The sequence below is a fragment of the Garra rufa genome, chromosome 1, assembly GCF_049309525.1.
Source record: "Garra rufa chromosome 1, GarRuf1.0, whole genome shotgun sequence".
Classification (NCBI taxonomy): Eukaryota; Metazoa; Chordata; class Actinopteri; order Cypriniformes; family Cyprinidae; genus Garra; species Garra rufa.
The window spans coordinates 91,643,941-91,716,029 of NC_133361.1; the positions used below are offsets into that span (position 1 = coordinate 91,643,941).

At 40.2% G+C, this 72,089-nt stretch overlaps 1 protein-coding gene and 2 pseudogenes across 1 annotated transcript; 1 reads left to right on the forward strand and 2 right to left on the reverse strand.

The window, feature by feature from the left end:
* Positions 1 to 5,136: 5,136 nt before the first annotated feature.
* LOC141322071 (uncharacterized) lies at positions 5,137 to 8,044 on the forward strand (annotated as a pseudogene).
* Positions 8,045 to 34,898: 26,854 nt separating this feature from the next.
* LOC141322088 (P2X purinoceptor 7-like) lies at positions 34,899 to 35,863 on the reverse strand (annotated as a pseudogene).
* Positions 35,864 to 41,481: 5,618 nt separating this feature from the next.
* On the reverse strand, positions 41,482 to 43,515 carry LOC141322104 (uncharacterized). The gene has a single exon (XM_073833410.1). The coding sequence runs from the start codon at positions 43,213 to 43,215 to the stop codon at positions 41,482 to 41,484; it is 1,734 nt and encodes a 577-aa protein (XP_073689511.1). The 5' UTR covers positions 43,216 to 43,515.
* Positions 43,516 to 72,089: the final 28,574 nt, after the last annotated feature.

Genomic DNA, 72,089 nt, shown 5'->3' on the forward strand with positions numbered 1-72,089 from the left:
CAATGGGGTAAGAAAAATAATATTAATTCAAAGGTTAAATAATTATTCTTGCCCCATTGGCAGATATTTTCATTTGCTTTAAGAAAAAAAAAAATTGATAACATTTTTTAGAAAAAAAACATATTAAGTTGTTTTACTTGTAAATTCATCTTGATTCAAGAATTTGTAGATCGCAATGTATTTTTTATTAGTGTTCAGTAAAATAATTGTCTATACATCTAAATCAGTACTTTTAAACTTTTTTTGATTTAGAGCTTCATTTTACAACTCAACAAAAAGGTGGCATAAGACAGTAAGATAATTCTGCATGATATAAGATGCTTTGTAGTCACTGCTTTAAATAAAGTCATTATTTACTTGTATGATTTGTCTTATCAAGTAACAACAAAACATGCTTTTTCTGTAAAGCTGCATTGATATATGTATTGTGAAAAGCGCTATACAAATAAACAAATTGTATTTGAATTGTAGTTGTGTATACAATTTGTGTGTGTGTGTGTGTGTGTGTAGGTCTATTTGTATATAAAAAAATGAGCTGGCCCAGATCCGGCATGGTACTGGCCCATGTCTGGCATCGTACTGGCCCAGATCCGGCATGGTACTGAACCAGATCCAACATGGTATTGGCCCAGATCCGGAATGATACTGGCCCAGATCCGGCTTGGTACTGGACCAGATTCGGCCCACATTTGGGCCAAATCACCATAAAGGAATTCACATCTGGCCCGGGGCTGGCCCAGTTCTGGTCCAGATGCGGAAAAACGGATCCGTGCCGGTATTGGCCCGTTGTGCCGTACAAAACCGGCCCAAGTCCGTTGCACGGATCTGGCCCAGAACTTGCGATAGGTCTGGGCCAGATCTGGGCCAGATGATTTTTGCTATCTGGGTAAGGCACTCAAAACGACTCTTCCAAACATGCGCTCAACTAAACCCCTTGTGCGCATATGAGCCTGGTTGTAGCGCAGTTCTTCAGCTGTTGTTGGGTGCAAGTACGGCGTAAACAAGAAATACTTCTGAGCATACCCACTGTCACCAAGCAAAATTCCATTATGATCTCTTCATTCAAATTGAGTATACAGAGATGAGTTGAGGAAAATTTGGGAATCATGAGTTGCACCTTTCCACCGTGCAACAATGTTTGAAAACTCTAACTGGGGAGTGCATACACCTTGGACATTTATGGAAAACAAGTTCTTTCGTTTCCTGTATTCCTCAGCATCTGGAGTAGAGGGACGCTTAATGGGAATATGGGTTCCATCTATGCAACCTGACTCCTGGGAAATTTCCATATTCATAGAATAGTACCTTGTAGTTAGCTTTTTTTCATGTAATGTGCTTTTCATTCACAAATGTCCCTGCACACTCTGTGAATGACTTTACATACTGTTGGTTCACTAACACCACATAAATCCCCAGTTTCTCGATGAAAGGTGCCACATGCCAAGAACCTTAAAGTTATGAGCACCTGGAGACAAACTGGAATAGGCTCTCCTCTTTGGGTCACAGATGAAAGCCTGGGTTCTAAGAGTGAAATTATCTCCACTGCATACTTTATGCATGCGGAAACGATCTCGAAAACTTATTTCATCAAAACTTTGCAATGGGTCACTTTTGTCTGCAAGAACTTGCCTGGCTGGTGGAAAGCGCTGATCATCATTGACATAGTCCAAGTAAACAATGTGTCCTCCAAATGAAATTAATCTGAAGTTAAACCTGCCTCCTGGTAGGTTTAATTTAACCCACAATTTAGTCCTGAAGTTGCTCTAGTCTTCCTCCAGGAAATTAGCCTATTAAATTTTGGACTAGACTAAGTCTTAGACTTTTTAAAACCATGACAGAGAAAGCACATTTCTGTTGTTAGTCTGATTTAAATGGCCATTTTAGTCTAGGACTAGGCTTAATCTTGGTCCGGGAAACCATCCCTAAATGTTTAATTTAAGGTTTAGGTTTAAGATTAAATGAAAATGCCATCGACACGATTCTGAGGACAGTCGGTTGCCTTCAGATACATTCATATAAAGACATCCGTGCTGCATTTTGACTTTGAAACATGCAGCACGCATATATCATTGCCTTTTGAAGTTTAATCCAGCCCTTTCGCGATTCTTGTCTTTTAACTGTAAAAGACCTTAAACATTTATAATTAAGACTTTTCTTATACTGTTTAACGTATTAAAAACTTTGTATGGTCTTAAATGTGAAACAACTGAATTGAGGAGTTTTTAAGGACCTACAGGAGCCCTCTCCTTTAAGATAGCCTGAGCAGGCTGGTGAAACATTTTGCCAGCCCGACTGGAAAACACAATAGCCCCGGGACACTGGGCTAGCGATTTTGCGAGCCCTGTATTGTTATATATTATAATATCCGAAAGACAATCGAAGCATTGTGACAGCGGATATGTTAATAACGTAACCATTAAATAACAAACATTAATTATTTGATAGACGGAGGCTTACGAGATCTGATGTCTTTTAGTCTGAGGCCGTTTCGCCTTTAGTCCTGAGTGACGCAGTTTTGCTGACAATTGATAGCGTTTAGTTTGTGGCGCGAAGCCATTTTAACTGATATATGAGGACTGATGCAAAGCAGAGTAAAAAACACACAGTCCTATGAAAAATGTCTAGCAGTTTTAACGCCTTACCTGTTTCTGCATTTTCGTCCGTATTAAAGTAATATCCATCTTGCAGTATCTAGCAAGAGAAAAACACATGTGGCTTCAAACGGCTAATCCACAAACATACACAGACGCACTTCCAGATTAGATTATATTCAGCCATGTCAGTTCTTTACCGAAATAATGACTTTAGCAATAAAATGTTGCCATGCCTGAAAATATATCAAAATGTAATGCTCTTTTTGCAATAATATGCGAACACTTACCGGTTAATGTGGATGTCCGCCCGGTACCGCCGCTCCCTCGCACAGTCGACTCTCTCTCTCTCTTGCTCTCTGGAAGTTAAAGACGCATAATGTCTTGAGTGAAAACTGTAAATATAACAATAATGACAAAAAATATGGAAAAATAAAGAGCAACTTTACCTTTCTGAGGTCAAATTGGAAAAAATACGCCCATTACGTCGGTTAATCCAGACGAGAGAAAAATTCCTATCACAACTACTGTACTATGATTCACAGGAAAATATCATTTTACTGTAAAATTTCCCACGGTTGTATTTTTACCCATGATGCATTGCCGATTTACAGCAACATACTGTATACATATTCTGCAGTATGGATTTGTTCATTTTACAGTAATAATGCTGTGAAAAATACAGAAATTTGTTACATTGCAGCTTCTCAATGCAGATGGCCGGCAGGATGAGATAATAGAGAGAAATCGAGACCACATAAAAGTGATACTTGACATTGTTCTCACGTGTGCAAAACAGGAGATACCTTTACGTGGATACCGGGTGAACGACTGGAGATGTTCAAGCTCATTTGCAAGCATAATCCAGATATACAAAAACGACTGGATGATATCCCCAGCAATGCTAAAATGCTTAGCCATCACATCCAAAATGAACTATTAAATGCTGCATCCACGCTGCTGCTACAACGCATAAAAAAATAACTTCATGAATCTGAGGGAACGTTCTATGCGATTCTTGCAGATGAGTGTAAGGACACTTCAAAAAAAAGAGTTGGTGGCAGGAGCTCTATGCTCACCTCACGCCTAAACTCGCTCTGTCTGCTAACATTCGAGAGGGATCTTACATCAATTCTTGATTTCGATGAAATTATTGATGTATTTAAAAGCCGACCTCGCCGACTACTTCTGTGAAACACATAACTGTCAGAGTTCTACCACAGCAAGATCCACCAACCACGCCCCCTGAAGACACACACACACGTTCACTGTCACCTGATTACTAATTACTCACCTGGATCCAATCAGCTCCCCTATATATACCCGGACAGATTCATTCCTCGTTGTCTGATCTACCGATCACACACCTGCATGCTCTTACCGTGGACTCTATGGTTTCCTGGTTCCATAGTTGGATTTACTTACCTGAACGCTGGACATCTCAGATAAGAACTCTCACCTCAATACCTGCTTCAATATACTTACCAAACCTGTTAATAAACTTACCTTTTATCTTATACACTCACCTCCGTCTCTGCCTCCCTCTGTGCTGTGACAGAAGATCAGACCAACAACATAATGAACAACGAGGAAACACCTGCACCAGATCAACTCACCAAACTCATCAAAGCCTTCAAAGCGGCGCTAACACCATCTCCCGCGCCGCCATCTGCCTCAGGAAGTCCCATGGTCATTATGTGATTCCAATCCTCAGAGGAGAAAGAACGACTGCGGGTAAGTTGCTGCTTAAATACTATTTTAATAGGCGAACGTTACATTGAGCTGCAGTTAAAAGCACTCCTTTGAATTTATTAATTTATTCGTTTCTGTTTACATTGATCTGCTGTTAAAAGCACTCTGTCGCTGGACTCGTTCATTTATTCGTTTCTGTTTACATTGATCTGCTGTTAAAAGCACTCTGTCGTTGGACTCGTTCATTTATTCGTTTCTGTTTACATTGATCTGCTGTTAAAAGCACTCTGTCGTTGGATTCGTTCATTTATTCGTTTCGGTTTACATTGCGCTGTGGTTAAAAGCACTCTTATATTTATTTAACTAGGGTATTCGTTTATATTTACATTAAGCTGCTGTTAGTTAAGCACTTGTTGTTCTGTTATTTGCCTTGCTAGTGGTTTCTGCGTTTAATAGTAGTTTTGATTGTGCTTATTAAAATTCAAAACTGAGCGGACGGCCAAGGGAAGCTTTGGTTATTCATATCGCGCCCTTCCAGAGCAATTAGAAGTGCGAAGTTTGTTGCATTTAAGTTTCGATTAGAGCCATTTTGCGTGCGTGCAATACATTTGCGGCTGACTGAGCCCAGGAGGCGTCCCTAGCTGTTTCAGTAAAGCTTTGTTTGGTTGTGTATTTAACGGTGTCATACCAGCTGACGCTGAAGCGTCAGCGGAAGCGTTCAGCCTCCTCGCGTGAAGACCGACAAGAGTAAAGACTGCGACTTTTCCTGCGCGACTTATCCGAGCAACGACACCGACAACGCACTTAAGTAATCCTTTCCTTTTTCTCACTCTTCTTTCTGTCCTTCTCTATCATGTGTTTCCAACTCATTCCGGTGCTCTCTACACACCGCACTAACATCACACGCACACGCCGACGCAATCTCTCTAACCTGCGTCCAATACACACCTCTTCCACTGAACCTTTCTCTTTCACGGTTGGACTTTGGAACTGTCGATCAGCCGTCAACAAAGCAGACTTCATTTCGGCATTTTCCTTGCAATCTGGCCTGAGCATCCTAGGTTTGACTGAGACCTGGATACGTCCAGATGACTCTGTAACCCCAGCTGCTCTATCTAATAAATTCTCCTTCTCTCACACCCCTCGTCAGACTGGAAGGGGTGGGGGTACGGGACTTCTGATTTCCAACAACTGGAAATACTCAACCCATTCTCCTCTATGCAATTATAACTCATTTGAATCTCATACAATCACTATAACATCTCCTATCAAACTCCATGTTGTGGTCATTTACCGCCCTCCTAGTCAACTTGGCATCTTCTTAGAAGAGCTGGATGGGCTGCTATCCTCTTTTCCAGAAGATGGCAGCCCACTTCTAGTCTTTGGAGATTTTAACATGCATCTGGACAAACCCTATGCTGCAGACTTCCATTCACTTCTTGCTTCATTTGACCTAAAACGCACTACCACTGCATACACTCATAAATCCGGCAACCAACTTGATCTCATCTACACACGAAACTGTACTTCAGACGACATTGTGGTCAAACCCCTTCACATCTCTGACCATTTCTTCATTACACTAAACCTACATCTTGCTACTTGTGCACCCCCACCCCCCCTACCCGTTACTTTTAGACGAAACCTACGCTCTCTCTCACCCTCCCATCTCTCTTCATCAATATCCTCCTCTCTTCCCTCTCCTACCCACTTCACATCTCTGGATACTAATGCAGCAACCGACACGTTATGTTCCACTCTTACTTCTTGCCTAGATGAAATATGCCCTCTCTCCTCCAGGCCAGCACGGGCTGCTCCTTCCAACCCTTGGCTATCCGATGTTCTTCGTGAGCATCGGTTCAAACTTAGGGCAGCTGAGAGAAAATGGCACAAATCTAAGGATCCATCTGACTTGAGTATGTATCAGTCTCTGCTGTCATCTTTCTCTACCCATGTCCATACTGCCAAATCTTCATACTTCCACAACAAGATCAACAATGCTCCGGACACACGCAACCTTTTCAAAACTTTTAATTCACTGCTCTGTCCCCCTCCACCACCTCCCACCACTTCTATAACAGCTGATGATTTTGCCACATTTTTTACAGACAAAACTACAACTATCAGTAATAAGTTCTCAGCTCCACACATACAGGAACTAAAACTGACCACACCCACGGCTGAAACTCCCCTCTTCTCCTTCCATCCCCTTTCTGAGGCAGAAGTAACCAAACTTCTCCTCTCCAGCCATCCGACGACATGTCCTTTAGACCCCATCCCCTCACACCTTATCCAAGCAATCTCCCCTACAATCCTACCAGCGCTCACACACATCATCAACACATCTCTTCTCACAGGCACTTTCCCCACTACATTTAAGCAGGCCCGGGTAACCCCACTGCTCAAAAAACCTACACTTAACACTTCACTCATAGACAACTATAGACCTGTCTCTCTCCTTCCGTTCATAGCAAAAACATTGGAACGAGCTGTTTTCAACCAGCTATCTTTATTTCTCTCACAGAACAACCTATTGGATGCTAACCAGTCAGGGTTCAAGAGTGGCCATTCAACTGAGACGGCACTACTGTCTGTCACTGAAGCCCTGCGGATTGCAAAAGCTGATTCCAAATCATCAGTACTCATCTTACTGGACCTTTCTGCAGCATTTGACACGGTAAATCACCAGATCCTTCTGTCTACCCTCTCATCGTTGGGCATCACAGGGACTTCACTTTCGCTGGTTCGAATCCTACCTCTCTGGTAGGTCTTTCAGAGTGGCCTGGGGAAGGGAGGTTTCCAAAACTCATCAACTGGTCACTGGGGTTCCTCAGGGATCAGTTCTTGGACCCCTCCTCTTCTCCATATACACTACATCTCTGGGCCCCGTCATACAGGCACATGGCTTCTCCTACCATTGCTATGCTGATGACACACAGCTCTATCTTTCTTTCAAACCAGATGATCCATCAGTAGCTGCAAGGATCTCTGGCTGCCTGGCGGATATCTCTGCATGGATGAAGGATCACCATCTTCAGCTCAATCTAGCTAAAACTGAGCTCCTTGTCTTTCCCGCCACTCCAACTTTACAACATGACTTCTCCATCCAGTTAGGTTCATCAACAATTACCCCATCGACTTCAGCCAGAAATCTTGGTGTAATCTTTGATGACCAATTGACTTTTAAAGAACACATAGCTAAAACTGCTCGATCCTGCAGGTTTGCATTGCACAACATCAGAAAGATCAGGCCCTTCCTAACAGAGCATGCTGCACAACTCCTCGTCCAGGCCCTGGTCATTTCCAGGCTGGACTATTGCAATGCTCTTTTAGCTGGTCTTCCAGCATGTACAATCAGGCCTCTACAAATGATTCAGAATGCAGCAGCACGACTCGTCTTCAATGAGCCCAAGAAGGCCCATGTCACACCTCTCTTCATATCCCTGCACTGGCTACCGGTTACAGCACGCATCAAACTCAAGACACTGATGCTGGCCTATAGGACAGCCACCGGCTCATCACCGGCCTACCTCCATTCACTACTACGCATCTACACTCCCTCCAGAAGTCTGAGATCCTCTAGTGAAAGACGCCTTATTGTACCACCACAGAGAGGCACGAAATCACTTTCCAAAACATTCTCCTTCAATGTCCCTGCCTGGTGGAATGATCTTCCCACCCCCATCCGAAACGCTGACTCCATTACTGTCTTCAAGCGACTGCTGAAAACCCATCTTTTTCGACACTATCTGACTATCTGAAAAAAAAAAAAAAAAAAAATTCTTCTCCTCTCTTTCCTGATCTTCCCTTTCTAGCCCGTACTCATCTAACAACGCCTGACATATGGTATTTTTGAGCACTTCCTATGTCGATCTGCCTCCTTAGGATGAATCATTTGTTGTATTCCCAATTGTAAGTCGCTTTGGATAAAAGCGTCTGCTAAATGAATAAATGTAAATGTAAATGTCATCAAGATGCAACCACAGCAATTTTCTACGGATGAATCGAAGGTAGCGTTTCTCATTTCCCTACTCACCGGAAAAGCTCTACAATGGGCGAAGTCAATATGGCAAGCTAAAACTCCTATAATTCAGTCTTTTGAGCAATTCACCTGTCATTTCTCTGAGGTTTTCAGTTCAAACACAGATGTACTCACCGTTTCTGATCAGCTCTTCCGACTGCAACAAGGTTCTTCTTCCATCCACGAGTACACCCTTCATTTCCGGACGCTGGCGGCGGCTAGTGGCTGGAATGAGACATCGCTGCTGGGTGCCTATCGTCACGGTCTCCACCCGGATATTCGCGCCGCTATGGCCATCTATGACGACAACATCGGGTTGGAGACCTTTCTACAGCGAGCTACGAGGGTATCCCAGCGCCTAGCCGCCTGCCAGCCGCCTGAAACCGCTCCTCAGTCCGCTATGGTGGCAGCTTGCACTCCAGTACCATAACCCATACAAATCGATTCAACACGTCTCTCATGGTCAGAACGTCAACGCCGCATCAAGGAAAGACTCTGCTTATACTGTGGACAACCTGGTCATCTTCTACGAACCTGTCCTGTTAGACCCCCACGTCCGGTGGTGAGTACTATTCAATCAGACATTGAAACTGCTCACCTGACACTTATACCTGTGACACTGCGTACTGCTGAACAAGATCTTTGTGTTTCTGCTCTCCTTGACTCAGGCTCATCGGGAAACTTCATCTCACAAGAATGCATAGATCTCTTACGCTTGCCACGTCACCGCCATAGCCCTGCACTTTCTGTCAAGACCATCCAAGGAAAACCACTCGGACGTGGGCGGATCCGGTATTCTTCACCATACATCACTCTGCAAGTTGGTTTATTTCATTAAGAACAAATCAAGTTTCTGGTACTGGAGAACTCCACGGTTGGCATCATTCTGGGACGTCCTTGGCTCCATCGTCATCATCCAGAACTCCGCTGGGATCCATGTGATATCATCGGGTGGAGTAAACATTGCCTGAAGAACTGTTTTACCCGTTTACCCTCTCCAGCTTCTGCTCCACTGACCGTCGCATCAACCAAGATTGAAAGTCCTGAGACTGACAGTAATGTGGAGATCCCAGCGGAGTATGAGGATCTCCTCATCAGTCTCATCACTGCACCTCTGACCTCCCTCCTCCGTGGTCGACCCAAACATCTGGTCTGGACCACCTCTGCACACGAAGCATTCCAGCAACTTAAGAAGATTTTCAGCACTGCTCCTCTCCTATACCATCCTAACCCCGATCTCCCGTTCGTAGTTGAGGTAGATGCATCCACCATCAGCGTCGGAGCAGTGCTGTCGCAAGCAGCTGGTGAGTCCACTCTCCTCCATCCCTGTGCCTACTATTCCAAGAAACTGTCTCCGGCGGAGCAAAATTACGATGTAGGCAATCGTGAGTTACTTGCCATCAAACTCGCCTTGGAGGAGTGGCGTCATTGGCTGGAAGGGGCTAACCATCCGTTTACCATCATCACGGACCATAAAAACCTTCAATACCTTCAAGAAGCCAAACGACTCAACCCCCGCCAAGCCAGATGGGCATTATTCTTCACACGTTTCCAGTTCAAGATAACCTACCGTCCCGGATCCAAGAACATTCCTGCTGATGCTCTATCCAGACAATTCTCCCACGATGCCGTGGTTGAGCCTGAAAACATCATTCCCTCAGATCTCATCGTTAGCCCCATCCAGTGGGACATTGACACCTGGATCCACGAAGCCACTCTCCAAGAGCCTGCTCCGCCGGAATGTCCAGAAGGTAAAATCTACGTACCCAGCTCCCAGCGTCAACACCTTCTGGACACAGTTCACCAGTCTCCGGGCTCTGGACACCCAGGTAGCAGACGGACCCTCTCGCTCATCCAATCTCGGTACTGGTGGTCCAGTATGACCTGGGATATCATCAGGTACGTCCAAAGCTGCTCAGTCTGTGCCACCTCTAATACTCCTCGTCATCTGCCCACAGGAAAGCTGGTGCCACTACCCATCCCGCAGAGACCCTGGTCCCATCTCGGGGTTGACTTTGTGACGGACCTCCCAGAATCTGAAGGTAACACCTGCGTGCTGGTTGTAGTGGACCGTTTCTCCAAGGCCTGCAAATTTCTCCCCTTGGCAGGCCTACCTACGGCTATGAACACCGCCAAGTTACTCTTCCAGCACGTATTCCGTCACTTTGGTCTCCCCGAGGAGATTGTGTCGGACCGGGGGCCACAATTCATCTCGCATGTATGGAAATTAGGGCTGCAACTAACGATTATTTTAATAATCGATTAATCTGTCGATTATTTTTTCGATTAATCGATGAATCGGATAAAAAAAGGGATTTACAACCCTTTATTCAAAAACAGAACTAAAATCTTTAGAAAGTGCACGAACATGTTGCTCCTTGAACTGTTATAATAATAATAATAAAATAAAAATGGACTAACACAAAAAACATACACATGTATGCTTTACATCTGCCAAATATATAGACTAAATAAACTAAAATTACTATCCGTCAAGACAGCGGCTTGCTGTGGTGTACATGCTGCATTTCCCATCAAGAAGCCTCTCAAATTAAATTCCTCAGTGCGCATTAAAAAAGTCATGTGACTTTGCACGCTGGAACGGGATAACTTGACTAACTTTCTGCTACATTCATTCTGCCATGGCGGTGTTTAGTGTCCTGCCATCAGCAGCGACCAGCTGGAAGAGTTCCGCATTCAAATGCACGCAAAACTGGCCTCAAAGCCCCAGCAAAAGTAATTACCATGAATGTGTCAAGGCAAAAATTAAGAAAATATTCGAATTACTTATTAATAAACTAGTATTTTCTGATTCAGTGTTGCAAAGATGAAATTGACGATCCTGCCATCTGCTCATTAATGCCTAATGCATCTTTATGGATTAGCTAATGAAAGAGTTTTGTTTTCGATTTTAATTATTTCGTTTTATAGTAAAATAATAATTTAAAGCTTTCTATAGATATTGTGTTTGTGAGGCAATTACCTGGGTTTCGGTTAATTATTGTGAAGCGCTCCTGTTTAAACCAAAGATATCAAGCGTATTCTGTTTGTTTTCTTTAAGAGCACATTTTGTTGATACTGTTAGTACACACAAACTAAGGTAGACCCTTTACAGTTCCGGCCCGGGTGGTAAATTACTCTTACCTTTATGAGCAAAAAAGAAATTCCACATTACACTGGCGTCTCCATGTCCTGCAAAGCGCGCTTCTCTCCGCACAAACTTTGGAATTATCTTGATTGAATGATTAAACTAATATTGTGATATGTTTTAAGTTTTTTATATCAATGGATTTTAATTTAAATCGCGATGAATTAAGCAGGCTTTTGATCTGTCTGCCGCTGTTTGCTAGGTATAACTTTAAAAAACAAAAACTTGAATTTAACAAACAAAAAGTGTTCCAAATATATCTCTAAATTAACTTTATAAACTAAAGGAACGAAAATAAATGTAATCACTTTGCTATTAAAAACAGCAGCTGTGTAATGAGGAAGAGAAAGAGAAAAAAAGACAGTCGGACTGGAAATTCAGTCGGCCAAAAATTGATGAGCTGTCGGACATTTTTACAAGGAATGTTTGATTAATAGCCTATTTAATACTCTTAGGCTACTTTCTTAATTAAATATATTATTTCTTTGATTTATTTTGGCGTTTTTAGGCTGCTTGTTCGCTGACTGAAGTGTAGGCTATATATAAAAAAACAACGTGCCACCGTCACAGCCCTATTCAAAACTGAGACGATTTCACCTCAGCAGAGCTCCTCTTTCTCCTTACGGTTGTGGTATGTTTTCGACACATTATACAGACAGACAGTGTTACAAAAACTATAGAAGTAGTTTTCTCCATCTCCACTATCCAACGACCCGTACAGCAGCTGTTTTGCGATCGAGCATTGGCTGCTGTGAAAGTACGCTAGCCATAGTAGGCTTAAATATCAAACATGTTTGATATAAATCGGGGCAGCATATATATATAATGTAGAAACGGTACTTTATGCTCAAATGTTCCAGTTTTGCGCATAAGTTAAATTCGCATTTTTGGATGGAAACACAGCTTATGAGGTGCCGAACTCTGCTGGCATCAGTGCGGGAGAGAGACCGAATGTGTCCACTCCGCTCTGCGCTCAATTTTTTTTTTAAATATATATAATAACAACCAAATGTCTCTGCGTCGCGCGACACAACGAATCGATTATGAAATTCGTTGCCAACGCTTTTAGTAATCGATTTTTATCGATTTTATCGATTCGTTGTTGCAGCCCTAATGGAAATCATTCTTCAAGTCACTTGGTGTTTCTGTTAATCTCTCATCAGGATACCACCCACAGACCAACGGCCAGACTGAGAGAAAGATCCAGGAGCTTGGACGTTACCTCCGGCCATACTGTTCCGCTGACCAACACAGCTGGAGCAGGTTCCTCCCGTGGGCCGAGTATGCACAGAACTCACTACGCCAAGAGACCACCGGACTAACTCCCTTCCAGTGCATACTCGGTTTTCAGCCGCCGCTGTTTCCCTGGACAGAGGAACCCACGAATGTTCCAGCTGTAGACTACTGGTTCAGAGAGAGCGAGAGAGTGTGGGACTCAGCTCATCAACATCTACAACGAGCCATCCGACGCCACAAGGAATTCGCCGATGTTCGTAGAATACCTACCCCATTATACCAACCTGGAGACAAGGTGTGGTTGTCTACGAGAGACATCAGGCTGAGGTTACCGTGCAAAAAGCTGAGTCCCCGCTACATCGGTCCATTCGAGGTCCTGAGGCAGATCAACAAAGTGACATATCAGCTTCAGCTCCCACCCAGGTACAGAATCCATCCCACCTTTCATGTGTCACTCCTTAAACCGTACTTTCCCTCTGCCACAGATAATCCTGGAGCTGAAGCTGATACCCCTCCTCCGGAGATCCTGGATCAACCTTCCATCTACACCGTGAGTGAGATCCTGGATTCCCGACGTCGGGGCAACCGCCTGGAATATCTGATCGACTGGGAGGGGTACGGACCGGAGGAAAGATCATGGGTGGCCAGAGACGATATCCTCGATCCTCAACTTCTGACGGACTTCCACCAGAGCCACCCAGAACTGTGACAATAACAGGGATGTGTTATTGATGACAGTATGGAGAGGAGGATCATAAGTTTCTCTTCTTCCTTGGTTGCCACCTGTTGTTTTTATTTTTGATTATTTTTACCCTTTTGTTTTTGTGATTTGGGTGCATTTGTTAGGCCAAACAGTGCGAAAACTTTTCAAAAGTCAAAATGTCTCGTTAGGACACAGATGTTTAGCTACTCTGTTCGATATGCAGGTTTTGGTTATTAGCCAGTTTTTTCCTTATTCTAAATGCTTAAAGTCCGTTATATGATTTGAATATGAATGTTCACGCATGCTATTTAACTTTGAACATACATTCCATTCAAAATTGTTCATGTTAGTTTCATTCAGTGCTATACAGCGAATACATTTTTTTGCATGAGCAAAAGAAGCAGATAGACGATTAATCATAACCTGCCTCTTAACATGTTACGAGTGTTTAAAATGCAAATTCATTCACTGTCTCATCGGGTTGTTTTAATTGCATTTTGTACTGAAAGCTGAAAAAAAAAAAAAAAAAAACGTTGAGAAGTGGATCTGAAATTTTCTTCCTGTTTCATTTTATTCCGGTAAAGAATAGCGTGTTCCGAATGGAACGGTCAGGGAATTAACAGTGCGTGCGCCGCTGCTGTAAATGGAGTTTACCAAATATTCTCTATCGCTCTGCCCGCAATATTCACAATCCAAAGATAGGGAAAAGGAGTTTAACTTTGATATAGTTTGTGTATACCTGCTTGTTTTATACATTTTATATTGAAGATATTGACTTGTTAAATTAAGGACCACCCAAAATTACTACGACCCATCCAAAGATTAAATCCTGGCGCCGCGCCTGCAAAAACCTACAAATATCTTATATTTAATTTACCTAATATTTGTTAAAAAATATAATTTTACTTCTTTTTTTGCCCGGTTGACAGTTTTGACGCGATTAAGTTGACAGTGTAGTTAGGCTACGCACGTACGCAGCCGTGGATGTAATGTAAGAAAATTAAGACTGTTTTGACACTATTACCAAAACTTTGGCTGCATGATACACACTTTCAAAATAAATTTGAACTTAACAAAAACAGGACAATTGAGATTGTCCATAATTATTCATAAAAATTCCATAAAATGAGACACACATGCAGACACTCAAAACTTAATTTAGCTTTTCCCCCCTTAAGGCTATGAGCAAGAGCTCAAGAAAGGCTAGGATAAGGACACATAGTGGTCAGTTGAAAAAAAATCTGGTGAATAATAAATATTATAAATATTTACACACATAAAATTAGTTTACTTTTCATTTATTATTATTAACCCTTATGCAGTCTTTAGGGTAATTTCAGAACCCAAAATTAAGTTCCCCTCATCGAAATGCCACGAGATACAAAAAAAAAGAAGAAAAAAATCACACACAAACAATAAATGAATAATATCTGGCCTAATGTTAGTTTGTGTTAGTTTGTGTTATATATATATATATATATATATATATATATATATATATATATATACACAATGAGTTGATAAATATCTAGACCATCTAGTGGACATTACATGTCATTTTAATTTTTAGATGGCAGCAATCTTCCACTACACACATGTTTTAAGTAAACCAATTTAGATATTTTTAAACAATTTCAAGTAAACCAATGTGTAAAAATCATTACAAATATAAAGGAATACATTTATAAAAATGTAGCAGGACCTCCAAAACATTACTAAAACATAAATACAGTGATCATTTTGCATTAAAACACCATTAGCCTAATTAAACACTGGGCATATTACAACTTAAAAATTATATGAAAATAGACTTACATTTAAAGAATTGTGAACATTAAAAAGGTTATTGAAAAAATATCTTGTTTCAGTCAATCAAAACAACTTCATGATGCTTGGCTGAGCAGGTCCACCAGTTCAGTTAGGTCCCCATCAGCTCGGTCAGGTGGGATGTTCAGTTTGCAACCAGAAGTAGGCTGGAGAGGTTTCTGTCCATCTAAAAAAAAAAAAAGAAAAAGATGTTATAAAAACAGGTTGGTTGAGTTTCACATCAAAATTTGGTCTTTTTATAATTGCATCTGTTCCACAATTTAAACAATGATATTAATTAGTAATATGATATTTTGACAGAACTTACCAGCAGAGTACAGTCCTAGCATCCCGTGCAACCCAACAGACAACTCTGTGTTGCACATGGCCTGAAATTCAGCCTTGAATGTCTGGTTGATCTTGTCATTATACAGATCGATCAAAACCCTTAGAGTCTGTTTGAAGTGTGCCTCATTCATTTGGCACAATGAATACCATACAGCCGAAAGTTTACGATTGAACTGCTCTGCTACTGCCGAGTTCACTTCTGTTCTTAAGGTGGGGCAGATGTTGAGGCTTCTCAACTTCTTTTCAGGACGCTTTTGATTTTTTTGGTGGAACCTGTCATCTAACGAGTATCTTTCAGATGTCCCCGTGATCGGATGTCTTGCGGTCATTCTGTCACTACTTGGTTGTTCTTGTAGTGCTAATGGGGACCTAAGGTCCTTCACCAAGTTCGAATCAACTTGTAATTGCTTGTTGGCTGCCAGCGTTGTATTTTCTGAGGTTGGGGCACAGAGTCTTCCATCATATTTTCGGGGGGAAAAAGCTGCTTAGTGCGATTGTTGGTGTGTCGTGCAACCTGTCCCTGCTACATCAGAAATGAAACAGGTTGGAAAGTGCTTAAAACTTAGCAGCCCATCTGTATGGTCTCTTGCAAAAATCACACAAAAGTAAATGTACTTTGGATGCTTTCATTATTTGCTATGGATGGGTGAGCAAAACTGTATGAAACTGTCACTGTATATTCTGTATGTATGTATTCCTTCACACTGTAAGTTTACACAAACATATTTAAATAAACTTTTCTTCTACTGCGAAACCATGTTTATGCCTGTGTTTATTTATTGATTATTTCTTCAAAGCAGCCATTTTACAATGCACATGTGATAAATGCACAATGCACAATGTGTTCCGCCTGGTTAATTTCTAAGCAGCTCAATGGAAGAGAAGCTGATTGTCGCTGTGTCTTCTTTCGCGGTACTGTATGATACATCTCTGTATTCATATAGAGACACAACAATGAAAAACGAAGCATGGCGCAAAGTGGCAGAGGCAGTCGGTGTTCCTGGTAGGTTTAAAAGTAGTAAAAGTGACATTGTTTTTGTCATAATTCGCAAAAAGATAATACCTATAATTAAAGCCAGCTTCTCATATTTACAATGGGCTATTGATTTTAAAAATATATATATATATATAATACTGCACTGAAATCTAAACATAGTTGTATGAAAACAACAGGCAAAAGTTAAATTTTTTTGAAAATGTCTTTCAACAGTACCAGACAAAACTTTTTATTTTTCAGGTTTACAAAATTCAGTTCAATATCAATTGCTTTTAAAGGACTTTTAATAACCATTAACCCTAACTAAACAGAGCAGTTCACATATTCTGTTACAAATAAAAATAAACAATGCAAATTATGATGCAAAAGTATAGATGATTTTGATTCAGAACAAACAATAGAAAAGTATGAGCAATTTTTCAATGTACAATGACTTTTCTTCTATATTGGTAACTCGTTTGGGTAAAGAACCATTAAATAACCATCTTCTTTTAAAGGTGCCATAGAATGCATTGAGAGAATATTTTTAATTGTTCTCTGATATCTACATAGAAGGTATATGGCATAGGAAAGGGCAACAAATCTCCAGAAATGGTTTTACAGGACCATTTACAACCCTAGGATTTGTCCCTAGAATGAAATGCTCTGTTATTGCCTTATTTGGAAGCTTCATGAATATTAATGAGCTCTGCTCTGATTGGATGTTTCACAGAGCTGTTGAACTCTATAGCTCGCACATGGATAAAAATATATATTTAATTAGGAGCTCTAGCCGCTTTTAATATGCGGTTTGTTGAATCTGCCGTTTTGAATCGCTGACATTTTAGTCTCATTACTGTGATGCATGTGCTCTGTGTAAAGTTACAATGCTGAGGGAGTGCTTACCACACAAGTTCAGCTGTTTGTCAGTGATTCTCCAGATCTGTAAATCATTGGCCATCATCAGCGCAGTTATTTCTCCATCATTCACCATCATCAGTGCAGCTAACCGTGTCCCTTCAGTGACTTGCCTTCTTTTACTGATGTGCTGACGTTACCGATGATTGGGCGATGCAAATGTTGGAGGCGTAACTATTAATGATCCCGGGAAAGTTTCGTAACAGTCGGTATTATGTTGGAATTGACCTATTTTTCGTTGATCTTTTGCAAACACTAGATTTATATAAGACGGAGGAAATGGTGGTGTTTGAGACTCATGGTATGTCATGCCCATGTACTGAACTGGTATTATTTAACTATGCCTAGGTAAATTCAGTTTTACATTATTTGGCACCTTTAAAGATAGCAATACACAAAGAAAAAGGATTTTAAAAAAAAGAAAACAGTGCTTTAAAAAAATACTGAATACTTTTATGCAAGTCTAAAGTAGTCTAATAACACTACAGAAATTGAATGTAATTATTTGAATGTAAAATAAAACAGCAGAACAGCTGTATCCAGTCAATGCAAAGTACTTTCAGTGTGTCCTTGACACAGTAATTATAAGTCTTAATTTTTTGTGAGAATTTAAACAAAAATTCACATTTGTTACTTGCTTTACTTTTTCTGCTCAATTATGTATCTGTAGTTATTGTGACGGGGGGGAAGAACCACTCGACAAGGCAGGCTTAGTGAAAACAAGGCCCCGGAGGGTGGATTTATTTACAATAAATAAAAGGAGAATGAAAGTAGGTGAGCCGGTGAAAAGTGCTGGCGTGATCGGTGCTTTCTGTGCTCCAAGTGCTCAATCCGAGTGAGAAGAGGGTGTCCAACGTGCTCCAAAACGTGTGGGCTGATCGGTCACTCGCTGCTGTCTGTCGGAGAACAAGAGAGAAAGGTTAGACCACGTTGCATTCGGCTCGAGACCAAAGTCTATCTGTTTGCTTCAGCATGTGCTGCTTAAATAGGCCGTGGCTGATGAGGTGCAGCTGTGACCGATCAGCCGGTGGTGAGTGCGTGCAGGTGCACGTGGTTGGTTGCCAGGGCGACGCTGATCCCTCTGTGGAAGCTCGTCACATTATATTCAAAAGCAGCTAAGCAAGCTTTAAAAAAATCTCCATTCCAAGCACAATCAGTATTACAACACTTCTGTTCATGTGTTTATTCTTTAATATTATTGTTCTATTAACTTGGCAAGACTGCTAAATTTAAATGTCACTATTACAATTTTAGCTGTTTCCGGTTTTAGTTGTAGTTAGAGCTCTACAGCCAAATGTCCTTTGTTTTGTCAAGTTTAAAAAGTCTTTATTTTCCTAACATGACACAGCAATATTAAAATTTTAATAAAAATGTACTACTGTCACAGCACTCACTTAAGCCCACAAAAGTGAAATGTTAGCCTTCCTCTATTTCTGAAATAGTGCGAGACTGACAGTCACTGCAGTGTGCTTTGTGGCTTTCAAGAACATGTAGTGCCACTTGCTGTTGGCAGTTGACGCATGTTTGCTGCAAAGACTTTCCCTCTCTCACACTATCATCCTAAAATGCAAGTCACACAGATAATGTAAGGGACACCATAGATATAATACACACCAAGAAGCTTACCTTTTTTATTATCATCCCCATTTAGTGGGAGATCACATTGCAGTGGGACAATGTAAGCTACAGTTTTATTTAGACTGCTTCTTTCCTTTAGATAGTTTATAGAATAACCCTCTGCCGGCATAGCTATGTCTATAAGTTGTCAACTCCTGCAGCAGGGCATCAGTTTGAAACCTCCAGCATGCTTTAGTAGAGGAAAAGCCTCCTCAATTATTGTAATAAACTGTTGTGGTGTGCACTGCACATCACCAAATCTTGCTCTTTTTTTTTGCCAAGACCCTTTGCCTGGAGGCATGTAGTTTCCTCAACACTGGGAATTTGTTGTGTGTTCACTAGAGCACAGCAAAAAAATAAATAAAAGTGCTCCCATGGCTGGGTGGCATTTACTTTTTTTTTAACCTTTACTGTATGGCTGAAACAGTCTGCTCAAAGATGCCGTGACCTTGTTTGGTCGGTAAGCTGAAAACCGACAAGGGGAGAGAAATGGGAGCTGAACAGTTGGAGGCACAACTGTTGGTCCTGTGGACAAAGCAGTGACAGATCCAGCAACCGAACCCATCAGTCCAGCAGTCGGTCCAGTCAGACCATTAGTCAGTCCAGCAGTCGGTTGTGCATTCTGTAGAGCAGGTATGCTTGAGGGTGCTGTTAATGGTCCATCTTGCACTCCTGTTTGGTCCCCGAGAAGTTGACCCAGCTCCATTATAAGTGCTGATGCCCTGTGACAATGGATAAATAAAAAGGAAATACAAAAATCAAACATAGTTCAAGTTCACAGCAATGCAGTGCGAGAGGCTAGTGATGTCCAGCAGCCGCAGATGTGCTAAAGTCCTTCAAAAATAGAGATGAAATAGGGGCATGCACTTGGACACATCCATTTTCAAAATGACCCTGGTATAACTAGCCAAAAGCTTAGGTCCAACTCTTTTTTGATAATTATTTACTGACACAGTCCAGAAAAGTATACTGTCTGGCATATTGGGGTGATATTCTGCCAACCTCTCCCCAATGTGAGACTTATTACATTAAGTTTTTTGTTAAATCTGTAGATTCGCCAAAGGCTTGGCAGCTCTTCTCTGCAAAAAATGTATGGCTTTCATATTAACAGAGATAATATTAAATTCACTAGATTTTAATGATGTTATAATATATTTTGTCATGATCTGTCATTACTCAATAGTATTATCAATAGGTTTTTACACCTAAAATCATGCCGTTTTAAGTAAACATTTTTGTCAAAATTGCGTTATTTACATATTCTTATTCTTTGACCACTCATTTACATTGTGCTATTTATTTTTGTAAGCTGAGTACATTTTGGGACTTTTTTTTAAAAACAAAAATGGTTTTATCTACAGAAGTCCATGGAACGCAAAAACTTTGAAGCTCAATATCTCAAAAGTGCTCGGAAAGCAGATAAAACCTTATAATTCTAAGGTGACGAGGCAGTCGTTGAAAAACACATTCAATCTTAGTTTTTAAGAAACAGGTTCAATGGGAGAATTACAGCTTGGATGATAATTTTATCTCCCAATTCAATACTATCATGGTACTTAAAATAAAATAAAAAAATAAATAAAAAAAGAAACGAGTACACCATGGAGAACCGTTTAATCATGCACTTAGCTAGACTGTACATGATGTATAAGATGAGTCATATTTACCAAAACAATTCTTTCCTATTTTTTCCATAAGCATCATCCATAACTACTGCATTCTCTTGAAAAAAAAATCTAAATTCAATTAAAAAAACACACATTTTCATTCATTTTGCGCATACTATAAATAATATAAAATTATACAAGAAATACTACAAACAAAAGTATTAAAAATAGCAGTAGTAGTAATAATAATAAACATTAAAAAAACTTTTTTTTATCTAATGTAGAAGAATCCGACTCTTTTGCTATGTTAGTATTAGCGGCCGCAGAATAAACATGGGAAGTGTCGTGGGTTTTAAAAAACAGGAATATCTATTTTGTTTATTTAGCATATCTCTGCGAACTAAAGCAGGTACAGAAAAACAAATGTATAATTAACTACTCATTAAAATAATAAGATAGTAGATAAATAAGACTATAAAATGTGCAACCACCCCCGTCATCAAAATACCTATTGTATCACATAAATGTGGTTGAAAAGACTGTGTATGAAACAGCTTTTGCCTTCTGTTTTAAAAGCAGCAAGATATGAATATGATTTGGTCAAAGGTGAACTGTAGGGCAAACTGTAGGCCAACCCAACAGCTTTTCAATTGACTGTTGCATTTTTATTTATTATTTGATGCGCATGTAATCTTGTTTTTTGAAAGTATATTAGGTAGCATAACACTCATAGAAAACAACATATTTTGCCCTGCTTGAACAAAGTGGTTAACTTCTGTCCTGCAAGGATTAAAATAAAGCAATTTCATTTGAATTAATATCGTTTTTTCATTTATGTTCTCTGAAGGTTCCCAGAACGTTCTTCTAACCTCTTCAATCCAATACCGCTTCTGCACGTCAGTACTCCCGTGTCCCGGAGTAAGCGGCATGGAAGGCGGACAGATGTGAATCTCAATAATCAGTACTACCCCATGTCTTGTTTTAAACTATTGTTTAATCATTACAGATAATCAGAGCACATTTAACATAGGCACCTGGCCAAGTAAATGAACAAGGGCAGCTGTCTGCTCGAGGAAGAGGAGGAAGAGGAGGAAGGGTGCGTGGTGTAGGAATAGGTGGAAGAGGCCGTGGTGCACGAAGACACTGTGCTGTCCCGGATGAAATTCGGGCCACAGTTATAGACCATGTCATCAACCATGGCCTCACAATGGCGGAGGCAGGTCGCCGAGTGCAGCCTAATGTGCCTCGCTCTACAGTCTCCTCCATCATCCAAACCTTTCGCAGGGAAAACAGGTATGTTGTAAGTGAATGATGGAATTATATGTTGTATAGGACAGGACACTGCACACTGTGTGTGTGCTTGTGTGTAAAACAACAATACAATTACATAGGTAACTCATTCTATGAGGAATACATAAGGTATACAGTACGAATGAAGTGTCCATTGAATTCTATATCTAGAATTGGACGACAACCTTGCATGGGTGGCAGAGTGCAACTTCTCAATGAACAACAAGAACAAGAGATCTGTAACATGGTGTAGGATTTCAGCGCGAATCAGACAATTTAGGAGATTCGATTAGAAGTAAAAACACTTCTACTACAGCCTCAAATTCCAGCAACTCCAGCATGACCAAACCCCGGTCGTAAAATTTGTCATTTGACACCCAAGTGTCCGCCAGTTTGAAGCAACCAAGTAACTAGAAGCTTAAAAATAAGAACTTGCAACATGAAACAAAAGGACCCTTGTAGATTGTCAAAATTTGGAGCAAATAACCAAGATTAATGGTCAAAGAAATGCACATTTTGAACATCACATGAGGAAATCACTAGTAGAGACTGTGCTTGGTTTGTTCCCCCTATCCACACACTGAGATTCCTTCCCTAAACTTTTGACCTCCCAGCTTAGAGAACAGACCCTCACAGTATGGCACAAGAAACTGCCTATTGACATATATATGTATGCACCCAAAATTATGCTAAAAGAACTCATGAGCAACTCATCATTTCTATGCATAATTTCCTATTCATATATGTAACCCATACATTTGTCTATTATGTTTTAATCACTTATTGTGTATGTCCCTTTTGATAACTATTGAATAGTTTAATGGTTTATATTGGTGTTTGGTATGGTTGAACCCGAAATTGTATTCTTGAAATGTTTCTATACTTCAATTCTTGTTGAACCTAAACGTCTTCGCTGACCTCAACTTCAACAGCACGCAACTCTCATATCCAGCCAACGCCCAAGCACACAAAGGACCACAGAACCAACCAATCAGCAACCTCGGGAAAGCCCCTTTCTGAAGCGACGCAACTAAAGGAATTCCCAAAGGCAATGCGCAAGTAACCTCCAGAATCTTACTGAACTGGTGCATTTTGATATAAAGTTTAATAACCTCTTTGAGAGACTCAATACGAGGGTTAATTAAGTGATTGATGGTTGTTCAGGTCTAAGCAATTGCACATATTGCTAACTTGGGACTTCATATTTTCATTCCTTTAAACTCATTCTTTCCTCATTTTCTCTTTCTGCAACCTGTGTGAATGCGTGTGTTTATGTTAGATAAGTTTGTATGTGTTAGGTTTATCCAATAAATTCATATTTTTATTAAGTATCTTGTGTTTCGTGCTTACAAGTTATTGCCTTAAACTGCTGATTTTGCTACTGTGCTAATATATAGTGTTTTCACTATATTCTGGATAGTAATATCCATTGCAGAGTTCCTGTTAAACGGCTTGTGAAAGAATCGCGGGTCGACTCTGAAACAGCCGTAAAACAGCGATTCTGTTCAAATTCCCTATTGAATCATATTCGATTCCCTTTGAGCTAAATTATAAATTATTATGTAATTAATCCCTATTACAATCTTACAATGGTGATGGCAAATAATGTCATCACATTGAGACAGATCCGCGCTGCAATCCTACAAGATAATGCCATATTCCAAAATGTCAACTCTATAAGCATCTCCACAATTGATCAGACACTGAAGAAGCATCAGATGACATTGAAGCAAATTTACAGGGTACCATTTGAGAGGAACTCTGATAGAGTGAAAGAGCTGCGGTACCAGTATGTACAACACGGTCTCACCCCAAGTCGTCACATATTGCCGTTTGGTCAGGACCCCTTGGCGTCGCATTTTGACGCTTAAGGTACCCCTTTAGCGTAGTATTTTGACGTGAAGGGTCCTCCACTGTTTTGTCTTACTGGTTTGCATGCATTTGTAAAAATGTAAACAAATTTATATAAATTTATACTTTGACTGGAGCACCTAAACCCACCCCTACCCTAAACCTACCAACTTCTGAACAATACAAAGCACAGGCAAATATAAGTACAGTCACATGTATTTATTGCAAAAACTGACCATAAACAAGCAGTAAAAAAGCATTACAAACAAGTCGTGTTGCATTCCAAGTCTTCTGAAGCCATACGATATCTTTATTCGAAGAAGTAAGTAAAACATAAGGTTTTAATCGCTAAAATTTATCCCACTTCGTTAACGTTCTTATTCAAAAAGATACGCCCGAGCATTAGCATGACGTAATCGGTCACGAGACACACAAGAGCCAATAGAATTTCACAACCAAGGCTGACGTAATGCTTCTGCTGTCTGGCGGCATTTTTTGAATTCTTTACAGCGGACAGAGACGGCGATCGCGTCTGATCCTCTCAAAAATCAATCGTTTTGCCTCGGAAGACTTGGAATATTCATATTTTTTCAATAAATTGTGACTGTAGTTTTATCTGCCTGTTGTATCTATGTTTTATTGACAAATGGTTAGGTTTAGGGGCAGGAGTTGGGTTACGTGCTCGTAAATGTGTAAATATAGTGTAATATAAATAAAACTTGTGACTGTTTGCATTGAAAAATAACACCCCAATACATATGCAATAATGGCAATATTATTACCCAATATATCTATTAATCTAAACAATAAAATTCACAGTGCCTTTCCCGTCAGCTTATTGACGCCAAGGGTTTTTTATTTAAAGCAGTGGAGGACCCTTCACGTCCATAAATGACGCTGAAGGGGTACCCTGTGCGTCAAAATGCGACGCCAAGGGGTCCTGACCAAACGGCAATATGTGACGACTTGGGGTGAGACCGTGTTGGTATGTACATGTAAGTCAGTTACTGGTTGTCCATCATTATAACCTTTTTACAATTAAGCAGTGGTTCCCAAACTTTTTCTGGCTTCAGTACCCACTTTACCTGATTTGTGTATCCAGGTCTTCCAGGATGAAAGTATTTGATTTATCTGACTACAACATTTTGCCTAAAAACTGCAGCTTACTATATGATGCAATTATCAGTATAATCCTTATATTGAGGAATATAACATAAAACAAGAAAAAGGGTTAAAGAGCTGCAATTAGGGCCTCCCATGTAAATCTAATACTGTCGGTTTTATTGTAACTATTCAGTAAGTCTATCATTGATGATTTCCCCCCTCCCCTTTCTGTCAAATACCCCCTGTACTACCTCTGCACAGGGGTACATGTACCCCAGGTTTGGAACCACTGGAGTAGTGGCCTGTAGTACTGAACTTTTGGAGAACATAGAACATTCCTATGTAATTGTCTGTAACTGTAGTGTATGACTCTTCTGTATGACTGATTTGATGTTTTTTTCCCCCAGTATTGTAGAGAATAAATGGCATTGGAAGGAAACGAGACCCCTCACATCCTTGTGTTTGTGGATGAAGCTGGCTTCAACCTGGCCTAGGGCCGAAGACGTGGCCGTAATATTATTGGCCACCGGGCCACAGTGGATGTCCCAGGCCAGAGAGGGGGCAATATAACTATGTGTGCTGCCATATCTGAGAATGGTGTGGCCACTCACATCCCCAGTCTTGGCCCATACAACACACACAAGCTCCTCATCTTCTTGGATCGCCTTCATTTTGATTTGATCCCTGAAAATGAGAGAGGTCTCGTAGGGCCTCACCTACCACAATATGTCATTGTATGGGACAATGTGAATTTGGTCATGGTGTTCCTACCACCTTACTCTCCTTTCCTCAATCCTATTGAGGAGTTTTTCTCCGCTTGGAGGTGGAGAGTGTATGAGCATCGGGCTCAAGATCAGAGGTCCCTGCTCCATGCAATGGACGCTGCATGTGAAGATATTACAGGAGATAATTGTAGGGGACTTGCAGTGCTTGCACAATGCCAGGGACGAAGCATTTTGGGGGCACTGACTGTTTAAATGAGAAGGAAATTTAGTTTTGATACATGAGTGAACTGTTTTGGTAAAGGTATGAGCTGTTGCAGGTGAACCATGGTGTTGAGCAGAATCATCCACATTATTTTGGCAAAAGCACCAAGAGTGTTGAGAATGTCCGGTCTGTTTCAAGAAATGAGCCAAAGCAATTGAGAAGGATATTTGCCATTTTTGTGGCACTGACTTTTTATATGGGAAAGGAATTTAGTTTTGATGCATGAGTGAACTGTTTTTGGAGAGATATGAGCTTTTGCAAGTGAGCTATAGTGTTGCTGAACTGTAACACTGTTTTGCCAAATGATCTTAGAATTTTGAGAATGTAATTTCTGTTTCAACCAATGGAGAAAAACTGTAATTACAGTCATGCATGTTCTCTGATGGAAAAAAGTAAAAAGCATGATTGATTTGATACTGTTTCTATGTTAAATCAATGTTAAATCAGTGATTTAAGTTAAAGAAATGTTGATTTAATGACCATCTTGATCGATTTTTCACCATTGAAATAACATTATTTCAGGGTGCAAAACTGACAAAAAAAATGTTAAATTTCAACATTGATTCAATGATAATATGATTGATGCCTTAGCATTGATTCAATGTTGATTCAGTGTTGGTCTGCTATCTAGACAGACAGACAGACAGACAGTCAGTCAGTCAGATAGATAGATAGATAGAGTTTGAAAAGTTCAAGTTTAAAAAGTTTTAAGTTTGATGGTTTTCAGTCTGAAATATTTTGAAGTTTAAAGTAGTTTTAAAGCTTATGTTATTTATTTGTTTTATTTGTTTGGACACATTAAATATTGGCTGGGGTCGTTTAGAGCCATTTGAAGCTGCATTTAAACTGCATTTCAGAAGTTCAAACTTCGGGGCACCATACATATCCATTATATAGAAAGAAATCCTGAAAAGTTTTCCTCAAAAAAAAAAAAAAACAATTTCTTAATGACTGAAGAAAGACATGGACATCTTGGATCACAAGGGGGTGAGTACATTATCTGTACATTTTTGTTCTGAAAGTGAATAATCCTTTAAAGGGTCACAAAACTCTAAAACACTTTTTTTGAGTTGTTTACAGATGTATACATGTTGTACATTGCTTAAAACAGTAATATATGTCACTAAAAATGTTACAAAGTGGAAATTGGTAATTTTTGCGCTTTTTGTGACCATTTCGTGCATCCGGTTTTAAAAGTTACGTAGATGCAGTTTTTTTTTAGCGCTCATTGGCTGCGTGGCTTGTACAGTACCGATCTACGTCATCGGCTTGACGGCCCCTTTTAAGCATTATTAATGAGCAGTGTAACATTATACATAACAAAGAACTCGTCTAATCCAATCACTGCACCGTGCTTTGCATGAGCTATCGCAGTACTTATGCATTGGAAAGTAGCACTTGTGTCACTTGTTTACGTTGGCTGGCTTGCTGTTTCTGAGACATGGTTCGTGTTTGTGCCTTTCTAAATTGTAACAAAACAAAAGAGTTGTTTTCGTTTCCCCGCGATGCGACCAGAGCTAAAGTTTGGAGGCGCGCTGCTGGGTTGCGGAGTCCTACGAAAACACACAGCAAATTTGTCTGTAAGGAACATTTCATACCGGACAGTTTTTTGAATTGGGGACTTGTGCAAACCGGTTTCGCGGATCGTCTTCTTTTGAACAAAGATGCCAGTCCAGTTCCTTTCGATTCTGCCATCTGCACGAAAAAAGGTAGGTGTTTGATTTGCACATCTTATTTGAATTTATATTATATGATGTTATCGTGAACAACAACCCCTAATTTTTATGTTCGGTATTACGTCCGCTAGGGGTAAGACGCAATAAAAATAGACTCTCATCAAGCCGTCAGACCAAACACACGAAAACAACATTAATTGATTATTTGATTTATTTAAAAGATGAGAAAAAACATTTAGTTTAGTGGTTCTTATGGACTTCAGAGAGACCCAAGGCCCAAAACAACGAACAAAATCAAACTAAAAATAAATCACACTAAATAACCTTCAAAAGAAGATAAGAAAAATAAATTACAAAAACCTTACCTAACTACACTTACAAAAACATAAAGAACGAATTCAAACAAAAGAGCAGGTCTCTCCTACAAAGACCACATAATTGGAACATGAGTAAAGGATGAACAATGATCTTTGGTCTGGCGGCTGACGGAGTCTGGAACAGCGCGACCGGCCCGAAGTCACACCCGCTCACTTCTGGATAAGCGGAAGAGGCGTTTTAAAAGGACCGCCGATTGACGTCCAATAACCGCTGATAGGCGGTGCCACAACTGGCAAATCAGCGGCGATCTAACACAAAACAAGAATGAATAAGAAAAACATAACAAATACAGAATACAACAACATAAAAACACATAACGTAACACCCCCACCGCTAAAAATCAACCCCCGGTTGATTACATCCTACATTACACGAGATAGAGCGTCCGCCAAAACATTATCTTTTCCTTTTTTATAACAAATTTCCAAGTTGAATTCTTGGATAATTAGTGCCCAACGCATTATGCGTTGATTCGAATTTCGCATGCGGGACAGAAAAACCAGTGGGTTATGATCTGTAAAGATCACTACAGGAAGTGAACTTGACCCCACATACACCTCAAAATACTGTAGGGCAAACAGCAACGCCAAAGCCTCTTTTTCAATCGTGCTGTAGTTTAACTGAGGTTTTGAGAACTTTCTCGAAAAATAACAAACGGGATGGTCAATTCCGTACACATCCTCTTGCAGAAGGACCGCACCAGCTCCAGTAGAGCTAGCATCCACGTCGAGTTTGAACGGCAGAGAGAAATTGGGAGCAGACAGTATTGGCGTGCTACACAGAAGAGCTTTAGCGGACTCAAAGGCTGTCTGACATTCGTCAGACCATACGTAATCTTGATTCTGGCGGAGCAAGTTAGTTAAGGGCAACACCACATCAGAGAAGTTTTTGCAGAAACCTCGATAGTATCCAGCCATACCAAGGAAACGTCTCAACTGCCGTCGCGTACTTGGAACCGGAAACTGTTCGATAGCTTGCACTTTGGCTGCCACAGGACGAACTTCACCTTGGCCCACCTGTTTGCCTAAGTAAGTTACAGTTGCTCTTCCAAAGTCACATTTTGCCAGATTTAAAGTAAGCGAAGCAGCATGTAAACGGTCAAATACGACCCCAAGCGAGTTCATGTGTTCACCCCATTCAGAGGAGTAAATTACGATATCGTCCAAATATGCGTCACAGTTAGGAATGCCCGCCAACACTTTGTTCATTAAACGTTGAAAAGAAGATGGCGCGTTCCGTAAGCCGAACCCCATGACAGTATATTGAAGTAGGTCGTCAGGAGTAACAAACGCTGATATTTCAGCTGCACGGGGAGTTAATGGCACTTGCCAATAGCCCTTGAGTAAATCAAGCTTCGTAACGAAAGCAGCAGCCCCCACTCGGTCAACACAGTCCTCCATACGAGGCAACGGGAAAGAGTCAGGCTTCGTTATCGAATTGACCTTCCTGTAGTCAGTGCAGAAACGAGCCGATCCATCGCTCTTCGGGACTATAAGGCAAGGCGAACTCCAGGAGCTGGTACTTGGCACAGCCAATCCGTTCTCAAGCAGATATTCGACTTTGTGCTGCATAACCTGACGCTTCGTCGGGTTCACTCGATAAGGATGTTGCTTGATCGGTGGATGATCCCCTACATCAATATCATGGTACATAACAGTTGTTCTAGAAGGCACATCAGAGAACAAAGACAAATAGGACTGAATAAGACCAGAAATATCCTCACGACAGCTTTCAGACAGATATGACAGATATGACTTCAAATCTTTAAGGATTTCTGAATTTTGCAATCTGGCACCAGCAACAGAGGCATTCCGGATTGTCAGGCCATCGATATCTGGGTCGTAAGAAGCAGACATAACAGATACAGGCGCAGCTGAAGCCGTAGAACTTTTAAACTCGGTGTCTCTCGAAACATAAGATTTTATCATGTTTATATGACATACACGAGTTTTTTTTCCCCGATCAGGCGTGCGAATTACATAGTCTGTTTCACTAAGTTTGGCATCAACAACATACGGGCCCGAAAATTTGGCCTGTAAAGCTGAACCAGGAATGGGCAAAAACACCAACACCATGTCACCCGGTTCAAAAGAACGGGAGACAGCTTTCTTATCAAATCGAGTTTTCATTTTCGTTTGAACGGATGCCAAAGCAGCACGGGCTAAATTACACACACGATGCAAACGTTCACGAAATGAACTAACGTAATCCAAAATGTTGGTAGCATTACTCGTCTGGTCACCCATCATCTTTTCTTGCAACAACTTCAACGGACCTCTCACTGTGTGCCCGAAAACTAATTCAGCAGGGCTGAAGCCAAGCGATTCCTGTGCGGCAAATAACAATAAAGGTAAACCCTCGTCCCATTCTTTCTCCGACTCCACACAAAATGTTTTTATCATAGTTTTCAAAGTTTGGTGAAAACGTTCTAACGACCCTTGTGATTCCGGATGATGTGAACTAGAAGTCTCATGTCTAATATTGAGCTGTGATAAGACTTGCTTAAATAGCCGCGACATAAAATTAGTACCCTGATCGGTCTGTACCACTTTTGGTAACCCGAAAGTTGAAAAAAACTTGATCAAGGCTCTCAGGACCGTTTTAGTCTTTATGGTACGCAGCGGCACAGCTTCCGGGAAACGAGTGTTAACGCACATCATCGTCAGTATAAATTTGTGTCCAGACACAATCTAAAATCACACGCTCGAACGGTTCACCTATGGCTGGGATAGGACAAAGAGGAGCGGGAGGAATCGATTGATTTGGTTTACCTACAGTTTGACAGGTATGGCATGATCGGCAATATTTCACAACGTCTGATCTCAAACCAGGCCAAAAGAAATAACGCAAAATCCGATGATATGTTTTTGTAATGCCCCAATGACCTGAAAAACTGTGATCGTGAGCTAAAGCCAACACGTGAGAACGGAACTGAATGGGCACAACTATTTGAAAAACTGCATCAGCTTCGCAGTCGGAAGTAACCGGTGCTCTTTTCCGCATCAGCAAATCGTTTTCCCAAAAATACGCAACAGGATTTTTAAAAACATCCTTTTTCTCCACTGCGGCAATTCTACACCGAGAAAGAGAGGTGTCCTGTTTTTGCGCGCTAGCTAAAGTAACCCTGTCGATAGGTAATGACAGGTCAATTTCAGCACCAGGCACAGCGGACAGCGACTCGGCGCACCTACGCTCCGTTACTTCAGGGAATTCCTGACACACGTCACTGCAGTTAGGGGAAGCCAGGAAACTATCAGAAAGTTCCACAACATCACTAAATTTCCGTGATTGCGCTCGCGTAATCGCGCAAGTAGGAAACACGGAAGTTAACGTTGAAGTGAGATCAACAACATTTCGTGGTTCAGAGAGCGGATCATCCACTACTTCGCGGGTGTGACTTCGGGAAACGGCGAAACTTTTCCTCCGGCCAAATCATTGCCGAGGATAAAATCAACTCCCTTGATAGGCAGTTGCGGTCGAACAGCGATCTTAACGATACCAGAGACCAAATCAGACTGGATGTTCACACAATGTAAAGGTACTCGCAGTATACCTAATTCAATGCCCTGGATCAATACATCTGAACCACAATACGAATCATTCGAAAAGGGCAAAATTTTGCTACACACGAAAGACTGGCTCGACCCAGTATCACGAAGGATGCGAACGGGAACTTGATCTTCCTCTTGACCACCAAGAGAAATAATACCCGTAGAAACGAACGGCTTATATCCCACATCAATTTCATCCAAATCAATTTGCGAATCTGAAACACGAGCAAAACCAACGCTCTTTGGGCCCTGATATTTAGGCGACTGGTTTTTCTTCCTCAAAACGGGGCAAACGGCAATGAGATGGCCGGTCTCATGACAATAGAAACACTCACGCGGTTGATTTTGATTAGACGGAGTAGTTTTTACATATTTCGGGCTCTTTTCTAAACTGAGCTGGGAGGATTCACGACGGACCGACGGAACAAAAACATTTTTGTGAGTTAACACAAATTCATCAGCGGTAACCGCTGCTTGCGCGAGAGTGGTAACTTTCTGCTCATTCAGATGTACCACAATCTTATCCGGCAACGTGTTCTTAAAATCCTCCAATAACACAAGCTCACGAAGGTTCTCAAAATTAGCTACCTTGCTGGATTGACACCACTTATCAAATAGAGTTCCCTTTTCACGGGCAAACTCAACAAATGTCTGATTGGCGACCCTTACATGAGTACGGAATTTTTGACGGTAAGCCTCGGGAACCAACTCATAGGCTCTCAAAACAGAGGCCTTCAAAACATCGTAATCTAAACTTTCCTCAAGGGACAAAGCAGCACAGACTTCCTGCGCTTTACCAGTCAGTTTGCACTGGAGCAAGAGAGACCAAATCTCCCGTGGCCACTGCACTGCGACAGCTATGCGCTCAAACGCATTAAAATAAGAATGAATCTCAGCTTCTCTAAACGCAGGAACTAAACGAATTTGCCTACTAATATCAAAATCACCGGCACTTAGATGTGGGCCAGGAGAAGCAACACTAGGTGCACTAGGTATAGAAGTTGGGGTTTGAGTCACAACTACCGGCGCCGTCGACAACCGGCGTGCACCCTGAACTTCCAGTTCACACTGCTTTACGCGCAAAAGCTGCGTGTCATGTTCTTGTCGCTTCACTTGTAAATCGAGTTGTTTAAGTTGTATAGCCAATTTAAGATCTTCCGTACTCAGACCCACAAGTGAATGAGGAACAAAGCTTCCATCTGCAGCTTTAACAGAAGCCCCAGCTCCCAACTCGTCTGCAGTGGGCGCAATAACAACTAAATTCCCCAACGCCGATTCAATTTTTAAAACCCCAGTCGACACCAAATTCTCCTGTACCACATCACGAATAACTTGCTTAGTGGCCACTTTAGATATAGGTATATCATAATAATCTGCGACAAGAATGAGATCAGATTTACGACACGTCTGTAAAGCCTCAATCGTAGGAGTTTGCTTAAAAGCCTCAATAGAAAACTCCATAATTTCTTCTCCCCCCGACACAAGTAAGAATCGCCAATCAGAAAAAAAAGTAAAGAATACTTACCAGCAAAGTAGACTAATCATAAGAAAATGGCCAAATAGGAAAAACGGACGAGCCCCCAATTATTACGTCCGCTAGGGGTAAGACGCAATAAAAATAGACTCTCATCAAGCCGTCAGACCAAACACACGAAAACAACATTAATTGATTATTTGATTTATTTAAAAGATGAGAAAAAACATTTAGTTTAGTGGTTCTTATGGACTTCAGAGAGACCCAAGGCCCAAAACAACGAACAAAATCAAACTAAAAATAAATCACACTAAATAACCTTCAAAAGAAGATAAGAAAAATAAATTACAAAAACCTTACCTAACTACACTTACAAAAACATAAAGAACGAATTCAAACAAAAGAGCAGGTCTCTCCTACAAAGACCACATAATTGGAACATGAGTAAAGGATGAACAATGATCTTTGGTCTGGCGGCTGACGGAGTCTGGAACAGCGCGACCGGCCCGAAGTCACACCCGCTCACTTCTGGATAAGCGGAAGAGGCGTTTTAAAAGGACCGCCGATTGACGTCCAATAACCGCTGATAGGCGGTGCCACAACTGGCAAATCAGCGGCGATCTAACACAAAACAAGAATGAATAAGAAAAACATAACAAATACAGAATACAACAACATAAAAACACAAAACAAAAGTTTTTTGTTAAAGCATTTTAAATAATGTGCTTGTAGTACTTTGTGTCTTTTTGCACTACTTGGTAACGTGTTGTTGTTAAATGTTCGTAAAACAATTGCAGTTAATTAATGCATTATTGAGAAAATAAGCTTGGTCGTTTGTAAAGTATCAAGTGATTCACACTATGTAACTGCATACATTCTCACCTTAGATCATAACTCGCAGCTATGCACTACAATGAAAACAGTGCAAGAGAACAAGCAACAACTGCTACTGGACAGCTAAGATGGCACATGCAGTATCCTCGCTACAAAAAGGGAGAATGCACAGTGAGGCCAATAAAGACAAGGCCTACATATGGTATGCAATTTAGCAGCATTGCCTATATGCAATTACCAAATAGTTTTTGTTCTTAATGTTCTTTTCATTCTGCAGGGTATGTGGATCGATTACTGGAGGTTCTTTTTGAAAGTGTGTTAGAGGACCCGAAGCAGTTTCAGGACGAGCTCAAGAAAGTGCACATTCCAGAACACTTGTGTACACAGTTCACAAGACCTGAAAAATTAGAGGCTGTAGCAATGCACACTTCACGCTTCAAATCCTTCACAATGGAGTAGAAGAGCCAGCTGATGTTCACAAATGCAGAATCCTTGTTATTTATTTTAAGTACAGTTTATTTTTATTTATTTATAGATTTTGTTTTCTTTCCATTTCAAACTTATATTTATATGTATATTTATAGTTGTAAATTCTATTTAAAATAAACATTAGTAATGGCAATTAAAACTGATGACTGTCTTATTGTGCTGAATGTTTCACCATTTAGATACTTTTCACAATGTGACCTTTAACATGTCCATTTACATGTCTATTATACTAGCCATTTAGTAAATGTGTCCCCTGCTTTGTTTCTTTGAGTGCTATTATCAAATGATAATCTACCAGTCTACCACTTGCAAAGTACCGCATAATTTGTTCTGTTTACATATTTCATCATGACTGTGAATGCTAATGTTAGGTTATATTCTACTTAGCATCCAAATGTCATTAAATCAGTAAAGGTTAAAGATTTTTTATCATGTGTGTCTTCATGAAACCCTAATATGTCTCTTTTAAGTGTATATTGATTATATGTCAGCAAATTAATGTTTTTAGGTCTATGTACAAGTTTAGGAAGCAGAGAAACTACCATTCGTTGCAAATACATATTTTTATTTACTACAAATTTAACAAACTCAAATAGTTACATCAATCAAGTGGAGGGGGTACAAAACCAGTATAATTTTCACTTTGTTCTGGGAACTGCTGTCTGATGCGTGTAACTGCACATGAGGGTATGACCACTCTGATGTGTCTGCCCAGCACCATCGGACCAAATTTCTGTATGCCAGGTGTCTGTAAGAACTGATGATAACATACAGGTTCGTTTATATTGATACACTGTTCAGTATCATAAGTGTAGTGTTTACAAAATAAGGCAGTCAAATAATATTATTTCGCAAAAAAATATATAAAGACCAACCTGTTGAGGGAAGGGTTTTGAAGATCTCCAAACAACTGACGATACGTGCCATACACTGCCTGCAGAACGTATGGGTTCAAAGCGACAGGCTCAAAACCTGGATGATCCATTATACAGGAAACACCGTTCACCTGTTCGCATCTGTGCCAAACCTATTTGCCAGAAAAGTGATTTTAGTACTTGTTGGTACAGGCTGGAACATCAATACTTTTAGGTGATATTGCTTCAGACACCATTCAGTGCATTGGTAGTGTTACCTGTGTTATATCTTTACAACATACGTTCTCCCCGGGACCGAGTCTGGAGCAATTACCACACGAACACCTATTATAAGATTACAATATGATGCACATGTATAACATTACTTTAAAACGGGACATAGTGTCTGCAAACCAAAAAGTGTCTACTTTACGTTTGCAGCGTTCATATACAAGATCAACTTAGAATTACTAATTTGCTATTGTGAAAATATTACACGCTACCAGTGTGACACTTCTATCGGTGCTTCATCTGGTTCGTCTTCACGCTCTTGTGTATGCTCGTGAGGGTCCAACGGTTCAAACTGATAAGGCAGTGGACCTGCACTGTCATCATTTTGATCAAACTGTGGGGATTCTGGTGGGGAGAAGTCCTCCACTTCCACACTGCTCTCAGAACCGCTGTAGCTGCTGCTCTCGGTGTCGCTGTCCATCTTGCCAACGTGTGTGTGTTTACATTGTCGGTGTGCAAATTAGCAGAATTTTTTCACTTATTGTCACTCCCCATTTAATGCAGTCTCCGCCTTGTCTCCACACTCTACCCCCACCCCTTACCTCCAGTGAACAATGCCCCTTTTCAGAAAGTTTTTCAAACCAGAGGTGTGAAAAAGCACCTCTGAAACAGGGGGGTGTTGTGACCCTTTAATAATCGCCAAACACGTTCCAGGCGCAGACAACCAAATTGCTGACTCTTTATCTTGCTTTCTGTTTCAGAAATTCAGGAAGCTGGCTCCAGAGGCGGACCCATCCCCAACTCCAGTTCCTCCTTATTCAGAATTAATATTCCCATGACCCACCAACTGAAACCTCTCCTCGACGCTTCTCTCAACACTTTCCTCCAAGCAGTTTCTCCCAGAACTCTCCAGTCATACATAACAGCATGGAGATGCTTCAATTCTTTCCACCTCTCGTACAATACACCATTCCCTGATTTTTCGCTACTTTCAATTACCTCATTTATCTCCTTCATCAACAGCGTAAAGGGCCTCCAAGTTGGGTCCATCAAGGGCTTCCCTAAGCGGCGTCCAATTTTTTCATAAACTGATATTCGGCGCCCCCTCGCCCGAAATAGGTAACGCACAAACCTCCCTTCTGATCAAAGGGATCCAACGTTCTCGGCCCACCCGACCCGACCCTCGTCAACCCATAATGCTAGACATCCTCACAAGATGTATCCACACTCTCCGCACAGGTTACCAACCCCTAACACCGCTCGCATACTCGACACCGTGTTTATTCTAGCTTTTTTCGGGTTCCTTCGATGTTCAGAACTCACCACCTCCTGCAAATTCGACCCCAATTCCAACCCTACCATCTCAGACTTAACAGTACTCGACAGCGAAACAATTTCTTTCTTTATCAAACAAAGCAAGACAGACCAAGTCAGAAAAGGCCATCTTATTTACATCTTCAACCTCTCTTCTCCAATCCAACCGTACCAGACCGTCCTCGAATTCCTCCGCCTTAGAAATTCCCAGGCCAAATCCCCCCACGAACCCCTATTTCTAGATGAATCCAAAAATCCGGTCACTCGCTTCTGGTTCCAAAAACACCTCAAATCCGTCCTTCAATCGTCAGGTATCCCAGCAAAAAATTTCTCTGGTCACTCCTTCCGCATCGGGGCAGCAACTTCAGCAGCCCAAAAAGCCCTCTCCAAGCAGCAAATCCAAACTCTAGGAAGATGGTCTTCAGAAACCTTCCAAAGCTACATCAGGACTAACCAATTTCACATCAAAGAAGCCCACAAAACTCTCATCGGCTATCAATCCACACAATTTTCCCCTTCCGCCCCACCCCACCATTCGATGCCGTGAGCCTTGGTCTCCCATCGGATGCCGCAGGGGCCCCCCGGTCAGACATTCGTATGTTGCGACACCACAGTCGGCAGGGCCTACCCGTCCGATCAAGAGCCTTGGTCTCCCATCGGACACCGCGAGAGCCTAACCGAACTCGCAATTTTCCGTTCCGTCTGCCCTGCAATTACTAACTCCTGTCAAACGCTACAACAGCGTTCCTGTCAAGCAAGACTGGCCCCTAAAGTTCCGTCAAATAAATAAATAAATACTTTTAGATCTTCCCATCCCTGACCTTATCCCTTCTACGGTCAGCGAGGCATTCCAGTCTGATGCCGTGAGCCTTGGTCTCCCGTCAGGCACCCCAGGAACCTCCCGACCACTCAACTTTACCATTCCGTCGTACGTTCAGCGGGGCCCACCCGTTCAATGCCGTGAGCCTTGGTCTCCCGTCGGATGCCGCAGGGGCCCCCCGGCCAGACAATCTTACCTCTTCGACACCACAGTCGGCGGGGCCTACCTGTCCGATGCCGTGAGCATTGGTCTCCCGTCGGACACCGCAGAGGACCCCCGGCCAGTCAACCTTACTTTCACCCTACAGTCGGCAGGGCCTACCCGTCCGATCAAGAGCCTTGGTCTCCCATCGGATGTCGCGAGAGCCTAACCGACCTTGCAAATTTTTCCGTTCTGTCCGACGGTCGGCGAGACTCAACCGTCCGATGCCACAAGTCTCGACCTCCCGCCGAACACTATCCGAGCCCCTTTAGGCCAACTCACATCTTTCCCCCCCCACCTGGCGAGGCTTACCCATTTGAGGTTCTGAGTCCTGATCTCCCCTCAGATGTCGGCGAGAGCCCTCCCAAGTTGGGTTTTCTTTTCATTCTCCCCAGCCGGCGAGGCTTACCTGTTCTGAATCTTGATCTCCTGTCGGAGGCTTCATGGGCCCTCTCGGTCAGCCATTTTCCACTGACCAACAGGGGCCGGTCGACCAGAAGGGCCCACTTGCCATTACCGCAAGCTGCTCCGGTCAAGGCAACTCAGGCTCTCCTGGTCAGGCCCCAACTACGCTGCTCCTCCATCGGCCGGTAGACCTCACCCATTCCAACGCCGTGTGCTCCCGTTGAGTATCGGTTTGAGCCCTCCCGAACGGGCGCCCCAAAATCTCAAAAAAAAAAAGAAAAAGAAAAAATACCAGCAGCCGGTAGGGCTTACCGACCTGATACCTCTCCCATCAGGAGTACGTAGGCCGTCCCAGCCAGCTAACCAAACGACTTCTCTCTCTAACAACAGCCCCCGTCAGATCTCAGCGCTTTGGGGGGTCCTTAGTCCGGCGGCTGTCCTACTTTCCATTGCTTATTGGGGGTACTCTAGGTTCGGGCCATTCCCGAGCTCGGAGCCCTTCCCTGGACAGCACGCCAAACACGCTTTACATACTTCAGCTAATTATATATAAGTGTGAACTCGTAAAATAACATTCTTACAGTATTAATGCATTAGAGCATGTAGCTTGATCGGAATCGTAAAGAGACATTAATTTACAAGGCAGAATCAGAACCTCATGTAATTAATTTACAAGGCAGAATCAGAACCTCATGTAATTTGTGCACAAGAGTTTTATTAATTAAGGACTAACACATGACTAATCAACAAACAAACATACAATCACTCATACATGGAGGAAGGGCAAGTCAGATTGGATAAATGGAGCCATTAGAGAAACAAGAAAAATTACTCTATGAGAAGAGTCACTTAACCACCTGAATGAAACCATCAGTGCCGTTTTACAAAGGCGTTAACAAATTAAACAAATGTTTGTTTAGTTAAATGTATGATACTTGCATTGCCTTGGTCGTTGACGAGTGTTTGGATGTAGTCTTAGATGAAAGTCTTGATGGTTTCAAGGTCTTGGACTTGGGATCACATTTTTATGGGTTTAAGGAGCGATGAATTTCAAAGGTGTCCTGGCTCTGTGGTGATTGGGAGTTTCTTTCAAGGTGGAAAGTGAAGAAGAATGATGAGCTGAGAGAGAGAGAGACCCAGCTGAAATCCTGTGATCTTTGGGGAATGAAAAGACAAGACTGCAGGGCCTGGCGCAGGCTTGGGGTTCTGGAAAGTTCTAGCTCATTTTCCTCATCTTCCTAGGAGTTTAAGGCCTCCCAAGCGCAGAAGCATCGACTCTGGGACTTATCAACCAGAAGTAGGGCTGTAATCAACCAAAGAAAATCTTGGTCGACTGAAGTCCAGAAACTTTTGACTAAAAATCGACTAAAAATTACGTTGTGGAGGAAAAAAAAACGTACATTACATTAATTAGATACATACTGTGCTCAGTACTTGGTAGCCTTGTTGTCTGCCTAAATTAATTATAAATAAACATAAAAAACGTATAGGCTTTTTGCAGTATATTTAATCGTTTTTTACCTAATTATTTTGCACTGAAATGAGTCTGACACGCGAGTCTGTCGTCTCTGACAGCGGTGCATCACGTGCACCTGCGCAATATCATAGCCTGTGATTTCTGAAAACAGTACTATGTTGTCAACTAGTGATATCACAAGAACTTTTGAGGAATATGCAACATAATTTAGAAAATTATTTTTGTCATATGTTATAAGTATAACTGTCAGACACTATCATTTCAGCCGCTCTGCGCAGCTCGCACAGAGCGAGGCTGAACATTAGAGCTCAGCTACGCGGCTGAGACACGATTGAATAGACTTAACAATTCCTTCCGTGATATTATTTTTCCGTTTGGATGAGAGGCCGTTCACATGTCGCGCCTAAAAACGCGTGGAAAACGCTAGGCGCGATGCTTTCTTCCTTGTCAACAAAGCGCTCGGGCGCTTCTATTAGCGTCAAAATAATGGAGGCTTGACAAATCATAAAGTTCAGAAAATCCTTGGACCACAATGATGAGCTGTTTCTGCTGAGGTTTCAATGTAACGGAAAAACGTGAGGAAGCTGATGAAGCGGAAAAAACGAGCGCGTCGCACCGCGTGCGCGTCGCGACCGCGTCACTTCCATTATGCGCGCGCAAGGCGCGCATCTATATTTGAAATAACGAACTTGATCGCGCAAAAGACGCTACATGTGAACGGCCCCAAAAGCCTACTTATCTGTCTCTCTTCTCCAGTGGGTTGGGCTAATCCAAAAAAGTGAAAACAATGGGGGTGTTCTGAAAACAGACTGTTCCCTGTGAAACAAGGGTGCTCTGAAAACACCCCCATTAGCAATTAGTGCTTTCCACCTGATGAAATAAGCACGGCCAAACTGATGAAATGAGCACGGCAAAAAAATCGACCAATCAGAATTTTGGTCGAACCAGACCGCATCGACCAATTAATCAACTAATCGACTGGGACGTTACAGCCCTAACCAGAAGATGGCAAGGTGATGAGACACGGGACTAAAAGAACTGAGACAAGCCAGGAGAATTGAGGCGAGTCACTGTGTGAAGCCTTTATCTCTTTTGGGGGTTACAGTCAGGAGATAAAGGTAATTGGGAGGCCAGGGTAATTGATAATTGGGAGGCTAGAGAGCCAATGGTGACTTTTGCTTTTGGAGGGAAAGTTTACAACTCTTTGTCTGTAAGCATGGTATTTGCATATGTATTGGGATTGGTTGTTCATGCAAAAACTACTAAAGATTCTTAAAACACTAATATGTTGCATAGGTATCAAAAGATAACATACACCTTTTAAATCATCCACAAATTCAATGAGACCAAACATCTTATATGTGATGTTATACTACATAGTGATCATAACACATGCATAAAAACATTTTACAATACAAAAGACAAAATAAATGAACAGTAATAATATACACAATGATCTGAGGATATGTGTGTTCGTTCACAGAAAGTTTTTTTTTTAAGAATTAATGAAAGAAGTCAGTTCCTATGGCAGTATGTGTCCTTTTTAGAGTATTAGTTGGGGAAAGTTCTCTCCACATTCTTTTGAGTAATAAAGTTTATTTGGTCTGGCAGAGGAGTCCTGGTTGCCATAGTAAGACCATTTGTAGACATTATGGCAGCCAGTGTTGTAGATTGGGTGAGGGGGGTCTGTGATCATTTGTTAATCTAATAAAAAAAAAAAAAAATGATTTGGTAAATCTAATGAACAACTGTGTCTGATTGGTCCGGACCCTACATTGTTTTTTTTCGAGCAACAAAGAATGTCGGTTTGTAGAGTAATTTACAACAGCTTCAGATGTGGCTCAAACAATCAGAATCAAGGACCAAAACTGTTTTATACATTTTAGTTGAAACTCTTTTCGGATCTGTCAGCCTTCTCTCTATTGTGAATTTTAATGTGCCTGTTAAGATTTTCTTTTAGAGTGAAACACTTTCCACACTGTTGGCAGATAAAAAGGCTCTCTCTATTGTGGATATTCATGTGCTTGTCAAGGTTTCCTCGTTTACTGAAACTCTTTCCACATTGATTGCATGTGTAAGGCTTCTCTCCAGGGTGAACTCTCAGGTGGACTCTAAGGTTTCCAGGATTACTGAAACTTCTTCCACACTGATGGCATGTGAAAGAGTTATCTCCTGTGTGAATTCTCATGTGAGTTTCAAGGTTTACTTTTCGAGTGAAACTCTTTCCACACTGTTGGCAGATGAAACGCTTCTGTCCAGTGTGAATTTTCATGTGAACTTTAAGGTTTGTATTTTGAATGAAACTCTTTCCACACTGTTGGCAGATGAAACGCCTCTCTCCAGTGTGAATTTTCATGTGGTCTTTAAGGGTTCCTTGTTGAATGAAACTCTTTCCACACTGTTGGCAGATGAAAGACTTCTCTCCTGTGTGAATTTTCATGTGGACTTTAAGGTTTGTATTTTGAATGAAACTCTTTCCACACTGTTGGCAGATGAAAGATTTCTCTCCTGTGTGAATTTTCATGTGGACTTTAAGGTTTCCTTTGAGACTGAAACTCCTTCCACACTGTTGACAGATGAAACGCCTCTCTCCAGTGTGAATTTTCTTGTGAACTTGAAATTCTCCTTGTTCACTGAAACTCTTTCCACACTGTTGGCAGATGAAAGATTTCTCTTCTGTGTGAATTTTCATGTGGACTTTAAGGTTTGTATTCTGAATGAAACTCTTTCCACACTGTTGGCAGATGAAAGGCTTCTCTCCTGTGTGAATTTTCATGTGGACTTTATGGTTTCCTTTGAGACTGAAACTCTTTCCACACTGTTGGCAGACGAAAGATTTCTCTCCTGTGTGAATTTTCATGTGGACTTTAAGGTTTGCTTTTCGAGTGAAACTCTTTCCACACTGTTGACAGATGAAAGGCTTCTCTCCAGTGTGAATTTTCTTGTGGACTTGAAATTCTCCTTGTTCACTGAAACTCTTTCCACACTGTTGGCAGATGAAATGCTTCTCTCCTGTGTGAATTTTCATGTGGACTTTAAGGTTTCCTTTGAGACTGAAACTCTTTCCACACTGTTGGCAGACGAAAGATTTCTCTCCAGTGTGAATTTTCATGTGGACTTTAAGGTTTCCTTTGAGACTGAAACTCCTTCCACACTGTTGACAGATGAAACGCCTCTCTCCAGTGTGAATTTTCTTGTGAACTTGAAATTCTCCTTGTTCACTGAAACTCTTTCCACACTGTTGGCAGATGAAAGATTTCTCTTCTGTGTGAATTTTCATGTGGACTTTAAGGTTTGTATTCTGAATGAAACTCTTTCCACACTGTTGGCAGATGAAAGATTTCTCTCCTGTGTGAATTTTCATGTGGACTTTAAGGTTTCCTTTGAGACTGAAACTCTTTCCACACTGTTGGCAGACGAAAGATTTCTCTCCTGTGTGAATTTTCATGTGGACTTTAAGGTTTGCTTTTCGAGTGAAACTCTTTCCACACTGTTGACAGATGAAAGGCTTCTCTCCAGTGTGAATTTTCTTGTGGACTTGAAATTCTCCTTGTTCACTGAAACTCTTTCCACACTGTTGGCAGATGAAATGCTTCTCTCCTGTGTGAATTTTCATGTGGACTTTAAGGTTTCCTTTGAGACTGAAACTCTTTCCACACTGTTGGCAGATGAAACACCTCTCTCCAGTGTGAATTTTCTTGTGGACTTTAAATTCTCCTTGTTCATTGAAACTCTTTCCACGCTGAAAGCAAGTGAAAAAAAAAACTCCTAGTTCTTGCCTTTTTAGCTCTTTTTTGTGTAAATGTATTTTCTGACTGTAAGGAACAAAATGATGTTTTTCCAGTTATGAAAACATGAAGATTCTCAAACTGATCTTTCTCTTCAGTTTCATTCAGATCTTCTCTCTCCTCTTTCAGTGCTGTTGGGCCTAAGGTGGGAAAACAAAGAAATAAAAGTTAACCCCACTTTAATGCCACAAAGCAGGTAACACCAAAACATGTAGATACTGTATGTAATGCATGTATGCTAGATCTCATATGGTGTCCAAACCAGATCATAGTCGGATGGTGTCCTATAGAGTTAAAGCTGGCTGCTATACAATTTATTCAATCTAATAATAGTTTAGGAAACCTAGATATAGACTGATCTCAATTATGACGTACCATTTTTTTCTTCTAGGGGATCAAATGCAACAAATATAAGAAATGCAAGGAAAATGGACAAACTCCCCACTCAACCGTAAGATGAAAAATTCATCACACAATAATTCTTTCTGAGGTTTTAATAAGGGGGCAATGATGTTAGCCAATCATAAAAATGGGCTGTTACAGCGAGTCCCAACCACGTTCCTGGAGCCCCTCAACACTGCATGTTTCTCTAATTAAATGATTAATTACCTGGTTCAAGTGTGTTTGATCAGGGTCAGAGCTAAACTTTGAAGGATGGTAAATCTTTAAGAACAGGTTTGTGCACCCCTGCACTAAAATGGGGGTGTGAGACAAAAGAGAGATGCAAAATGTGCAGTGTTTGGGGGCAAGGCCGCCTTAATGCACGGGCTTACCTGGGCTGAAGCCCAGGGGCCTCGCAAGTTTAGGGGCCTCCGATGGTCGTTTTTTTTTTTTTTTTTTTTTTTTTCTCGTGTTCAAGGCTCTAAAGCTATTATCTGAATGTCTATATAGTTGCTTACAATGTTAGTCAGTCAGACTGACAGCTCCCCCGTGACAGGTGAAGTGACATGTGACAGCCCACCACCAGGGGTGGTCTCCCTTTCCTGCGCTACTGGGTGTGTCCGTGTCATTAATTTAGTCGGAAGTTTGAGAGCGGTGATCAAAATAAAAAATGAGTCGGAAGTTTGAGAGCGGTGCCCAGAAAAGAAAAAACCTTATTAAGAAGGAGTTGCGCGAAAAATCTCTGCTAAAGAGCATCCCAAAGCTCACCGGATTTTTTAAACCAGCCTCTAGTGCTACTGAAGATGCATCCAGCACTGGAGAAACATCGCTTCACACACCGGAGGGAGCGGAGGAGGTGCAGGCCGCGACCGCCGCGCAGGTCTTATCAGTTAACAGTTCTTGCTGTTATCAGTTATATCAGTTTTTCATAATAGTGTTTAAAATCACACATTTTGGTTTTCGTCAACGTAAGTTGCTTTGTTGATAAATAAAGTGTCTTGTGTTTATGCTCAAGAGGGCTCAGTGATATTTTAATAACAATATTATGGTGTTTTCTGGCTCAAAGAAGGAAAACTCACATTGTTGCCAGGTCTTGAAAGAAACTAATGCATTTTATGATGTAGATTACACCATTTTAAAACGAGACTAAATTGAGTGGATGGCGGGGGGATTTGGGGGGCCTACAAAACCTCTCAGCCCCGGGGCCTCCCATTAGGTTAAGGCGGCTTTGTTTGGGGGCCTCCAGGAACGTGGTTGGAAACCACTGGTCTGTTACACTGACCTTTTAAATGGAAAATGCCCCATAACTTACTGTAAAAAACAAACAAACAAATAAAAAAAAACACATCACATCAGAACATATCCTTTAAAAGATAACAGGCAATATTTTTACACCAATTGAATGTGAAGTGAGATGTGGTGAATTTGTGCTCTACATCTAATCCATCCAAGTGTCCGCGCACGCTCACACACACACACACACACACACACACACACACACAAACAACTGTGTTTATTGTTTTGTGCCCAAGATTTAATGATGTTGTTTTAAAATATATATTTAAAAAAATTACAAATCTAAAATGAGTCTTTAAGGAACTAAATTAAAAATGAAATAATAGAAAACAGCCTACATTTTAACTGGAAATACATTTACTCATTTGAGCTAGTAATTAAGACTGTATTAGTCAGCTTACATTTTATTTTCATTTACTGCTATGATAAAAAATAACTTACATTTAGGATTATAATTGTACATGTGTCACATTTTATGACCAAAAACACATATTTTAGCAAAATGTCTACTTTTCCCAGAATTATTGAGCTACTACTATATTGTGCTCAGTCTGTTTAGCGTGCAGCAGTTTACTAGTGTACTACTCATTTACTTGTGTAAACCTCATCCACTCCTGACAGTAAACTTAATGTTTGCATGACTCTCTAACATTCACAGATGAAGAATATGCCCTGAGGAAAACACAACATCTCAAATGTATTAAACAATACAAATAGATCCAAAAACCATCATTAAGGACTGCTTAAAAACAAGTGTGCACATCAAATTGCCTTCACTCACTGAACCAGGATCACATTAGTGAGATTGTGTGACCTTAAATGGTCATTTATGGTACCACTTTAACCCAGACTGATTTGTTATTTTATCTCAAGTCAGGTTTTGGACTTTAATCCCAGCTTTTCTTAGACTCTTTTGGAAACAGCCCCCAGAGCTTGACATAACATGACATAAATTGAGTTGAGGTTAGGAGACACTGCCAACTAAACCATAAGGGCAGTCATGATTGGAGCTCCAGGGAGAAGCTTGCATACAGAAGCATAATACACCTGGTATGGACCCAGATGTTTTCTTTGGGAGCGGCGTGCTAATTGGAGACCCTCTAGAGCAGGGGTGGCGAATGGCAGTCCAGAAGAGCCACAGACCTGCAGAGTTTTGCTTCAATCCTTAATCAAACACACCTGAACAACATAATCAAGATCTGAAGGATTACTAGAAAGCTACAGGCAGGTGAGTTTTAATTAGGGTTGGAGCTGAAATCTGCAGGACGGTGGCTCTCCAGGACCGGAGTTCGTCCTTGAGTAAGGTGAATTTAAAGTTTTCTGACATTTCAGTGTGGATAAGAACCTTTTGAAAAATGCTTGAAAACACTAGTGTGGATGGACAATATTTTAAAACAAAAAGGCTGTTTTCAATTGTATGCGGATTCATTTAGATGTAACCTGGCTGTTTTATGGTTTTAATATTAGAAGCAAATATTGGGTTTATATATATATATATATATATATATATATATATATATATATATATATATATACACACACACACACACACAGTGTTTAGGTTAATTATTAATGCATGACGTCATAACAAATGCACACTTTGAAAGCAAGATATTCATTGTTAGTATTTGTCATGTGATCTGAACACTTCTGTTGAATGTCTCCATTTCTGCAATCCTGTGACATTATTCATAAATAAAAATTCATTTCAGCTTTGAGAATAAAAAAACAACCTGTTTGTGTCTCAGTATCTTCATGTTTGACTCTGAATGCCTCTTCAATGTCTTCACTCTCCTCTTTAATACATGGATCTCTGTTGATCCTCCAGGAGTTTTTTTTCTGTGTGTTTGAACACTTTGTCCTGTTTAAGATGAGAATAATTAATAGAAAGAAAAATGCATGCAAACTAAATCTCTATCTGCTTCTCAATCAGCTCCTGGTTCACTAGTCAGTTCACTAGTAAGACAGCAGAGAGTTAATAGACTTGATTAAAAATATATACAAATTACACAGGACGTTCATATTTAGGCAGGCTATTTTTTAATTACATTTGGTATTCAATTATTTGTTCATATCTAATATATTACACGTTCATGAAATCATTCTCGGTTGTGATTCACTCGTTTGTGTTTGTTGTTGTGGTTTGTAGTCCGCGTGCCGCTGATTCGAGTCACTGAATCATTTCACAAATGATTTGATTCAAATGATTCGGATTCTCAGTTTCTCTCATCATTCTTATCATCACACGATTGATTCATGATAGAGAGAGCGAAATGAGACGCACCTTCTCTGTTACTAAAGGCTAACGTTTTGTTTAACTAAATAAGTATCTAAATCACTAAATGAAGCATTGCAACGTTACATTTAACAATACTGCATTTATTTTACATAGTTTGAAAAAAAAAACGCTTTAATTGATGGAACAGTTTGCATTATATAAAACCACAAAACTACAAACCTTTTTCAGATGAATCACAACAGATGAGGAGCGCTGCGCGTCTTAAAGACGTCACATCATCAGAGCAAAATAAAAGTCCCATTGGTGCACTCTTCTCTAGAATCACAGACACATCATAGAAATGTTGTATATAGAATAGAATATGATGCTTTTCCAAAGTTATTAACATTGTAAATCTAGGAATACTTTTGTCTATTTATTTATTTTTTCATTTAATGTACATTTAAAACACTATACTTTATTTTTTTTATACATTGCCATTAAGTTCACATTAAACTAGTTAATGCGGCTGCGTAACTTACAAAGAGGGTGTGATGGCAAATTTGATCTATCACTCTTTTGACTATTGTAATCAATCTCTTGCTATTTTGTTTGTTTTTGTATTTATTCCTCTTTTGGACAGTCATTGAAACACTGTCAGGGATTTTATTTTTCTTTTGCTATTGGGGCAAATGAGGACGCAAAAATATATTTGTGGCAGTTTCCATTTACCACTAAAGAAGTTAACAAAACTATGACTATTTAATTTTTAGAGAACCCCGTAAATGTAAAAAAGGATCTATATACAAAGTCACATTATAAAAAAAGTTCATGTAAATTTCTGCATTAATTTAGGATAAAGAAAAACAGACAAGAGAGACGCATGAGTAAAAAGCCATGTGGTATTCTACTAATTTATTTTCATATAAAAACAGCTGAAATTATATCATGTTTATTAGCAACACAGCACGTGAGTGTGATAACGTGATATCCGTCTTTGATCTCATTTGAGATGCGCCTCGACTGAAATATAGGTGAGAGCAGGCGGCTGAAATGAGGAGAGGAGTGAAATAAGAGCAGTGAAGACAGTTCTGAGCTCTGGTTCATATTAGATCACCTGTAATAAATCAGGTGGATTATCTGGATTATTCTGTAAACAGCTCCGTTCTTGTGATGGACTGGTTATACCAGTGTTTCCCTACTCCAGTCCTTGACCCATTGCATATTTTGTATCTGGAGTTGGGAAATGCTGGGTTAAACAATAAGTTACTTGGATGTAATCTTCAGGGCTGGTTATATCAGTGTTTCCCTATTCCAGTCGTCAGCCCACCGCATATTTTGTATCTGGAGTTGGGAAACGCTGGGTGTAATCTTCAGGTGTTTTGTAGAGAGAGAGTCTGTGGACGCTGTTACTGGGAGATTGAGTGGAGTGGGATGTTTGGTGTGGAGATATCAGTCTCATATAAGAGCATCAGCAGGAAAGGAGAGGGTGATGAGTGTGTGTTTGGACGTAAGGATCAATCCTGAAGTTTGTTCTGCTCTCCCTCTAGATACTCATTTGTTCATAATAACAGATGGGCTGAACTGTCTGTAGTGTCCAGCCATAGAATAGGAGTGTATGTGGATGAGAGTGAACTCTGTCCTTCTCCAGCGTCTCTGACACAATGAGCCTCATCCACACAGTCCACACCACATTCACTCAGACGCTCTATCCTGGGGTTATGCATTTATTGGATCTTCAGTGAAACTGTGTTGATGAATGAGAATAGATTCTAGACATTGCTGTGTAATTTCTCTGTATGTCTGCACTGCAGTAATATATGTATATTTGCACTGTCTGTACTTTTTTTCTGCACTGGAAGCTCTTGTCGCTAAAACGAATTCCTTACTTGGCAATGAAGCTCTTTCTGATCTTGAAAAAAAAAAAGATTCTACTCATAACTTGTTTTTTGTGATATGCCCATGTTCACAGTTGTGTATTACAATCACACAGCTCACTGTCTTCAGTACAACAAACTTTAGGTATGGAGGATAACGTGGAATACTTACACTAGTCTCTGTGTGGCGTGGCATTGTGTTTTTTAAGGAATTAAGTATTTTTAAGAAGCCAGATCTGCTTTACTGTAGTAGTTGAATCTCCACTGCAGCTCAGCTTGGGCTTCAGCAGTCAGCTGTACTGGGTACTTCATGAAGTCATTTGTTTCTTCACCTTTGAAATGAAAATGTTTGAGGAATTAATATGTATATATACCTGTATCAGTAATCCATAAAAGTAAGGAAGATCAAATAAAATGAACTTTTGCATGAAGGTTTGTGAGAAACGGAAAAGTTGCAACTATACAGCCTTTATCTTACCATTTTTGACAACAGTTTTTTTTTTGGTGGGTCACACTGTGGCCTCAGAGCTTCTCCCTTGCTGACAAAGAAAGGGCTAAATAAATAAATGTCATCGTAAATAAGTCAGGAAATAAATAAATGTAAGAATATATAAATAAATAAAAATTAAGTAAATTAACATGGAAAGAAACACTTGTGGACATAAACGCTGTCATAAATTAATGAATCAATACATTTTGGAAAAATATAATAATACATAAGTAATTAAAATTATAAATATTACCATTTGTAAATATTTGTAGAATAATATTTTTCTAATTTCTTTATATATATTTTAATACGTATGTCACCAAGAATAAAACTCTTTATACAACTGACATAAGTTTTATTATTCATATGTGTTTCCCTGTAAATATCTATGCACTTTTTGGATTGTAGACAGCGTCTGAACAGGACTTTTATTTTTGATCTGGTGATGTGACGTCATAAGGCTGCACCGCGCTCCTGCATCAGTGTAGCAGTGCAGTGCTTTCAGTTAAAGCAGGGTAAAGAGTATAAGGTTTGTAGTCTTAATTATTTTAGTGATGGGAAAATGAAGCTTTTCGAAGCACCGAGGCTTTCCCCTCAACTGTACACACAGAAAAATAGGGGTTTAAAACTGTACCTTTAGGAGTACAACAGCTTGTCGCTGGAGCAGTACCCTTAAAAGGACATCTTTGTACCTTTTTTATCCCTATAGGGTACATATTAGTACCTTAGAATAGTAATATGTACCCTTTAGGTATTAATATGTACCTATTAGGGGTAAAAAAGGTACAAAGATGTCCTTTTAAGGGTACTGCTCCAGCGACAAGCTGTTGTACTCCTAAAGGTACAGTTTTAAACCCCTATTTTTCTGTGTGTATCGTAAAAAGGTTCGTTACTCGAAGCTTTTCAACATGTTGCACACTAATGACATCTTGTGGACAAAGGTGGGAAAAGCTGCTGTCGCGTCCCAGATCTTAAAGCGATTTTGGACAGTTTCATTAAACACATCTATTTGTGCTATGTCAGAAAAACAGTAATTTTACTCGAATTGATCTGTAAATAAACGTTTTAATAAAATTATAAGTATAAGCATGGTTCATGTAGGCATATATGTTCAAAGTAAATTAAGAATAATTTTGACTAATATTATACTAGTGCACTGACTACTGAACTAGAGCTGATTGAGATTTATTTTCTTTTTTTTTTCCTGATAATTATTGTCATCTTAAACAGGAAAAAGTTTCCAAACAGAAAAAAACTCCTGGTGGAGCAACTGAGATCAATGTGACACACTATTATAAAGATGGCGTTTATTAAAGAGGAGAGTGAAGACATGAAGATTGAAGAAACATTCAGAGACAAACATGAAGACACTGAGGAACAAACAGGTTGGTTTTCATTCTCAAAGCTGAACTATCCTATTCTAAATTAATTTAAAGTTTTTCTAAACTGTCTACTTTCCTGCAAATTTTAGGTTAATATTTTTCTTAAAGTTCTCTTAAAGACCATTTTTTACTTTTATTTAAAAACAGCATTTAAAGAATTGTGTCATTTAATATTTAAATGTTAATGTTCACCGCTAGGATTGAGTAATATTTTTCATGTGAAACAGGTTCATAATAGTTTGTGCATGTGGTCTTGCTCTAATGTAATGATGACGTATGTGAAATAAAGTCTGGCGACAGCCGTCACTTTCACTCAACTTGTTTGATTAATTGTCAGAATCAGGTGCGTTAACTAAGAGAGGCATGCAAAATATGCAGAGCGGGTTGAGCTTGAGGACTGGAATTGAGAACCACTGGCTTATAGCATATAGGATATAGTTATATGTTAGTTTTGACACTTTACATGTTTGAATGTTTTGAAATCTGTTGCTTCGTGCCATTAAACTGGGGTTAACTTGTACTTGTCTTTAGACCTGATGGCACTGAAAGAGGAGAGTCAAGTACTGAATGAAACGGAAGAGAAAGATCATGATTTCATAAATGAAGAAAAATCTTTTAGTTGTTCACAGACTGAAACGACTTCCTTAAGAAAAATATATCGAAAGACGGGAAGAAGTTATTTCACCTGCCATCAGTGTGGAAAGTGTTTCAATCGAATAGAAAGCATTACAAGACACATGAGAGTTCACACTGGAGAGAAGCCTTTTACATGCAAACAATGTGGAAGAAGTTTCAACCAAAAAGTAAACCTTGACAAACATATGAGAATTCACACACTGGAGAGAAGCCTTTCACCTGCCCTCAGTGTGGAAAGAGGTTTACCTATAAACAATGCCTTGAAGACCACTTACGAATTCACACTGGAGAAAAGCCTTTCACCTGCAAACAATATGGAAGAAGTTTCAACCAAAAGGGAAACCTTGACAGACACTTGAGTGTTCACACTGGAGAGAAGCCCTACACCTACCAACAGTGTGGAAGAAGTTTTAACCGGAAAGGAAACCTTGATTGCCACATGACCGTTCACACTGGAGAGAGCCTTTTCACCTGCCAACAGTGTGGAGTAAGTTTCACTCAAAAGGAAAGCTTTAAAAGACACATGAGAATTCACAGTGGAGATCAGCCTTATATGTGTGATCAGTGTGGAATGAGTTTTGATCAACATGAAAACTTTGAAGTCCACAAGAGAACTCACATAGAGAAACTGCACCAGAGCTACATGACTGAAGGTGTAGCGGCCCCTTTGGCATCCGAAATATAAGGCAGAGAGTTTTGACGGGTGTTTGCAGTTTTATTAAGCCTTGGTGCAATAAACTTAAATAATGCCGCGATTATTTTACTTCTTTACATCACAGCACTTCAATGCACCACGCTCAAGCTTATCCATGCTGCATCTGTTATCACCGTAAAACTATACAAAAGAAACATAACAGAAATTAAACTTCAGCAGTAGGTTTGCAATATGTGACAATATAAACTTACAGCATTAAACAGCGTGGTGCACTCAAACAGGATTACGTTTCCACAAAATAAGAAGAAAACACAACAGCATGAAATGCATTATAAATTTAACATACCTCGTCCCGCTATTGCCAAGGAAAAGGGGAGCTAAACACAATTGCACGTTATAATAAACTTTAAATGCTGCTCTGAAGTGAACGCTATACAACGCACATGAGACCTTTCTTCTCTTGTACTGCAGCTCTAACCTTAAGTTCCCTTGCGCCCTCTAGTGACGCCTTAAAATAAAACAACAAGGGGCAAGTGGTCATTACACTCCCACCAATCATGTTGATAGATTTAACATACAAAAAAGAACATTGAATAAATCATACATGATTTCAATCTGAATGACCATTGCATTAGAATATATAACGCATCGATAAACCACTCTTTTGAAGATGTCTGATGCAGGAGTGTCACCCTTTTAATGAATCACTCACTCTCAAGCAGGACCACCAGTTTCTGAATTGGTCTCTCAATAATAGTAGGCTTGGAGTGCTGCTCTTGTTTACTTTTTGGCTTTTGTTCACCTATCTGAATCTTAACTCTTCGAACTAAACCATCAGTTCCCTGAGTGACTTCAACGACTCTACCTAATTGCCAGCGGTTTCTTGGCAGCATGTCCTCCTTTATAATGACTATGTCATTGACACTAAGGTTTCGCCGCGGCACGTGCCACTTCTGCCTTGTGGAGATGTTTAAGAGATATTCTCTTTTCCAGCGGCTCCAGAACTGCTCAATTAGGTATTGAACCCTACGCCACCTCTTTGAAGCATACATATCCTCTCTTTGAAATTTCCCAGGAGGAGGAAGAGCAATTTTGGACTTCATCAGAATGAGATGGTTTGGGGTTAAAGGTTCCAGAGACTTGGGATCATTTATTCCATCTATCGTCAATGGCCTACTGTTGATGATAGCCATTGCCTCATAAAACAGTGTTCTCAAAGATGAATCATCGAGTCTACCTGGACATTGAGAAAGCGTGGCATTCAGCACACCTCGCACGGACCGTATTTGGCGCTCCCAGACCCCTCCTGTGTGACTCGCTGAGGGAGCATTGAAGATGAATTCACATTGGTTTTCATTAAGAAACAACTCTAGACTCTTGACATCACATTCAGAGAGAGCATTTCTGAGCTCATTTCTAGCTCCAACGAAATTTGTCCCGCAGTCACAGAAGAGTTGACGAACAGCTCCTCTTAGACTAATGAAGCATCTCAGGGCATTGATAAATGCGTCGGTTGACAGATCTTCAAGCATTTCGATGTGAACCGCTCGTGATGAAAGGCAGGTGAAAATGATTCCATACCTCTTATACTCCTTCCGCAACCTCTTTACACTAAACGGACCAAAGCAATCCATGCCCACGTAGAGGAAAGGCGCAGAGGCTTCAACCCGCTCCTTAGGCAGCTCAGCCATTTGTTGCTGCTCTGTTGGCCGTCGCAATTTACGGCAACGAACACATCCATGAATCAATTTAGCAACCGATCTACTGCCGCCAACAACCCAAAATCCACTTGCTCTGAGCTCCATGAGTGTCAGATACCTTCCTTGATGACAGACCTTGGCGTGATAGTGACCCAGAATAAGTTTAACTATGTGGCTGTCCTTTGGCAGGATCACTGGGTGTTTTACCTCTTCGCTCAGAGATGACTGTCTTAATCTACCTCCTACACGAAGAAGACCTCCCTTTATGATGGGATTGAAAGGAAAAAGTGCACTGGAGTTCTGAAGAACATTTCCTCCTTGAATCACCTTCATCTCTTGGGGGAAAGCTTGCTGTTGGACGAGCTTAATTACAGCCTCAGAAGCCCTTTCGCATTCTTCCACAGTGACAATATCATTGCGGTACCTTTGTTTTGAACCCATCCTCTTTATTCTAGCGACAACCTTAACAAGTGTTCTCCAAGAAGAAAAGCGATTGAATCGGCTAAGGAAGTCCGAACCATCACTGACTTTAGTTGCGAAGGTTTGGGTTAATCTGACCTCGGGATCTCCCACAAGTAAATCATTTGAGGGGTGAGGTGTTGAACAAACCTCTGGTTCCCACAGGAATTCTGGTCCTGAAAGCCAGAACGTTGACAATATGTCTGAAGCGTAAAGGCCTCTGGAGGCATGATCAGCGGGATTCTTAGATGTGTTGACATAATACCACTGGCTTACATCCGTGATTGTCCTGATTAACTGTACACGATTTGCAACAAACACGTGAAATCTGGATGCTTCGTTTTTAACATATGCCAACACAACCTGGGAGTCAGTCCAAAAGAATTCCTGATCGATCTTCATCTCTAGTTCGGTCTTTAACATAGCACTCATTCTAGCTGAAACTACAGCAGCAGACAATTCCAATCTTGGAATACTTAGAATCTTTGTGGGTGCAACCCTTGCCTTGGCCATCACTAGACTGCAGTGTACGTCATTCTTGTCATTTTTGAACCTAAGGTAAGAGCATGCACCATACCCTACATTACTCGCGTCTGAGAAGTGGTGTAATTCTACCCTAATGATGGTACCAAAGGATGGCGGGTGGTAACATCTTGGAATGCTAATGTCCTTCAGCTTCTGAAGACTACTTTTCCACTTCTCCCACCCTGGGATTATGTCCTCTGGAAGGGGCTCATCCCAACTGATGTTTCTACGACAGAGCTCCTGAAGAATTATCTTTCCTTTCAGAAGAAAAGGGGAAACGAACCCGAGAGGATCATACAAAGAAGCAGTAACCGACAGGATTCCACGACGAGTTAAAGGGTGATCTTTCATTTTGACGTCGAATCGAAACGTATCGTCTTCCACAGCCCATTGAATGCCAAGAACACATCCTGTTGCTCCAGGATTGAGATTGAGTGGTCTGGTGGGCATTGCCCATTCAGATGGATCTACACAATGTAAGGCTTCTGCTTCATTTGATCTGAACTTATGAAGATGTAAGCCTCCACGCTTGCATAATGCTTGGGCTTCAATGATTAGCTTCTCAGCTTCCTGAATCGAAGGAACCGACATCAAGCCATCATCCACGTAGAAGTTTTTCTGAATGAATGATGAAGCTGAAGGATACTCTGACTTGTGTTGCTCTGCCAAGTACTTAAAGCCAAAATTGGCGCATCCAGGAGACGAAGCCGCGCCAAAAAGATGCACAGCCATTCTGTATTCTTGCGGTTCACTTCCCAGATCCCCTTCTTCCCACCATAAGAACCTCAGGTAATTTCTTTCCTCAGGGGGAACAAAGAATTGATGAAACATCTTTTCGATGTCGCATGTCACAGCAACGGTTTCTCTCCTAAAACGGCTAAGGACTCCCACCAGAGAGTTAATCAAGTCTGGGCCAGTAAGAAGTGTGTCATTTAGGGAAACACCGCAAAACTTTGCAGAGCAATCGAAAACCACCCTCAACTTGTCTGGCCTTTGAGGGTGTAGAACTCCGTGATGGGGTATGTACCATGCTATTTCTTCCTCAGAAAGCGTAGGAGCTGGTTCTGCTTCTCCCTTGTTGAACATTTCTTCCATGAAGGTTTTGTAACGTTCATAATACTGTTGGTTGTTCTTCAGTCTTTTCTTTAGGTGTTGCAGTCTTGCCATTGCAAGCTTCTTGTTGTTGGGCAGCAAAGGAGCGCTGCAACTCTTGAAGGGAAGGGGCAGCTGATAATGTCCATCCTCTTTGTGCTGAACGTTATCACTGAGAAGACGTATGAACCGAATGTCTTCTTGAGACACGTGTTTGTCCTCAGGATGCCTTTCATTGAAGTCTGACTCTAACACCTTTAGGACATCGTTCGCAGATGGGACTAACACTTCCTTCACTGAAACTCGATGCACAAAACTTTGATTACCTTGTCTGTCGAGATGAGGATTACAAAGGCCTATGATGCTCCATCCAATACTTGTTTTCTGTGCAAAGGGCTCGTTGTCACCGCCAGTGATAACCTCTAAAGGAGCTAAGGCTGAAGGACAGTCGTAACCGATCAACATCCCTATGTCACAGCTCTGAAGAGGAGGCATCTCATGGGCTATGCGCTTCAGGTGAGGCCACTGCAAGGCAGTCTTCTTGGTTGGTATGTAAGATCTGTCCACAGGAATAAAATCGCAAGTATAGGCTTGTGGAACCTGAATGTATTTCTCACCCTGGAGTCCTCTGACCCTTAGGCCTCTGATCTTGTGACTTGTGGTAAGTGTATCGGTAGTAGTCATGGTACTAAGCTTCAACTTCACTTCTTCACAGTTTACGTGTAGCTGCTCAAGGAAGTCTTTCATAATGAAAGTCGTATCGCTCTGAGTATCCAGTAGCGCATATGTGAGAATTTCATTTTGCGGCTCCTCTGCAATGGAGATGAAGACAGGAACAATACTAGATGTTGCAGTAACATGTTGGGTTAGGGCATGAGAAATAACTGTTTGTGTTTCTTGACTTGAATGTTCTACTTCAGGATTTGACCTCAGTGTCCTTACATTGTTTTTGTCTCGATCTTCATGCAAGCACGTTGGGTGGCTTAGGCCGCACGTACCACACCTGTGTCGTCTTTTGCAGTTTTTGGTGATGTGCCCCTTCTTCAAACATCCAAAACAGAGGTGATTCTCCCGAATAAAAGATCTTTTGTCATCTATGGATCTTGCTGCAAAGTTGGGACATTTAACAATGTTGTGGGCTTTACTCTGGCAAACACAACATTGTAACTCTTGTTGAAATTCTGGTCTCTGGTGTGTTGCACCCTTAACTTGAACTCTTGTATGGAAAGCCTTTGCTCTTTTGGGGTATCTCTCGTCAGAAGCCTTGACGCTCATCAGAAGCGAAGAGGTAACAGGGTTACATACTAACTTAGATTCCCTTTGTAGAAACTCTGAGAATCGCTTAAAATTTGGGAAGTCTCCCGACGAGTCCAACTCTTCAACCACAATCTTATTCCAGTTTCTCACAATCCAAGTGGGTAATTTCTTGAGTAGTTTGTAATTCTCCTCGCAGTCGTTTAGAACGGTTAAACCCCTCACATGTGGGATGGCTTCTACACAACCCTGTAGAAAATCACTAAACTCACGCAGTGCTACCGGGTCGTTAACTCCTATCTTAGGCCACTTCATGAGCTTTTCGCGAAAGGCTCTCTGGACGATGAAGGGATTTCCATACCGCTCTTCGAGAACCTTCCAGGCTCCCTTATATGCATCTTCTGAGTTTCGATAAAAGAATCCTTCAACTGCCTTTCTGGCCTCTCCTCCAAGATAGGTTTTCAAGTAGAACATCTTTTCACCTGCTGGAATTGATTTGTGGTCAATGAGTGTTGTAAAGGACAATTTCCAATCAATGAATTTCAAAGGATCCCCACTGAAGGTCGCTGGCTCTGGAATAGGCAGTCGACTTATACTTAGAGAGTTCACTAGTGCTTGGACTACGTCCACCGACTCTTGAGTAGTCTGCATTTCAGGAAACGTTTGCTGTGGATGAAATAACTCTGCTTCAGGATTAAGCTGGGGTTTGATGTCAGCTTCATGTTCTCGTACCTCCTGGAACTCTTCAGCATAGCTCTCGACATCATTGTATGCCCTCATGCGAGCTACTGCTACTTTGACTTCCTTTACTGCGTTCAACCGCTCCAGCTTTGTTCTCTCCTCCTCTATTCTTAAGCACATTACTGCTTCTTTCTCTTTGATCTCTGTTAGCATTTTAGCTTCTTTCAGTTTCCAGTCATTCTCCATTTGGCGTAATTTTGCTTGCTGTTCATGAATTTCTTGCATGGCCTTTGCCTGCTCAACCTTGGCAGCAAGTTCAGCTTCTGCTTCAGCCTTCTTACTGGAAACCTTGGAGGAAATCCGTGACTGGAATTCTGCGTCTGACGACTCTGAAACCATAGTATTTGTGTTCGTACAACCAAAGATGGATTCAAACTCGTCTTTATTTAGTATTTGTCTAACTCTCTCCTTCACAAGCTTTTCATTATAGCTCTGATCAATTGTTTCCAATCGTCTGCTCACCAAATCACAGATTTCGGCAGTTAGTGTGGTACAGGCATCAATCCCTTTAACAATATCTGGAGTTGTAGTCTGATTACGTAACAAGGGGGCATAACACTGGCTAACTGCGTCAAGTTTGCACTGGATTTGTCTTTGGAGATTTCCAAGATCTTGCAGTGAGCACAGGGTTTTTAATTTAGACCTAGTTTCCTTGGCTGTCTGTTTCCAAGAGTCATAAGCCTTGTAAAAGGCTTTCTCATGTTTCTTTGCCTGTTGACTCTGCATTTCTAGGCCCTTCTCTGTCATACTTCCCTTGCGTGAACTTGACCTGACAGGTTGCTCTCTTAGTTCTTGCAGTTCTTCTGCAGGGGTAAACATTTGACCTACTGGTACTGTTGATTGCTCAGTTGTGTCTTCCATTAGATGTTTGTTTTCACTGTCAAAGAGCTGTGACCCACTCGCATCAGACATCTATGATTTAAATGCTTAAAGATTTAGCAGACAGCAATAAGGCAAATTTCCTGTTCAACACACAGACATATACATTGTATGCATGCAGTGAATACACCATAACATAACATTAACATAGGATATAATCTGTGGGTACTGTGAATTTGTGAACTGTGAAACAAAGTATGAAAGTCAATGACTTAAGATCTTTATGTTTCTCACTGTGTGTTCACCCAAATATTAGGTGGTGTCTCTTTAAATGTTTTAGTTTCAACACAGTCTCACAAGGAAGAAGATAATGTATCTGCAGCTTATTTCACTTATCTTTCCTTCTCCGGAGCTTACTCTTAACGCCGCCGTGCGTTGTTGTTGACTTATCACAGATGTGTGCAAATGGTTCCACGTTTACCATCGGACATCATAATCAGTCTCTTGCTCAGACGATGCAATCATGAAACAGCAGCGATGTTATGAAAGCCTCCGATGCAGCCGCACGTCTCACTCTCGTGATGAAACAGCAGCGATGTTGTGAAAACCTCAGATGCAGCGTCGCGTCATCCACTCGTTGGAACAGCAGCGTTGCGATATAAGCAGATGCAGCCTTCCGTCGCACTCGCACGATGAAGTAGCAGCGGTGAGTTTTACTGTAGCGGCCCCTTTGGCATCCGAAATATAAGGCAGAGAGTTTTGACGGGTGTTTGCAGTTTTATTAAGCCTTGGTGCAATAAACTTAAATAATGCCGCGATTATTTTACTTCTTTACATCACAGCACTTCAATGCACCACGCTCAAGCTTATCCATGCTGCATCTGTTATCACCGTAAAACTATACAAAAGAAACATAACAGAAATTAAACTTCAGCAGTAGGTTTGCAATATGTGACAATATAAACTTACAGCATTAAACAGCGTGGTGCACTCAAACAGGATTACGTTTCCACAAAATAAGAAGAAAACACAACAGCATGAAATGCATTATAAATTTAACATACCTCGTCCCGCTATTGCCAAGGAAAAGGGGAGCTAAACACAATTGCACGTTATAATAAACTTTAAATGCTGCTCTGAAGTGAACGCTATACAACGCACATGAGACCTTTCTTCTCTTGTACTGCAGCTCTAACCTTAAGTTCCCTTGCGCCCTCTAGTGACGCCTTAAAATAAAACAACAAGGGGCAAGTGGTCATTACAGAAGGACTGAATAATCTCTGCTCCTGCAGTTTATATCAGGACTGTCGTGATGTATTTGTATTTCAAAAACTTTTGTAGCCATACGAAGAGAATAAATTGTCACTGAAGCTGAATATAGAAGCTGGCAATGCTGTTTTTGAATTTGTTTAATTCATTATTTGCTAAGATCTTGATAGTTTTAATAAACTGTTATACTAAATAGTGCAGATTCTATAAACACTAATGTTCATTTAACAAGCCATTCCAATTGAGGACTGCGGCTTGGTTTTAAATAGACTCTGAGACAGTGGAGGCACCAATTTATCATTTGTAGATAAAATAAGCAGCACTTCAAAACAATAAAGCTGTTCACACCATAAGCGCTCATAGTCATAACTTGTAATGATCTATCAGCCTTATATCCTCTATTTATGTCCTTAATGGAAGCCCTTCCCGTGCGCTTTACTGTGTTACCACACCTACCGTGGTGCACTGTAAAAAAAAAAAATCCATAAAAATATAGGTAAAACTTCCGTGTTAATACAAAGGAATTTTCCGTATTTTCAGTTTACAGGCGTTTTACCCGAATTTTTTTATAACGCATTGCATTGTGGGTTCAAACCTCCCTGGACGCGAAACGCGTGAGAAGCAAACGCCAGAGATCAAGATCACCCTCCAGTCAGTTTTCGGAGAGGGATTAATTTAACACCTCTGAGGTAAAATTGAAGGTTTTGATGTAGTTTTCGTTCTTTTTTTATATGCTTTGTCACACAACTTGTTTTAGTAACTCCAGTGTATTTTAGGTGCCATGTTATAGTTTGTTAGACCCGTTGCGTTTACCGCTTCGAATGGCTTCGCACAAGGATCAGAATTTGATTTCGATTTAATTTATATTTGTGGAGAAAATTTGAGTATATATCACGGTGTCCTTACGTTTTATTTTTTTAATAATATATATTTGTTGGTAATGAATTTTTTTCTAGCATTGTTCCTAGCCAGGCATTAAGCAGCGGTGGCAAATTAGTTGAATATTAGGCTATATGTGTATTGGACAGTAAAGGGCCTCCATCGCACTAGCGCTATATATATATATATATAAATATATATATTTATTTATTTATTTATTTTGTCTTCAATCGACTATTCATTCGAGGCCACGGTTTTGCTCATTTTATGTGAAGCGCGCGTCCGGCTGTGTGATTTGAAAAAGTAACGTTAGTGTTAGTCCTGTTGTTATGTTGGCTTGCAGTGTTTGCGAATTTAAATGTGTTTCATTGTCAGAATATCTAAAGCACTGCAGAACCCACAGACATGTTAATAATGTACTCTTTTCTTGTGGCCATAAAGATTGTGGAAGAAAGTTTTCCTCGTTCAACTGCTTTGCCGTTCATATGTCACGAACACATCCAGACAGATGGGCCAGACAAACGTGGAACCGTAACGTGTCTGTACAATTAAAGTGTTCAATGAATTTTTGCAGCACAGAGTATGCAGATATTAAAGGGCTTGTGTCTCACTTGAGTAGCCACATACAAGAGGGGCTGACTGTAACTTGTCCCTTTGATGGATGTTCCAAGACTTTCAATGTAAAGGCATCTTTTTCATCACATATTTCCAGATATCATAGAAGCTGGAATGTCACCCAGATTTCACCTGTTCATCTATGTGAAGTTGTAGTACAGTCTTCTCCAGGTGAAGCACATGTTTCTGATAGTGTAGCTGAAGAGACTGATGTGACTTATGCAGACCAAAGCAAGCATGAAGTGCAAGAATCATACACAGAGAATTTAGCTCTGTTTTTTTTTTTTTTTTTTTTTTTTTTTTGATTTTGGAGGCTAAGCATTTGGTCCCAGCCTCAACAATTACAGAGATTGCAAATGAAATGAAAACTCTTCGGGATATTCAACAGGAACATACAATAGATGTGCTGTCTAGAGATCTTGAACAATATGGTGTTTCTGCAGAAATGTTAAGATGTCTTGGGGAAAGTGCATATGAATCCTCTGCACACTGCCTTACATGCTAATGACCCTTTAACTACACACTTTAGACGGATGCAGTATTACAAAATGCACTATAACTACGTTCAGCCTATTGAAGTCATACTTGGTTACAATGAAAGAGGCCAAAAGAGGAACTACCATTACGTTCCAGTACTGGAAAGCCTCAGTGTACTGCTAAAAGAGGGCAGTGCAACTCAGCAGTGCTTTAAACATCTTCATGATGATGGTACACTGTGTGATTTGACTGATGGGCATGCCATTAGATCCAATGCTATGTTTGTATCAGACCAAGACTCATTAAAGGTGACGCTTTTTCAAGACTCATAAATGATAAATGGAGAATAAAATTTTTATTTTTAAAATAGATATGTGTATTCTCCTACCATGATTCTGAAAAAACTAAACAAAGTAACGTGTAATTTACTAGAGTTTCAACTAAAATTGCTGCAGTCTATTTATAAAATATATTAAATATTCAACTAATTGTTTAAAAAAAAAAGTTAAAAAGTAAGAACAGATGATTCAAGGACTTGCTCATGAAGAAGTCACTTGTTTCATTCCTGAATAAATCAAAGTTTTTTGAACAAATCTATTTTTCATCAGTCACTTGTCGCCACATGCTGGCGCACAAGTGACGTCAAAAAGGTGATTTATTCTATTTTGTTTGCTACTGTAGACAAGTGTTTATATCCGAACTATAAACGTTTATTCCAGTACTTTTGTGAATATTTGGATGTTTGTAACACAGAAACAGTGATACAAAAAGCCTGTGTAAAGACTTTTCATATGCATTCATATCTGACTCATGTTCTTTTCCCTTTTTTTTTTGATTTGCAGATGATGGTGAAGTTTCCTTACAGAGGAAAAGTTTCCACAGTTTCATACATATTTATTGACATCAATTTTGTTTTAAGTTATAATATAATATAATATAAATATGTTTGTGTCCGGTTTCAGAGACTGTTTTGGAGATTGATTCTTTTAATGCAAATTATATTTACTTTTAATATTACATTCATGGTTTATAAGATCAATAAACAATGAAGTAAAAATGGTTTGTTGGCTGATTATTTATTTTATTGATGTAGAGGTTAGGAGAACGTTCCCAAGAATGTTCCCTGTTCGTTAGCCAGGAAAGTTTTCTTAACGTAAATAGAACATCCCTAACCTACTGCGAACGTTCCAGGAATGTTCCCAGAAGGTTCCCCTAACATAAAGGGAACATTTCGGGAACATTCACGCAACGTTCCGGGAACGTTCCTAGTAGGTTCCCAGAACGTTCTCCTAACCTAAAGGGAATGTTCTATTTATGTAAAGAAAACTTTCCTGGCTAACCAATTGGGAACGTTCTGGGTACCAAAAACTAACGTTCCCAGAACGTTCTGGGAACCAAAAATTGTTAGCTGTGTATTTCCCTCATTTAAAACATAAAACAGGGTTTTAGAGTAAAACATTTCTGATGTCTGGACTCTATTTTAATGGGTTTCGAAAAATATAAAGAGATGGTTCAATATATTGGTAAAGAAAAACATTTATAAGAATTTATATTTCAGCTTTTGACTCTGAATGTCACGTCCATAACGCTGGAATTGCTCATGTGATATTTATTATTATTAGAAAGATGTTATAATTTTCAGTTATAATAAATTGTCAATACTAAATGTTCTGAATAATATATAGGACTACATTTTCCTTTTTTAAGTTGTTTTAAACTTTTTTTTTCTCCTTATGTGTACTAACAAGTTTAAACTTGAGTCAATTTGATTTGCGATCCATGTATAAAGATCACATTTTTCTTTTGATTTAAAGAGGAAAGTGCTAGGAAGAAGTGGATCAACCTCCGAGATGCACCTAAGCAGAAAAAACAGCCACTAAAAGTGGAGACCCAGCAAAGTTTCTGAAGCCATACAAATATGCAGGGATCCTGATATTTATGATTCCACACCTTCAGTACAGAGAGTGAGTTAATTATCAATAATCATAACTAGACTCTTGCATTAACATTTTTGCTTTTTATTTACACTCATAATGAGTTATTTTATTATCCATTTTAAAATCTCATACAAAAAATGCTGGGTGAAATATGGACAAACCCAGTGATTTGACTGTTTCGATCCAACAGTTGGGTTAAATGTTAAACCCAGACTTAGTGGCGCAAGATCTTGTCGGATGCGGCTGGAAGTGGCACAAAATCTCATTAGATATACAGGATTAATGTTTAAATATTTAGGATTAAAGATTAATACAGAACGTATCAAAATTGTGAACAAAAAGTACGATTACTGTCAGTGTTTCCTAGTGTTTTCCCCCCTCACATGGACTTCTGTTGGTTTCTCCCTTTGTCTCCTCCGTAGTTGTGTGTATTGGTTTGTTCCTACCCCATTAGCTTTGATTTGTTTCACCTGTCTTGTTAATTTGCCACACCCCCTGCCACTCCTATTTAAGTCGTTTGTGTCCGGTCATGGTTTTGTTTCCTGTCTTCCTGTTTGTTTTGTTTCAAGTTTCTTTTGTTAAGAAATAAGTGTTTTTCGGTACTCCTGGCTCCCCTCTCCCTGCACGGCATGACAATTACAAGCACCATATACATGTATATAACAAAAAATAAATACAAAATGAAAGCTTAAACCAAGACAAAAAGTGAAATAAGTTTTAAGAGCTTTAATCAGCCTGCTTTGTGGCAAATCTGTCTCTCTCCATGATGTTGAGAAGAACAATGGGTCAGGCAATCAGTGTTCCTAATCGAAACAACCCATTTTATAAACAGTTTTTGAGGTCATTAATTAAATTGTTAAATTGAGTTTGTATGAGAGTACTCATCTGTCAAAGCCTCGTGAATTCCACTACCCAACATAAATGTCTTAAAAATGTAAAAATAGGCTGCATGTGCTGTTATTGCAGACTAGACTTACAATTACCAATATCTACCCACAATAGGAAAAAAAGAGCAAAAATACAATTAGTTTGTTTTTACACAAACATTCATGTACACACAGACAGACACAATGCCAACCACCATAACAACATTCAAAAACCCATGCGCGCACACACACACACACACACACACACACACACACACACACACACACACACACACACACACTCACTCACTCACTCACTCACTCACTCACTCACTCACTCACTCACTCACTCTCAGTGCCAACAATAATAACATTCACTAATTCACTCATTTCATTTCAATAAATTTAAAACATGGTATTTAGGAAAAAAACAAGGTTTGGGTTAGATTTAATTAACAATAACAATAATGAATACTAAAGAATGCCAGGCAAATATTTAACACAATACTACAAGCAAAAAACTACATTACATCAACATTTAAATCTTGAAGCTTGCTTTCCTTGCTTCAGCACGACGGCCAAACCTTTCAGAGAATGGATGTTTTCTGGGGATCATGCTGAGGGGTTTGAGGTATCTAAATGTTTTGGATGGAAGTGTGTAAGAAGGGGAAGTGTGTCATCATGAGGGGTATGACACCTCACATATTCCAAAAGGTCATTTAATCAAACAGTCAGGGAATCCAGAAATGGCTCATCCTGTAGATGGTAAGTGAGATCTGAAATTTCATGCAGTAAGCTCCCACACTTTTGCCTTTTCTTTGTCTGAAAGAATGCTGCCGCTGGTGTCATCCTGGGGAGGAGGGCTGCTGTCTCGGGGTTTAGTGGAACTCCTTAATCACATGATATCCAAAGAAAATAGGGCGTTATCCCGATACGTCACTCCTAATTTCTCCCAGCCCCACCCCTCCTCTGTACCATGCTGAAAACAGCACAAAAATGCTGAGATTCCTCTGCCAGTCTTCACATGTGCAGGAGGGGATTGTTGTGTGAGAACCAAAACATATTTTGTGATAATCAGCAGTCTGGCTCTTCACAGATTAGGCTCTAATCTATTGGAACACTTGGTCATTTTCTAAAAAAAAAAAAAAAAAAAAAAAATTACAATTCATATACTTTTTAACCTCAAACACTCATCTAATCTAGCTCTGTGTGAACACTGTGTATTCGGGGCAAGACAGTTAGAGAATATCTAAAAACTCCCATATCATTTTCTTCTCCAACTTTAAAAATCTCCCTTCATCGCTGTTTTTTGTGAAGGGGGTTTGATCTTCTTTGGATGTTCACTTTGTAAACACTGGGTCGGTACTACTACAGCGATGTAAGACTGAATGTAACAGTTGATGTAAGCGATGTAACTGTCTTGAACTGAAATACAGTGTTCACACAGCTATACAAGATGAGCATTTAGGGTTAAAAAGTATCTCAGTTGACAAATTTTTGTTGTTCAAATTTTATAGAGCCCTTTGAAGCTGCATTTAAACTGCATTTCGAAAATTCAAATCTAGAATTTCACTAAATGGAGAGAAATCCTGAATTGTTTTCCTCAAAAAACTATTTCTTTATGACTGAAGAAAGAAAGACATGAACATCTTAGATGACAAGGACGGTGAGTAAATTATCATGAAATTTTTGTTATGGAAGTGAACTTGTCCTTTAAAGGAATAGTTTGTTAAAAAATGAAAACGTGGTTCAACTGTTATTTTATAAAGCTAAAAACAAAAAATATAAACTTTATTCACTGATTTCTTCTCTCCCAGGACAGTCCTCTGCCATTACAGAGTACCACAACAGATGTGCACGATGTTGCTGATGTAGGACAAGCATGTGTCACACCTTTTTGTACGAGCAGAACAAAGCGCACACGTGCATCGTGGAACTCTCCATAATGGTGGTGGACTGTCCTGGGAGAGAAGAAATTGACTTTTTTTAACAATGTCTTTACAATGTTTCTGGAACTTGAATGTGTCCTTTCTATGCAGGGTCAGAAAGCTCTCAAATTTTATTAAAAATATCTTAATTTATGTTCTAAAGATAAACGAATGTCTTAAAGGTTTGGAGCGACTGAGGATAAGTAACTAATCACAGAATAAAATTTTTTGGGTGAACTATATCTTTAACTTTATTTACAAATTTACATAGCCTTCTTTGACTTATGTCCTAGGTAGAAAGCCTGTCACAATCACCGTAAGCATTTTGCTGAGACTACAGTTTTTGTAGCCCTCCAAATAAGTCTCATTTTGTCTCTCGACACCATTGTTGGTGTAGATGGCCACTCTGAGACTTTCTCCACTGAAGGCACAAACTCTGATTTAGAAAAGACAACAGTGGTAACTATTCATACCTTTTAAAATTTAAATATGCCGTTTCAAAAAGGAACCCATTGATGTAAGATTGTTATTTTTTTGGATCCTGGTTTGGGGTCTGTAAAAGCAAGTTAACTACAGGAAATCTGTGTTCTCAGTGCAACTTCTAGCTAGCTAAGAACACTCTTTTGGAAATATACTAAATAAAACCTGACTATTTTAAGGAGAGACACTGCAGGCAAAAACACTGTTTTTTCATGCCCTGTCAAGTTTTCTGCTTGTTTTCTGAATTATGGTGTGACAAAATGAGATATCCAAAATTCCCTCTTGAAAAACAATGAACTCTAATGTAAAAAAAATTAAATTAAAATTAAACAAGAGTTTTGAAACTGACTGAATCCAGTCTTTAGATTTTTTGTACTAGAAATGTATGCAAATTAGCGCCTATTTCATTAAATAAAGCATCATTTGCATATTAAAACAACATTTTAGAAACATTTTTATTGTCAGAGGTGGGCTGCCTTCTTGAGGAAGATCCACGTTCCCTGGTTCCAGAGGGCATGCATATTATTGGTGACTCCGCATAACCTCATTTGCTTTAGCTAATGAAGCCAGGAGACTCAAATGTCTGCACATGAAAGAATTGAAGAACATTTCTGTCACAGCCTGTTGCATTCTGTATATAACATGTGCCTGGAATCCAGTGACCATGTAGAGGCGGATGAGCAGACAGATGATATAGAGGATGAACCACATCCACCAGAAGGCCAAATTCTCATATATCACATTATAGAGATACAATCTGTGGCTGCCTGTAAACATTATGTTGACATTCTACTTTCAGCCCTTGCCTTAAACACATCTTTTTGCACAAAGAATTTTCATTGTACTGTATTTTGAGCTGGTGGATGGAATTAAGTATGCTATGATATTAAGCAGTTAAAAGAAATTTAAAAGATTGTAGTATTATGTCAGTCAACCACTGTCTCCTCTTAGGAAAGGGATGTTTTGTGATGTAATATATTTGTTTTATTATTATTATTTTGGAAAATCACTTAAAACTATAATAATCAATTATCATTTCTTGGGATTTTATGATTTTTTTAGCTGTTCAATTATTTCTCCAAGGCAGGTTAGATTTTTTTTTTTTCCAAAGTCGGGCCGCACTATCATCTCTAATGCAGCAGTTCTCCTTTCTGAATGTGCCTCAAGAACATCATAGAATGTTGATCTTACTCTCCTTCTTTCTGTAGAGGGGGAAGCAGTAGAGGGACCTGCTTGCTCTTCTTGGAGAGTCTGTTCTTGGGAGCTTGATGCCGGTGCTGCAGAGCTGTAGTCTGGGATGAGGTAGTGTTGAACAGAGGAGTTGAGCATATTGTGCCAGGTGGTTCACTCCCAACTCCACATTTGCCAAATAAGTCTTCCATTTGCTGTGAGAAAGCATTTGATACAATATAAATATGCATGCATGTAAAATATGTGAGATGTAAACCCAGTGATTCTGCGGTAATTGCTTTACATAAAGCATGCCAACCTTGTAATACTCCCAATTTACTTTTTCCTCTCCTGTTACTCGGCACCGGTCTTTAGCCCTTTAGTGGGTGGTTATCATGTTGCCAAGCTTTTTTTTAAATTTTTCATTAGTGATGCTTTTTGTAAAATGCTATTTTATTTTTGTAATACAGATGCAGTTATTTTAGTGTGAGGTCAAGCAGCAGCAGTTGTGGTCCTTTTTGTGAATTCTATATAAAAAAAACAGTTGATAATTGTGAGCGATAAACTTTGAATAGATATTGAATAGTGCACTTTGAAAATAGTACATACCTTGTTGGGTTTCTTGACATTCGAAACTGTTTGGATGGGGATTGAGGATTATGTGTTTGCGGGGCTTGAGTGAGATTTGTTTTTCTTCATTCAATGGAACACTCGACATGGGATTCTGGACGAGGAATAATCACTGGAGGTGGACACTTGGACAAAGATGCTGGACAGTGAGTTGTAACTGGACTGGGACACTGGGTCAAAGAGGCTGGATGGGGAATAATCACTGGAGGTGGACACTTGGACAAAGATGCTGGACAGTGAGTTGTAACTGGAGGGGGACACTGGGTCAAAGAGGCTGGATGGGGAATAATCACTGGAGGGGGACACTGGGTCAAAGATGCTGGACAGTGAGTTGTAACTGGACTGGGACACTGGGTCAAAGAGGCTGGACAGTGAGTTGTAACTGGAGGGGGACAATGGGTCAAAGAGGCTGGATGGGGAATAATCACTGGAGGGGGACACTTGGACAGATGCTGGACAGTGAGTTGTAACTGGACTGGGACACTGTGTCAAAGAGGCTGGACAGTGAGTTGTAACTGGAGGGGGACAATGGATCAAAGAGGCTGGATGGGGAATAATCACTGGAGGGGGACACTTGGACAAAGATGCTGGACAGTGAGTTGTAACTGGACTGGGACACTGTGTCAAAGAGGCTGGACAGTGAGTTGTAACTGGAGGGGGACACTGGGTCAAAGAGGCTGGATGGGGAATAATCACTGGAGGGGGACACTGGGTCAAAGAGGCTGGACAGTGAGTTGTAACTGGAGGGGGACACTGGGTCAAAGAGGCTGGATGGGGAATAATCACTGGAGGGGGACACTTGGACAAAGATGCTGGACAGTGAGTTGTAACTGGACTGGGACACTGGGTCAAAGAGGCTGGAGAGTGAGTTGTAACTGGACTGGGACACTTGGTCAAAGAGGCTGGACATTGAGTTGTAACTTTTCTTTTGTTTGTGAAGATGGTTCTCGAACTGAAATGCACATCTTCTCATAGGTTTGTCTTGTTTTCCATGCAAAGACTAAAGTTTCTTAAATCAAGAGACCCAAAATGGCAAGAATATATGAAAAGTCTTGTCTTGTATTCTGAGAAATATAGAAGTATTTCTAGAGTGGGCCTGGGTTGAAAATCACTTTCTGCTCATGGGTTTTATACAAATACAGTAGATGTCTGTGTTCCTTTATTTTGAACAGCTCATTTAGCCAAATCACTTCTTAAATCACATGAAGACATGTATACCATACTCTTTCTGCTTCTGTTCCATTACTTACACCATAACTACTTTAGTTTTTTGTATACAAATTTGTTGTGAGCTGATTTGATGGAGAGCTAAGGGAAACTGTGATAATACTACAATTAAACAAATTGACTAATGTTGATTGAAACATGTTAATGCTATGAATACCAAAGTCTTTATGCTTATTGTTAAAATTTAAGTTTTATTTGGGCATGTGGGTTTCCGTACTTCAAATGAGAGTTGTGGGTTTCCGTACTTCAAATGAGAGTTGAGATGCATGGTGCTTAACATTGTTCCATCGGTGCATGAACATGGATGTCTGGTGTGGAAACTGCTGCTTCCAGACAGTTCCTTATGGTGTCAGCACATCTCTGGCAACAGCTTGGGCAATAACCCGATAGGATGCAGCATGGACCAGCCAGCAATGAAGATTGACTACCTCACATCTTAGGATGATATATTGTCAACCTCATGAAGCAGTGCAGCTCTTAGATGGAGTTTGTTTTATTTCCCTTCTCCTTCAGGATGGATAGATATAATGTATGTTAGTCTGGTGGAATTTACTTTTATGGTGTAACGTTAAATTACTGAGCCTCAAAAAACTAAACTGTGAACTCTATACAGTGGTGTAAAAAAGTGTTGGCCCCCTTAATGGTTTTATTTTATTTTCTTGCATGTTTGTCACACTTCAATGTTTCATCAGCGTTGTCTTTAAAAAAAAAAAAAAAAAGTTTTGACTGTATAATCCACAAAGGTCAGGGGGGTGTTCCATAAAACAAGTTTACCAAATAAGTCAGGCTTATTTCAGTTAGTCTGACTTATTTTGAGCCAAATCAAGTGACAACAAGTCAGACTAACTAAAATAAGCCTGGCTTATTTGGTAAACTTGTTTTATGGAACACCCCTCTGGTCTGATTTGAACACCTCAAGGTCTACTTTCAAACCAAAACAAATGCATTTAAAACAAAGGAAATTGTGAACTATATAAAAAAAAAAACAATTTATTAAAAAAAAAAAAACGAACTATGAACTATATTAATAAATGGATGGTTGGCCTGTCATGTGACTAGACACATGACAGGAAGCAGGAAGTACAACTGTATAAGAGAGCAGCATGACAAACAAAGGACAGTCACCAAACTGTTGGATTGAGGAGTTGCTAATTTTTTTTTTTAGACATGCCAAAACACATCGGCATGTTGAAACTTTGCATGCATGTTCATGACCCTAAATGCGAAAAACACACAAAATATCAAGAAAAACAACATAGTTTTAATGGTATTTCAGACAGATTGCAAAAATAAATGAGAGCTAATTTTTACCATCTGTGGCTGACAAAATATTTTTCTGTATTGAAATAAGTGGGGGAAATCTCCTTGTTTTGGCTTCCTAGGCTAGTAAAAAACTAAAATAACAAAATATAACCAATAAATACTACTTTTTTGGGTCTGTAGAGTTGCGCTAGAACATTAAAATAGGTGGGTCAAATTGACCCGGGAACAGTACGAACGTAACAAAATTTTTTTTAGACATGCCAAAACACATCGGCATGTTGAAACTTTGCATGCATGTTCATGACCCTAAATAAGAAAACACACAAAATATCAAGAAAAACAAGATAGTTTTAATCATATTTTAGATAAGTTGCAAATATAAATGATAGCTCATTTTTACCATTTGTAGCTGACAAAATATATTTCTGCATTGAAA

Excerpts from the sequence above, each read along its gene's own strand:
- LOC141322104 (XM_073833410.1), bottom strand. The coding sequence starts at position 43,215 with ATGAAAATTCACACAGGAGAGAAGCATTTCATCTGCCAACAGTGTGGA.